At 48.6% G+C, this 71,718-nt stretch overlaps 3 protein-coding genes across 4 annotated transcripts; 2 read left to right on the forward strand and 1 right to left on the reverse strand.

The window, feature by feature from the left end:
• Positions 1-13,665: 13,665 nt before the first annotated feature.
• Positions 13,666-16,421, reverse strand: LOC118952224. Of its 2 annotated transcripts, XM_036973890.1 has the most exons (3): positions 15,248-16,416; positions 14,592-15,159; positions 13,666-14,480 (listed from the first exon to the last, which is right to left on the reverse strand). In XM_036973890.1, the coding sequence occupies exons 1-3, from the start codon at positions 15,785-15,787 to the stop codon at positions 14,134-14,136; spliced, it is 1,455 nt and encodes a 484-aa protein (XP_036829785.1). In that variant the 5' UTR covers positions 15,788-16,416; the 3' UTR covers positions 13,666-14,133. The 2 variants fall into 2 exon arrangements, with proteins under 2 accessions (XP_036829785.1, XP_036829784.1); XM_036973889.1 differs by having other exon boundaries at positions 13,666-15,159; positions 15,248-16,421.
• A 9,999-nt stretch (positions 16,422-26,420) lies between these two features.
• On the forward strand, positions 26,421-27,353 carry LOC110522964 (ubl carboxyl-terminal hydrolase 18-like). The gene has a single exon (XM_021601418.2). The coding sequence runs from the start codon at positions 26,421-26,423 to the stop codon at positions 27,351-27,353; it is 933 nt and encodes a 310-aa protein (XP_021457093.2).
• Positions 27,354-69,267: 41,914 nt separating this feature from the next.
• Positions 69,268-69,856, forward strand: LOC118952221 (induced myeloid leukemia cell differentiation protein Mcl-1 homolog). Its single transcript, XM_036973885.1, has 2 exons — positions 69,268-69,570; positions 69,651-69,856. The coding sequence occupies exons 1-2, from the start codon at positions 69,307-69,309 to the stop codon at positions 69,765-69,767; spliced, it is 381 nt and encodes a 126-aa protein (XP_036829780.1). The 5' UTR covers positions 69,268-69,306; the 3' UTR covers positions 69,768-69,856.
• Positions 69,857-71,718: the final 1,862 nt, after the last annotated feature.

Consider the following 71,718-nt stretch of genomic DNA (forward strand, 5'->3'; position numbering starts at 1 on the left):
TACCATCGGAATCGTGAACGGTCGACTGCTGCTGCTGAGGCATAGGAGGTTGAGGAGGAGCAGGTGCGGGAAAGAGCATAGCGCTAGGATGATATGAGTAGGATAACATGTTTCAGGTTCTCAACTGTAAAGCCAGAAAGTCAAATGTGCTGTCGAGCGCTCGAGAGAAATCGGAATCGGAAAGGAAGTGGTTGAGGTTTAGCTCAGCGAAACTCTGTCCGATCTCGCAAGTACTATGTAAACCTCTGGGTCTGTAAATAGGGTTGCTCCAACCAGCATCTCGGTCCACTATCCACCTAGGCGTATCTGATCTGTCCAAGGATTGCCAGGCTGGCACTCTGTTACCTCTCTCCGCTATCTCAAACAAGGCGTGCTTCCAGAATTCAGAAAACTTGAAAGTTATCTGACAACAGGGACACCGTGCGTACTCGCAACTGCGGTCAGCTTGACTGGCATCGTCATGACACAGGGTCTCATTCGCCTCTCTCATCACTGCAGCTGGGATAGTGAATTCGGCCCGCTTCACAAAGGTAGATACTTTTCCGTGACCGGGTTCGCTAGTGACCGAGACCGTTTCTGGAACCAACTGCATGTAGCCGAAAACACTATTGTCTTCCATGTACAGAAAATGCCATTCTCCTGTCAGGTCTGAGGACGTCCTTTGACGCAGCTGGCAGTTGTTCTGGGCACCGGTGTCCTGTTTCTGCAGTTCCGATATGTATGACTCTATGGTCTTCAGGCGCCTGCTACACGTTCCCATTAGGTCTCGCAGCTCCTTCACTTGACACTGTATGTTGATCTCAGCCCTGCTCTTGGTGGTAGACCCTTCCGCTCTTGTCAGTAGGGATTCAAAGTGTGCGTTCACTATATGCCATACCCTTAGAATGGACGATCTAGAAGCAGCCGATGGCGCTACCCGGTAGCCTACGTTTGGGTTGTCACTTGCCATGGATGATGTTGCTGACGGAGAGAGCCCTGTACTCTATACATCTCACAAGTCCTTTGTTAAGTATGTGTCTCTTGTTATTAGCTCGTCGTGGATGGCTCGATTACTTTCCTGACCTTAGAGAATGGGCGCTTTGTTGAGGTGCAGAGCGATTTAGTTAAAGCGAGTTGTATGGTCTGTTGACTGTATCCCAGGTTTGTGAAATCAATGTCCTTGAAGCTGGGGAGTCCGCGAGGTCGGCAGCATTTGGGGTTTCGGGTGAGGTGACCGTCGACGGCTGCGATCAGCTCCACCCTAGCGTTCACTTTACCCTCCTCTCTCAGGTACGCCTCGTGTGCGACTATGATTTTGTCATTCAGAGAACTGGGATTGTCGAGGAGCCAGGAGACCAAGTTGATAAACTCGGGGTTCTTCATATGGTAATTTGTTAGAACCTTATCCTGAAACGAAGACAGCTTGCTACGGTACCTTTCAATGAATGCGCCTCTCACCACCTCTCTGTATGCAGGCCAGTATTTGGGGTGACTGCGGTCTGTCACTTCTATGAAGTATGTCTCCGTGAGGTAAACCAGACACATCTTTTCCTGAGATGTCAGCATGCCGCGCCGCTCCTGAGCCAGCTCGCAGCACAGCCTGTTGAGATGGATGTGTATCTCGACCAACGTTGCCACTTTAGCCAGTGCCGTAGGGAGTTCTTTGGCTACGTCCCTCACCTTTTGCGAGTTGATAGACATGGACGAGAATAGCTGATGTCTGGTTTCCTCACCAGCCACGTTGACTGAGGAGAAGAAGAAGGGTGTGTGGAAATGCTTCTTTGTGTTCTTCATGAGGATCACCACGGTTAAAGGGTTGGCTACTCCGTATATGTAGCAGGTCAGGTTCTCGTTGCTAATCGTGAACGGCTTAGTTGACACCATGCAGGTTCCCTGGGATAAGGCTATGGTCTCGAACACCCCTCTGAAGTAGGGCTGTAGCAGGTACTTGGCGTTGGAGGTGTAGTTGGCGCTGCGGCTGGGGTTGGACGAGAACTCTATGCGGGTGTTTTTATAGCCGTGTTGGGAGCAGAGCCTCTTCTTGTCTGACACGAACCTCAGTCTGCTCAGCAGCTTGGTTTTAGTGGTGTTGGACTGTATCTGAGCGTACCTTCTGAGATGTTTGGAGACAATGGTCGCGTTGAACTTCTGATTGCCCACCGTGTTTACGTGCAGTACGTGGAGGAGCACGTTGTTGTCCAACTCTACCAGGCAGCTCCCTTCAGTCCTGAGCGTGTCATTTGTTCTCTCTGGACAGGCTACGTAGCTGTAGTGGGACATTGCCTCGGGTCGAGTTATGACATTCGGACTACAGTCTGTTCGGTTCTGCTTTGTAAAGCCAGTGAAGGGTGCCTTTGTTGCACTCCATGTCGAGGATCCACAAGGCTCCCAGCCAGCAAAGGCGGGACACGCGAGACTCGTATAGGAGGTTGACAGCAGTGGCTCTGGATCTACGGGTGCCCCATCTACACTTTGGGTATGAGCAGGGTGGAAGAACGGGACACTTTCTTGTGCACGACAGCCGTTGTCGACGACATCGTTCCCTGTTCTGAGAGAATGGGTCATGTTTACCGTGCACAAATAGGGCAGCCCTAAGCTCGCTGGGACACAGATGAAGGGAGTCTTGGGGTCTGATGAAGAATAGTTCAAGATTACACAGCAGGAGCTTGCGTTTGCCAGCGTACACTAGCACCAAATGTGACCAGAGGAGCTCAACTGCGATCTTGGTCTCAGCTGATACGTCAGATGACTGACAGACCTCTCCCCATTCCGAGGGAGGTGTCACCGAGAGACTATCTATCAGGTAGACCAGGGTTCTGTTTTCAAATTCACCAACCTCACCCCTCAAGTCCCTTGATACTGTCAGACGAGCCAGTAAAGCATGAGCCGCAGCCTTCGCTCGGTCATGACACTCGGACAAGAAGCACAACCTGCAGTACACGGGTAGTAGCTTTTCCAGTAGCTGAACCACCGTCGAGCCGCTAGGTTTTAGAACTGCGAATTCTCCGTGCCTGTACTGATCAAAGTGAACATAGGCTCGAGTTCTAGGAGACCAAACGTTAGGGCCTGAGATCAGCTCTCGGTGCTTCACCAGACACTCTATTAAGGCTTCACTGGAGAGCTGGCCATCAGTAACGGTAGTACACTCAATCTCATCCATTAGGTACCCAATAAAGATATCGTACCTTATTATGTCCACGTGCGGACCGGGGCATTTGCCTGTAGGGTCATGCAAAGGAATCCCTGAACTCTTTTTCGTAGCAACTGCCATTAAAGCGTGCTACGGGAAACTACCTTCTTGGGAGGACTCGAGGGACCAGAGAGGGCTGTCTGGACGCGAAGGTCCTTCGGTCGAAAAGAGGCCCAGATTGAATAGCGAAGGGAAAGAGTCTGTGTCCCTGGGACCTATTGATGACGAGTACAGACGGCTTTACTGTGAACTGAGGAATAAAGCGCTGTCAGATATAAAGGGTCTGGTGAGAGAGCACGTGGAAAACATGAGCACATCCTCATCCTCCTATGACTTTATGAACATATATGGAATGTGTTCCTTTGACCCACCCAATGTAACCAGGATCTCGCAGCACAAGGGTGAGACTCTTATTTGCAAGTTTACCAAGCTCTCATGTCCTCAGGAGAACTCTAATTCCAACTCTCAAAGACTCATCACAGTCAGTGGGATACTCAATCCGCTAATCAGCGCTCGGCTTGACCACGGGGAGCTGGATCTCACTCACTGTGGTGAGTCAGATTACCACAGAGCCACGGAGGAGTTCGCTAGAATCGACTGCAGGAGTAAAATGAGGGTACCGAGAGTACACAAGGTCGACTTGGGCAGTACAATCGGCAGCATGGAGAATCGATTCATTTTCACCGTGAGAGAAGACTTACACACGCTCGGCTGTGCATACAGGCAGATGATGGTTTTAGTTGAAATGTTGCACCTAAACATGATACATTTCATACATTCATAGAGGCCGGGTTCGTGTCATGTTCCGCCGTCACCCTTGGTTGTTGTATATGTGTAATAAAGAACTTTACCATCACACAATGTGTCTGTTTAAAAGTTTTATTGCATTGAAAGGTTTTATTTCATAACTACAAGACTACAAAGCTCTACACATATAGGCTACACACAGACAAGCAGTAAACCACATATGGGGTATACAAAATACATACAAAGAGTCACTCTGTATATGTGAGGTACAACAAAAGCAATCATCAGTCAGAGTCGTCAAAGCCAAAGTCCACCTCCGTGTCATATATTGTGAGTTCGTTTTCCACCTTGGCCTTCTTCTTCTCGGGGCTCCCGTCGCTGAGTTCCTCTGTAGGTCGTTTCATACCGGGCCAGTGGCCGGGTGAAACATGGCTGTTCCCTTCTGATGATGTAGAACAGGACGCAGAAGAGGAGTAGGAACATGACTCCTGTCCAATCACTTCGATGTTGTTATTCTTAACAGCTGACACCAGTTGGCCAAACTCCTTTTCATTCAGCTCAGGCGTCATCATCTTGATACGGTTTACATCTATCCTGGGCAACACGCAGGACACCCCTCTCTTGATCCTCTCCACCATTTCGTCGATCGTACTTTTGTTCTCCCTGCCACAGTTGACGTTTCCACCTCCCTGGGAACTGTACAGGGTTGTATCGATGCACCTATTGTTGAACACCTTGACAGGGTAGTAGCTACCCTGTCTACACAGCTTGACAGAGCCGTAGCTGTTGTTGTTGCTGTTGTTCGAGAATACCCTCATGCTGGACATGACCATCATGGGCGCGTGGATCATGTATTCCTCGTTTGCAAAGACAGTGGCAAATTTCATGGCGCCCATCTCGCCAATAAACACAACCCTGTTGTACGACATGTTCTTCTCCTTCATGATCCTTCGGACCTCTTTTTTTGTGTCCCCTATCTTATTCAGAGACCTGTGGATGTAATCAGGGAGACGGTTGTCGTGGGCTTGCAACCACTCCATAGAATCCAGATCTTGGTAGTTGACGCCTCTCATACCAGGGTTGGCGAAGGCTGGTCCAGTCAGCTTTATCAAGGTGCCGTAGGATGCTTCAAACGCGTTTGTGTTCTCATCCTCGTCCTTTCCGTGTCTGAACTTCCCAGCCATCGATAACGAGATAAGATGTTTGCACAGGTTAGACTCGGTCGTCTTCGGGGCATAGACGACACGGGCCAGCTCGGTGCAGAGGAACCCCATTATCATCATCACAGTCTGTCTGATGGTCATGGTCAGGGTGAGTGTGCACATTGGCAAGGCTCCATGGGACAAGGTTAGCTGATACTTGCTGCTGTTGCTAAGATTCTCCTCGTGAACGAGGTTGTTGTACCTGGGGTCGTTCATGGCTTTAACACAGGCCACCTCTGTAAATTCGCCCGTGTTAAACCTGTGGTGGTATCGGCCGTAGAAAAAGGAATCTGTCGCCACCTTGGTAACCGCAACAGGCTTATATGGCATAGACAGCATACTGCTTAGACTACTATTGGGATTGATCTTAGACTCTGGTTTCAGGGCAATATTCAGCATAGTCTTCATCATGGTGTTGTTCGTCATCCCCAGAGTGACTGAAGTGAAGACACCCAACCTCGCTTGACTGCTGGGAGAGGGTCTCTTGTCTTCTTGGCCAGTGAAGACTTTACCGAAGTAGAGCACGTTGCCTTTCTCCTGCCCAGCAAACCCTACCCCAGTGGTGTACAGGCAGCTGTCTGTCATTTGACTCAGCTCTGCCATCAGGTTCGCGCTCTGGTGACGGACCACTTCTGTGAATTTGCTCATAGAACTGTTGATGGTGGTCATTACGGTCTCAGTGAAGTCGCTGTTTGCGTGACAGGGAAGCATGTTGGCAATCGTTCCAAATACGGCGCACTGAATGTAAGCCATTGTGTTATCCGACATCAGGTAGGAGCAAATCTTCAGGGCTTTGGTGTCTGTCTGTCCTCCCATCAGTTTCAGACCGATATTCTTAACCATCACCATCCTGTCGCCCATCTGAGGAGCCACGAACCAAAACTTTTTGCTCTTGCTTTCTACGATCTTGCACCCCTGCATACGCTGCAGTATACTGTGATCGGTCCAGCGAATAGTCATATCCATCCCACTGGACACATCAGACCCCGTAGTGTCCAGTTCATAGCCCGTGAACAGCCTGTAATATTTCAATCTCGCCTCGGGGTTGTTATCTGTGACCCCCTCGGTCTCACCTTTTCTGTGTTTCTTACCACCCGCTTGCTGATCATAGTAGGGAATGAACATGGGCTTCATCAGAGTTGCTGCGCACAAGGGGTCGCAATAATTCACCTCCAGGAAAGTGGCAGACGCAACACTCATTATGGTAGCAAGGTCCTTGTCCTCAATGCAGCTGCTCAGGAATATAGCAAGTAACTGAATCAGGTACAGGAATACCATGTGTCTAGGCTCCTCTCCATGTTCGTGAACTATATCGCTATCGCGGAGATCGTCCAGGTCAAACAGGTCGAGTAACTTGCGCAGTAAGGACAGAATCTGACCTGCCTTAGTTTTGTGGAAGTTGACGAAAACACTTGGGTAGGAGTCATCACCACACTTCTCATCAGAGGCTATACTAAGAACCTTGTCACGCAGAGCCTCGTCAGTCAGGGTGTTCTTGTACAGGGAGAGGACCGTGTCCCGAGTGAACAATTTGCAGAGGCTCAGAAACAGGGTCGATTCGAACTCCCCGTTTATCTTAGGAACGTTCTGTAATGCCAAGAAGTGCCCTAGGTGTTCTGCGTGCACTTTCAACACCTCGTCGGGGAAGACGTTTGGACAATGGAGATGCAAGACCACGGGAGACTTGAGAAGCACCGGCGCAAATGGGTTTGCGGGGCAGGGGTAGACGATGCCGGAGTCGTGTGGTCCCGTTGCTATGCAAAATCCATCCTGTTGCAGGCTTACCTGGAGTGTCTTAACACAGTTTGCCATTCTAAACAGAGAGATAGTGGGTCCACTCCACGACTACAAACAAAACTAGTCAAGATGTTGACGTCTAAGACAAGGACTTCGGAATGCGGTGACGCTTACAAATTCTGTTTGGAGCTCTGGGATGAACTGTCTCAGGCCCTGATTGAATCACAAGAGTCGAGTACTGTGTTGCCAAGCAAAGAGGAGTTGTCTCAGATGCAGGGGCATGAAGTTATGATCAGACTGGCTCTCCTGGCAGATTTTTATAGGTACCAAAAGGATGATCTGGCTGTATATAGGGAGGAGTCAACTGAGAAGTTGTGTGCAATTAGAGCCAAGGCATTCAGCTTCCTTGCAAATGGACATAACGTTCAACCAGAGCTTAACCAACCGACGGGACCCCTTTTATCCAAAACGCCTCTGTGTCCTAGAACTAGAGCCAACTCATCCATCCCCAGACCATTGTTACAGCCACAGCCCCTGTGTCCAAATGTATTCGGGACAGCCTACCACGGCTGTGATGCCCGACCTCATATGGTATCTGCTAGCAAGGTACCTATGTCTGACCCCAGCTCTCTTGTCCAAGTGAAGGAACACATGGGAGGGTACGCTCCTCCACAAACTGGAGAATCAGCAACCGAGCTATCGCTCAGTCCACATGAGGCTGCTGCACAGATACCAAATCAGAGTAGCGACACCTTTGCAACAGGCTCAACACCCCAGATGAGTGTTAAACCCGTCAGCAAGAACAGTGATCTGCTGAAACCAGGACCCGGTTCATCTTCAATGTCTATGAGTAAACAGGACAAAGGTCTGTGTGATAATAGGGATAGCAAGAAGGGGAAGATCAAAAAGTCCAATCGAGAAAGGAAGCAACCTTACCCACAGCCCGGTGAACGACCCAGAGAGTGGGAAGCTTCGATAAAGTGGACTAAAGTCTGTTTTTCAGTGAAGAGGAAATCATACCAGGCGAAACTCATAAGAGCCTTCCAGGTGGTGAAAAGTGTCGGACACCCTATGCTTACACTCAATTCCGAATGGGGTCTGAGTTGTTACTACAAGCTAGCTGTCTCCTACACCACGGATCAGCCACTGGAGATGGCAGCGGCCTGTCTACCCGAACTGCGGCAAGCCGTAGACATCATCCACAGCGAACAGTTTCAGAAGCTGCGCGAACTACCGCTCGGGTGTCAGATGCTACTATACGCTGTGCTCAACTGTCACATCAATTGGGTTGACCACAACCACAAGCAGATACTCCTCATACCTGGACAACCCAGCTCCCGCGCCCCTAATCAGGATGGAGACTTGAGGTGCTCGAGATGTCTGAAGAATCAGACCTTCCACTCTTCTGAGGTGAAAGGCAACCCGAGAAACATAGATGTGGAATTTGACTTCGAACAGATGAGGTTTGGGTCATCGTGCTGCGCTGCGCCCATGATAAACGTACCCCTCAGCACCAACGACGTCAACACTTGTACCTTTACCGAAATGAAACAGATGTACACCTCCTGTATGACATGCAAGCAGCCAATCTTTTCCGAAGTACTAGTGGATATGGAAACACTCTACTCGCGCTGTGTGGTCTGCACCCCTGACCCTATACGACACATCTGAATAGACACTCTGGATCCCAACAAGACTGAGGAGGCTATGACTGAAGATGGCTCAGCTATTGTTCACCAAGCGGACGTCACCAATAAGGACAAAGTTATGACCGAAGCAACCTCAGGCATAGTGCACCATGGGGACGTGGACCTGTTCAGAGCGGTACACTCTATACCCTTTGCTAGATTGAAATATATAATGTGCACACACTACGGAGCTAATAACTTTGACACTGAGTGGCGGAGAGTCCGAGGTGATCGGCGACGCTCGGTCAGCGGCAACAAAAATCTCTACCTGTACCTAAGCATAACCAATAGGCTAGACAGAAGAGAAGGAGCCATCCGAGATATTATGGGAGTGTACAGGGATATCACCACAACGGAATCCGAGTGTAAAGACAGAGTTGAGACCTTGGCTCAGGATCGGACACCGCCCCTAGTAGAGCATGTGGACCCTTGCACGTTTGATAATACAATGATCGAAGCAGCAGAGAGTGTCATGGGACTGGAGGAACCTGAGGATATGAGAGAGTATCTGGAGACTTTCAAATGTAATACCACTCGTAGCTGCTTGCTTGAACTTGGTGAAATGACTTCTTACGGGTGTGAGGAGTATTCAGATGAGGAATGGGATCACGAGGAACGCGACTTTTGTTTGAACAACGAGGATCTGAGGTCCATGTCTGAGCCAGCCCAAGGCAAAGTGGATCAAGACAGTAAGGGAGGGTACCAGGCTATATTGGAAGACTTGACTGTTGAAAAGCCAAAAGCTGTAATTGACCAGGACTGACTGTTCATTGCTTTGTGTGCATTTGGTGATTGTTTCTACTATAGACTGAGGACTGACTGTTTATTGGTTTGTGTGCATTTGGTGATTGTTATACTATAGACTGTCTTGCATCTTTGTGTTTTGCTTGTACCACAGAAATAAATAAAAGCTTTGTGTTAGACACAATTCTGTCTCCTTGTCTTCTTCACTGTCTCCTGTCTGTTCCACACCACAGTGCCATGCACCATGCCTCTCTAGCTCAGGGCATATGACCATGGGACCCTGTCAGAGAGGCGACTGGAGCTGTACGTGGCATATGACCGTAAGGTTCGAGGAGGTACATCTTATAAGTCGTGTAGAGTACACCTGGGTGCACATGTCTGATATAGAGAAGAGAATGCCTATATCTGAAAGTCTGACGGAGCCCGGTCTCGATGGTTTATTTCGCATACCCGTAGAGTCGCATGTGATCCCTAGTACGAGGTATATTGTTCTCCGGGCTGTATACACACACTGCGGAGACAGCTACGGACTCGTTACAGCCAAACATTTTACCAACACGTACACCGATACCAAGGGCCACAAAGTGAAAAGGATCAGCGTTTTAGCAAGAGCGCCCTTGGCCTGGGTGAAGATCAACACACACAATGATACGTCAGTGCCCCACCTGACCTACCCTTACACAGGAGACATGGTGTGTGGACACCAACCCGAGGTTATCGTCTCAAGGATATACGCCAACATGAGCCGTTACGTGCACAACACCTTATTCTTTACCTCCTACACCCCGGACTCTGGCGAAAGAGATCGTTTAGCCTCAGAATTGGTAAGCGAGACATTGTCTATACTAGCGGCCCCGCTTGCATTCAAGGCTGTACACGAACAGAGCAGGCTAACACTGGAACGGTTGCAGTGTCCGAGAGACCGTGACATTCTCACGATACCCGATCCACACAAAGCGCTTTGGGGGACGTGTGTATTGTGGCAGCTAGACTCTGAACTAGGGACCCTCTCACGTGCAACTGTTAACCAACAGACAGACCTAGCGCCAGTCCCATCTGCCGCTCGGTGGTTGAACGTAAGGCTCACGTGCACAGGTTTAGAGGTGACTAGATGTTCAGAGGAAAGTGCTACCAAAGACAATATACAGGCTCCCTACTGGGCAGTCGTACTCACGGCCCTGTGTTGTGGAGCACTGGACCGTTGGTCACAGGAGCTAGACAAACAGTCAAGGGCCTTGAGAGTCGACGTTAGTCTACTCCTAAGTGAAGGAGAGAAGAACGAGCTGTGTCAACGCTGTGGGTACGCTTATCGAATATCGCCCATGGTGTGTGAGTCAAGACCCAAGAGAGTGTCAGCTGTGTTACAGATAGACAATTTGCTCCTGGGTGGCATCTGCACAACTCTGTGTGCTACCGTCACCCGACATAACCGAGATGGATCAATTGAGGCTGGCTCGGACAAACAAGCCCGTTACCAGGCAGAACGAGAACAGAGATATTGTCTCAATCACCGAAGGGTCTACAGAGCAAGCTGTGAGGAACAATGGGAACTGGACAAGTGGAAGGGAGAGTACGAGTGGAGAGAAGGAGAAGAGGTCGACCAAAGGCAAGGAGAAGAAGACGTCGTCACATCAGCATCAGCGTCACGAATCACCCCCGGGTGTGAACGAAGAGCAAAGCAGATTGCATCGTGGTGGGAAGATGAAGAAATGTGCTACTGGGGTCAGGAAACAGACAAAGGAGGTAACAGAGCAGACCATCGACAAAAATACAGTTCTGGGACAATCTCGTCAACATACACGAGACGAGAAGAACAAAAAGACAAATGTAGAAAGAAGCAAAAGAGCACCAGGAAAAATCACAAAGAAGACTCTGACCCTGGCTGGTGGTCATGGCAGAAGGACTGTCGACAGAGACAAAGTGAGAGACTCGGGTACTACACGCACGGAGAAAGGGTCCGTAAACACAGGTTCTGGGAACTCTACCTGTCAGGATCACACCACAGAGGCGTCGAACACAGTAGATACTCCACCTCGATTGGACTTTGGCAGAGATTCTCATGCAAAGTTGTTGAGTATCATATCAAAACTCTTCCCTTTGGACATTACGGAGGAGCCCTCAACATCTAGTACAGAGCCTGCCATCACCACAAACCCGGGCAAAGGATCTCCCTCACCTAGCAGCCTCAATGAGACCTTAGTGGCAGTAGAGGCACTGGGGAATAATTTCGAAGAGCTGGCTAAGTGGTTCCAACTATTTGAGAGCACAGACGCTAGGGATGTAATAGGATTCGATTTAGCTATGGAGCTGTGCGGCTGTTACGATATCATCATCCGTAGACTGGGGAATGGTGTAAGGGATATATTTGGACAGACAATGTTTATACAAGGCCCACAACATGTCAAAGCAGCAGACCAAGCGCTGCAGTACATTGCGGACTTTGTAAAGGGAGATGTTACCCGCGATTTGAAACCTGTCTTAGAAGAGCTGCTTTGCCAATCCGATAATACCATAGACTTGAAAACTAAGAACATACGGACCGCTTTTGAGAAATTGTCCACTGACAGAGGGAACATATCTTCGGCTCCTCACATTGGCGAGTGTCTTAAGGTTCAATGGGGTCTTGTAGTCCAGATAGTGTGTGCTCTCGTCGCAATTATCCAGACCGCCACTAACCGGCTTTTACTTGAGAGCACAGGACATCAAAAGGATCTCACCTTCGCTAGGCAGGAAAATGTCCGATTGCAATCCGAGTGCAACAAGGCCAGGGAAGACATTGAAAAACTACAGCGTGAGCTGTCTATCATGCTACAAAGTGCTACAACTGAAGGACTATACAAAGATGAAATCAAGAGGACATCGCTGGAGAATAACAATCGCATCAGTGAACTACAAGAGTTGTACGGCAAAGAGCAGAGTCTAGTGGAAACCCTAAACAGTGAAATAGTCAGGATCGTAAGTGAACAGGAGGACGAGAGGTCCTCTTGGAGCGCGAAAGTAGAGCGATTAGTCAATCAGGTCGAAAAAACAGATTCCACAATCGACATGATGCAGAGAGACCATCTAAAAGACAAGGATGCCCTTCAACAGCAGATAGATACTCTGGAAATGGATAAGGACACCTTGTCACGGAATGAGGCAAATCTAAAGACTCGTATAAAAGAAACCGAGATTAGGCACAAACAAGACCTACGTGACGCACACCTCGCAACAGATCAGCTAGAGGAAGGTCTATGTCAGCAGAAAGTAAAAAATAAAGAGCTTACTGACACCATTCGCAAATGTACTGTCAGCAACCTGGAGCTCAGTCAGACCCTGGCCACACTGGATAAGGAACTAGAGACCAGGAACAAGCAATTGCACATGTATAAAAATACATTGCATTCACTGGATCAGTTGTTTCATGTTCAAATGGCCAATTGCGACCATAGCACTGTGGTATGTAGGATAAGATGTCAGCAAGCAGCCTCGATTGAAAGGATCCGCAAGGTTCTTAAAGGAACAGTTATCCAGGTAATTAAGGAGCAGGGTGATGACGATCACAGCGATCAAGAGGATATGGACACTGCGGCCGATACCGGTCAGCTATTCAAAGATTATGAGCAGGAGATACACGACATCATACAAAGTCGGAGTTCGGAACATCGACCCATGGATGTGAGCGGTTGTAGTTATACAAGACAAAGAGCCATCAAAACCCCAGTAAAACGCAGGTCATGTACATTTCCCGTATTGAATAGGAGCTCAGATGACCACCCTGTGTGTAAGAAGCAAGAGTGCACGAGTGGAGTAAAACACGAAGCGAACCCGGAATACACAGTGAAACCAGAGAAGCAAGAAGAGCCTAATCTTCCAGTGAAGATCGAGTCCCAATATACCCCCCATAACAACATTGTTGACTGTTGTCAACTAAAAAGACAGGAGAATGGTAACCCCTCTGTTGTTAACGACTGTATCAGTAAGCACAGTAATGTCTACATGTTTGACATAGAACTCGGTGAAAATGAAACTCCTGTTAGGAGACATATTCCACACTACTTAGCACACCCCCTGATAGACAAAGATCTAAAGCTCATCAATTTAGGATATGACAAGCCTATTGACACTCTATTGAGTGTGTTACAAGTATCTGAAGAGGTGTCTGAAAATGTAGTCAAGGCCCTGTCAGAATATAACCAAAGCACCTGTCATTGCTCACAGATGGCACAACTCTCTCAGACACTGGGATGTAGGCTTTTTATTTGTTGGGCCCCAGGGGATGAACATGAGATATATGGAGTTAAAGACAATAGCACTTGTGTGTACACCATCATAGTATACAGAGAGAACAGGGCCAAATTTTACTACCTGCTTGCTGTCAAAAGTGAAGGCTTTTACACATACAACCTTGCAAGGCTACCTTTCACATCACAGTTCCAGGTAAACAAGCAGGCCTTTGTACACATGTCCGATGGTTCTTGTCAAGGTCCAGGCCTTTCCAACCCAACACATAGTGTAGATACTATTGAAACTAGTCACATTGTACTACAAGGTGAGTTATAGTTGGATAGTGTTCATCAAAGTCCTTACTCAACATTACAACAAAGTGGTTGACAGAAGTAGTTTATTTGTACAAGGTAATCCATGTCATATACAAATGTTTTTATTTTTCAAAGTTATTCAAGTACAATACAACAGTTTATTCTTTACAAGGTAATATATACAAAAAACATTACATTATATGTTGACAGGGTCATAGAATGTTATATGGAATATGTTGTCTTTTGCAATGGTACATGACACAATAAAAGCATTTCATTGCACAATTACAAGCCTTGCCAATAGGGTCATTATGGGTACATGTCATTTACACTACTGTATACAGTTTGCTGAGTTTCGTAAAGGATGTAGAGCATTCAGAACAGGTGCTACAGCATCTGCATGTTACATGGCCACAGTCTCCAACCCAGTCCTTCTTACTAGAACATGCATGACATGTAAATACAAAGTCTGGTACTCCTATAAGGGGTCTGTCACAGGTGGACTGTTTTCTGCACATTGGGCACTGAAGGACACCATCTTTCTTGATACGTCTTATACACTGTAGACACATGATGTGTCCACATGTAAGGTAGCGGTTTGACATTTCCAAACAGCAGAGACAGGAAAACGGGGTTCGGTATATGTCGTCCAAATCATCATTGTCATCAGGCGCTATAAGGATAGAAACATACGTTATACAACTCAAGTGTACAGAAAGTGAAGTGTACAGAAACGTCCATTGCAGGGTATAGTTACAATAGCTATGTACAATGATCTGCTTACCTGTAAGCACAACGTTTTGGTCTGATTCAATTTCCACCATACATGTATCTTTAGACACATAATGTGGAGATACACACTGGACATTTGAAACAAATCGACCATCTGACTCCATAACGGTGTTTAGGCGTGCCCATTGATCACTGTAGTACAGGGCAAGTGGTATACTCTCGGACAGAGAGTCCCCTGAGATGGTGTTAGTACGACTGGTTGGCTGTGGTGGCAGATGTACCGACTTGCGAAGAGGCATTGTGTAGGGTCTGTGTCTCAGTACTCTGCCTTTTGTTTTTATTGTGATGTATTTCATGTTGTGGTAGAACGTGTCGACGTTGGTGTCCTGACAGATGTTATCAGTGTGGGGGACCATGTCTGCATATATTAGCATCATATTGTGGTCAATCAGCGCTGTACAAGGAGCCATTGCCGACAGTGCTATGTTGGAATCCCAGACGTTGGAGCATCTAATCCCGTATGTCTTCATCAAGTCGTATATCCTCTGGGGTTGTTGACATTGCACTGTTATCATCTTGGTTGATGACCCAGTCAGTACAACAGTGACACAGTGCGGTTCCTATGGGTCACACATACAAACAATTGTTAACAAAGGCCTAAACAGAGACATTTCACGTTTAAAGTAATTAGAAGGTTTAGGAACTTACATGTTGACAGTGCAGCTTCATGTTCGTCAACTTGTCCGCCACGGTCGATCCCTTCCGTATCGTCCAGTCGTACCCTTTCACTAATGCCACTGTGTTACTCAAATGTTTGTAGAAACTGAGTCCTGGCCTACTGTCAGTATGGGTGACACTGTAGGTGTTACTAACAACACCCAACGCATTTTTGTTTCCCAACAACGTATCCACATTTCCACACTCCATCACATTGACATTCGGTTCAACCCAGAGATTTTGCATCAAACGTACTAACTGGGTTATGTAGTTGGTAGTCCCTTTGGGTTCAATCTCAATGCAGATAACTGTCAAATGTCTAGTATCGTTGTATGTCCACCTGTTCATATACCACTTTGTGATGTTATCCGTGATAAAGTTGATGTGGTCCAGTGGGGTACAACACCAGCGGATGACTATGGTAAGGTACAACATGGTGCTGAGTAGTAGACAAGCCAGAAAATAATGGCTCAACAGAGTAGCTGAGGCACTTCTTATAGGGAGAGCCCCATGGTCCCAACATGGGATCATTATTTCACCCAATGGTGAGGCTCCAAAGTTGTAGCAGTGAGTGGGTGCTCACTCATCACATCACAGCTTAGGCCTCCGACCAAATGCACCTGTATATGAGAGTACAGGCATCCAACCGAGTCTAACCTATCCAGTCAATGTTAGATATCTATACTTTTTTGTTATCCAATAACACACAGCCCACCCGAATAACGCTGACTCCTCCGACCAAATGCACCTGTTTATGAGAGCACAGGCATCCAACCGAGTCTAACCGATCCAGTCAATGTTAGAGATCTACACTTTTTTGTTGTCCAATAACACACAGCCCACCCGAATAACGTTGACTCCTCCGACCAAATGCACCTGTATATGAGAACACAGGCATCCACCCGAGTCTAACCTATCCAGCCAATGTTAGAGATCTATGTTTTTTGTTATCCACTGACACACAGCCCACCCGAATAAGGCTGACTCCTCCGACCAAATGCACCTGTATATGAGAGCACAGGCATCCAACCGAGTCTAACCTATCCAGCCAATGTTAGAGATCTATGCTTTTTGTTATCCACTGACACACAGCCCACCCGAATAACGCTGACTCCTCCGACCAAATGCACCTGTATATGAGAGCACAGGCATCCAACCGAGTCTAATCTATCCAGTCATTGAATTACTATATTTATGTAGTGGTAATACACAGACATATGGTCAGAATGTTGATATGAATGGTGATAATCCACCACTTTGAAAGGACAGAATTGTCATCACCACCTGAAGCTATTGTCAGACCTAGAACTGAGATTAAAATTTCAACGTATACTCAATTGTGACAATTGCAAGTAGGTGACCACTTACCTTTGCTATTATAAAAGTTGGAAATGTTACATCCTAGAGTACCAAGGTATTGTGACCTAACACTATGTGTGGCCTGTGCCTCTGACGCGACAGGTTCGGAGGCTCATCTGAAGAAGGAAAAGTGGTACTGGTGAACCCCTGTACACATAACCAGGCCTCTATCATATATATAGAGGCACGAGGACAGTCTCTCAAGTAAGGAGGACCAGCCATGTCGGGTACTATAAGCAATGTTCCTAATAACAGTACTTTGTACCACTCAGACAAGAGCCTCCCTGACACAGACCTGTGCATATGGAGCTTTGCTATGGTCCTAATAATGGTTGTGCTGTCACTTATCCTTTGCTTGTGTTACATATATGTGCTATGGGCAAGGAAGACAAGATACATCAGACTGCCTTTGATTTCGGTGTGATTCTATTTAATGTGCATGTGATGTTACTCAGTTGACCTGCTAATAAACAGACACAAATGTGGTTTTGTGGTAGTGTTCTTTATTGGTGGTCCGAACAAACAATACATCAAGTATACAATGAATATGATATGTGTTGAAATAGTGATGGTTACACAGCTGAAGTGTGTTCATGGAGATAGCCTAATGTCACATTTCAGAAGGGCTACACATCCTCTTTCACTCTAGCCGGGTCCCGGTGTCACACGACCATCCCGATCTGTTCTGGTTCTATTCAGATGTACAGGGATGAGTAAGAAACAGAGAGTAAACCACACTTGTATGTGTCAGGTGAAGCAAGGCAAGAGGCTATATATGGCCCGGAGATATAGTTACCTTTGACCACAACTGGAATCACAGAGGAGTCTGTAGCTTCCACGACATTGCCTTCACACTGGCCGTTCCCATCGCATCTTACCTCATCACAGTAGCACGTTGTGGGGACATACACGGTGTCATACTGCAGCGAATGTACACGCGAACATGGTGTGTAAATAGGGGACGATGCCCGTTTGCTACAGGTCTTGTGAGTTATCAGCAGTGCTAAACCAAAAACAATCATCAACGGAGCCGCTATTAAGGAGATATTGAGCCAATCGTCCTTGTTGTCAATCCACCAGTAACCACTGTAGTACTCGTCATGGTTGAACATTGTGAAGGTGAGAGTGTCCGAACACTGGATGTACTCTACTGTCTTGTCTTATGCTATACACAGGTCATTACCTAGAGGTACAGTGTGCGTGTTGGTAAATGTCTTTCCTTTAACACTTGTTTCCTGTGTATCATCAACATGAAATGTGGTTATATTTGTATAGCACAATGAACATACACAATAACCAAGCACTATTAGTACATAAGGCAGGTATGGGGTTTATTTCACGTATACAAAAGATGGGTTACATATATATTGGCATGACAAAGATAACACCTTTCAGTGCTGCGGAGAGCCGTACAATCGGTTATCACCGGGCATCATTTTGGGTTCGGGGACACTCTGGTTCTTTGCCTCTTTTCAGTTGACGCCGAGGTTAGTTCCACGACAAGGTCCATTTGCTCTATATGTGTCAGGATCAGAGTCATCACATAGACTGCTTGGTCAAATTGCCTAGAGTAAATCTCATCTGCTAGGCAGTAAATATCTTTCATCTCAATGACACCATAGGGAATATGATTGTACCCCTTGACAATCTCCCATGACAGCAACAGTTTCACTCTCTTCACATCAGCGTGGCTGAGGTTGGCCAGTGTGTTTTCCAATATTGAACGTAGGTTCGAAGGACGATACTTATCAAGCTTAGCCAGCCCTTCAAGGCCGTGCGCTTCGATGTCAGTGATTCTGAAGTCACTATGGTGCTTTCCGAGTGTGTCCACGATAAGAGTCCAGGCAACCTCCCTGCCGAAGTAGGAGTACATTATATTGATCAGAGTCTCGGGGTATTTCACATAGGCGTCTGACCTCTGCCTCTTAAGCATCATTCGTAGTGTTTCTCTTAGTCTACTGTCTAGTGGCATGTTTTTGTGGTCTTGTATTGCTGCCACGAGCTTCTGGAAGACGTCTTTGTTTCTCATTAGGTAGTTGGCCATCTTGAATTTATTTGTCAGCTCCATTTTCTGACTCTACTCTGGTCTCTCTCTGATCTGTGGACATTTGTAAGTGTATGTGCCCTTTGTGACTGTATGTTTATATATCCTTTCACCAAGGGCTATCAGATGGAGAATACATTAAGGATCACGGCCCGTATCTCCAACTGAGCCTGAAACATCCTACCCACGATGTGTCTATGTGATCTGTAACGTCCGATCGGCTGATTCATCAACCATGTCTAAGACATCCGATCGGGTCAACTCACCGAAGTGTCTCAGCACTCTGACCGGGGTTACCATGTTCAACCGTGGCTGATGTCTCCAACCAGAACAATCTAGTCAGAGTAGATAAAAGTCTACACATCCCAAAGATAGTTTCTATTTAACAGTGTGCACATCTCAACATAGGTTCCTACACAATAGCCACATCTGAAAGTCATGGCTGTACAGTCCTATCTGACAGAATGGGACCAATGTTGTCACAGTGACAACTTCAAGCATGTCACCTTGGATAGGTTTCTAGCCATCCCACACAGAGAGCTGATGGATGACTACGGAGCATCTTTTGCTACACAACATCGGAACCTGTGCAAAACGCTACGAAAGGTGTTGACGAAGAAACTATTGGTAGATCGGAGGCAATGTACTCCATCTACCCCAAGGAAAAGACGACCCTTGGAAATCGACAACTTATCGTGCAAGATAAAGAGCCTATCAATAAGGGATCGAGTGGGGGTCAAGAACAAAAGTTTCAACGGTTCTCCCCGTAGCACAGCCCTAAGTGTCTCTAACTGCAAGACACGAGTATCGGTCAAGGATCGACTGGGTGCCCCTGTGAGAGCAAGGAAAGGGAGACCAGAGGGCCGATTCTGGTTGAGAACGGTGCACAGGATGCGTAACGGGAACTCAGAGTCTCCAGATACAAACAGGTCCACCCCTAGAAACCGCAGCTATCGAGCCAAAGGATATCGAGAGGATTTAAGCAGAATTGACTACCCTGGGTCCGGAGCTACCTCTTTCAAGAACACTTACAAATGTCGCCGCACTCTGGTGTATGTGTGAACTTGTCCTTGTGCTGTGATGTTACAATAAAAATGCATAGTCTAACTCTTTGTCAATGTCCGGACTTTATTTTTTTGTAATAATGATACATCAACACAATAAACATCATCCCAGGTATACCAAATAGCAATTAGTTTCAAAAAGAGACAAAAGTGATATTATTGTTGGAATACAGAACTTTGCATGTATATGACAACAAATGCCTATTCATAAATGCCTATTACCAATAAAGACAGTCCATCCCTAGGTTGTTGCTTTGTGGATAATAGCTATAGCTCTAACAGACGTTTAATAGGCTGAATACGTTCAATTGTCATCAGCCATCAACATGAGCAACATTTGATTCAGGTAAAGAGGGTACCCGGTGTTCTGTTGTTCTGTCTCAGGTGACATTCGCCAGGCGTAACCGTTCTCGGTCCACACCATCGTCCACATGGGATGTATAGTCTGGGGCTGGAAACTGTGGGCCTGGACTCCATCCTGGACTCCCTCTTGCCAGTGGTGTTTGTAGAAGCACTTTGAGCCGAAGTGGCAAGTACCAGGACCTCGATCATAGTATCGACACGGTTTACTCGCGAGGAAATCTTTGTACCTCTGTATCAGTTTCAGCTTGTCCTCTTCATCTTCGACCCAGTGATCACTCGGGATGAAGAAGTGCGATCTAGTTCGGCACTCCGGGCACATTTTAACGGTTTTGATATCGTGACATTTCACCGTTCTCCACGTGCGGATACACTCCAGGCAATAACAGTGGCTACAGTTGGGCAGAATTCCGAATCGGCGCTCCCTCGGATTGTCCTTTTCAAGCACCACCTCCAAACAGACACCACACACCATGTCGCTACTGCGCTGGGTGGCAACGGTGGGACCAGCGGCAGCCTCGATACTTAAAGTATTGTACTCTGTGTTCTGTCTCTCCAACGGTATCACCTCACTCGTACAGGCCATCGCATGTGGTCTCGTGGATGCTGCTGCTGCCATTGCAGTCTGTGGTGATTAGCCTCGCTGAGGTGGTCGGCACCACTGTTAGTGTTCTTAAAGAATAATATCCTCCAAACACGGACCGTGTCTCCAACCATGCTAACTCAGGGACTGCTATTGTAGACTGTTTGATATTACATAAAACAATGACCATTTATTCAACCAGGTTAGCCCAGGGAGTGATATTGAACAATCCCAGGGAGTGATATTGTACAATGTTTGCTATTACATTCAGTGCCTTGTAGAGGCTGTGTTGTGTCATAAAGGTATATGACGGTCCTTACACACTCCAGTACTAAGTACCTGCACTATGCTTACATGTTCTACACACACAGTCAATAGTCCTGGTACGTAAGGCATATAATAGTCAAACCACACTCCATTACTAAGCACCTGTACTATGGGTAAATGTTCCATCCACACTGGGTAAATGTTCCACCCACACACTCAATAATCCTCATCACTGTTATTGTTTCAGACACTCTATGACTAAGGACCGGTACTGTGGTTTCATGGTCTACACACACAGACTCAATACTCCTCCTCACTGTCAACGTTTGAGTCATAACACCCTTCTGTAGACAGATTCTTTGGTTTCGGCTTAGTACCTGGACCCCTCATGGGCTTCGTATGGGAGGATTCACTAGCTTGGTGCTCAGTCAGAGCTGGATTTAACTGTTTGGTGGTCCATTGCAAAGCGAGGCGTTGTTCTTGTGGATTGGTACAGTCAACCTCTCCATTATACTGCCGGACATGCTGCTGTGGCCGAGCTTGACGATGTTGCTGCTGGGGATACAGATGATTCTCTAGAGGTTGAGGTGAATGCTGCGGCTGGGGAAGGTACTGAGGGAACCCATTCGTGAATCTTCCTTCTTGGCTAGGTGGAGCTGAGGGGAGGGTTGTAGACACTGTAGACAAGAGCCAGCTCCTGGGTATATCGCCTAAGGGAAATGTTTTTGTCTTGGGTTCACACAGACCCATGCGGATCATGCGGTTACTCATCATACCCTGCTGGTTGTATGTCGTCGGGCCAGCTGAAGTGATACAGTAACGAAACAACAGATATATGTAGTATCTGGATAATTTGCCAGGCTCAGATAATATCGAATCAGGGATAGGTGCTCCGCTGCGCGCAGTGCTACAGCATTCCATGTGATGGAGAGATTCCACATCACCTCTGGGTATATACAAGGTATCGGCTCTCTTCCACATATCTCTCAAGACCTGCAATGTCATCTGGAGAGTTTCTCCACTCTTCAACCCACTGTCTTGGAACAGACCCGTAGCTGGCGCTCCTGCCACGATCAGGCACTCAAACAGTGACACGGAAGCGTGTTCAGAGAACACGATCTCTCTACGAACCGAACAGTTCATCTCCTATTTACTACACCTGATATATTACAGATCAATAGCCTATGTCATTGATGTCAGGACTATCGAAAGGAAATGGACCAGTTAAGGAACCAAACCATAAGCAATGCCGAAAGGTTGATAGGACTGGTAGAGCGTTACAATTTGTTTCACGTTAAGACCTTGTGTTATAACGATGTTCAAAGCGTGCTGGTGTGGCTTGGGGTAAAACCTGAACAATTCACCTTCAGACAGAACGAGGACACGGTAACAGTTCTCAACAATGTTATCACAGAGCATAGTCTCACAACTGTCGGAGTGGTGAGCATCTCAGACGAACCTCAGCTAAAGGGTAAGGATCGCGTAGTGGTATACATAAAACGCCACTCGGCACCAGCGACCATGAGCTGTAAATACGACTCAATCGTATTGTTCAGGGTGATAAAATGCAGTGTGAGTGCCCCTTACTCTCCGAGGATTACCAGTTTGATGAGGGAAACACGGACCTCAGTCCAAAAACGCAGGACGCCCATATTCCCGACGTTTGCGAGTGCTACACTTGAGGACATCGAAGCAATGCCTCAGCAGGACCATCCAGTGATAGATGGCTGCTCGACTATGAGCTACAAGACAACTACACCTAGGACGGCCAAAGTGACCATAGACAAATTTGGGCGAATATACAAGCCTCTAAGCCCTACCGCAAACGCACATCACTGGAGCATCTACGCTAACATATCAGGGCCGAGGGGGTCGAAATGTGGCTTCGACATAGAAGACCTGGTATCCAGACCGGACATGGTGCTAGGTCGAGGAGGCTTTGGGGTGACGGTTCAAGTTAACGATCACCTAGTTGCAAAGACCAACCTTTTTCCTGAAATGGTGGACTGGAGTGTTCCTTTCATAGACAATGAATTTAGTCGCTACGCGCACATTGCCTCGCAGGTGGAGGAGGTGATGATCGGCGTGTCAATAAAACACCCCAACATCCTCCGCACGTTCGGAGGCTTTTGGTGTGACATTGCCGGCTACCAATTGGGAGGTAGAGCAGTTGTAGTCATGGAACGAGCACTGTTCTCGCTACAGGAGTTCATGTGGCGTATACAAAATGCCTCAGTAGTCCCCTTAGTAGAACTGGATACTCTCCGGGGGCTTGAATACTTGCGATCGAGAACCATCCAGCACAGGGACTTCACGCACAGGAACGTCTTGGTCTGTCACCAGCCTGATAGAAATACAATACCATTTGCTTTCAAGATCAGCGACTTTGGCACATCATGCAACTTCTCTACCCCAGATCAGCCTCGGGGCAACCGCACTAACATGGCTCCCGAAGTGCTATGGTGCTTGAACTCGGCCATGGGGAGCGACATATTCAGCTGGTACTGTGTGATGTGGGAGTTACACAGCGGCTCGCCCTTGTTCCAATACAAAGGTTCGGACAACGAATATTGTAAGATGACATACGCTGCCAATCTATCCGATATGGTAGGGGTTTACAGACCGGATGACAATGAGACTTTGGGAATACGCTACATGAGATCGTTAAACGCTAGCTCCCTCCAAGCGAAATACAAACACACAAGGCCCAGCGCGGGGACCATACGCAATAAACTCTCTGTCATTGGCTCCAAGATAGTGGACAAAGCTTTTGTCCATATGGGAGTGCTATGCATTACCCTGTTTCCTCAAGAGAGATGGTCTCCTTCCACACTGCTTAATCTCAAACGATACCAGTGTTTGGCGATAGATGTCAAGGATGCTCAGACACCTTCCACACAGATGCCCTTGTCCGTACAGGTAGGGAACTATAGGTCAACCGACATGATAGTGGCCAACGACTGTGTCCCCAAGGACCTCACTAAACTTGTGGAAGAGAGATCGGCGACGCAATCCCCGGTTACAGTGATCGGTTCCGATCCCAAAGTGTACTACGGAATAGACCTTATCAGGTTGGCTCCTGATCTTATCCAGCCGTACAGTTGGTACTCGAGCAAGGCCACGGAGCTCGAAAGTCTATACAAGAGCAAGTATAGCAAACGCAAGGTTGCTGAAACAGACAATCGGTCCGGGGTCAGACCTGCCAAGATGGCTCTCGGGGTGTACGTAGATAATCCAGACGTGGGTACTTCGAACCAACACTGTCCACAGCATCAGCTCCATCCTCACCCGTCCGTCATAATAGATGTGAAACAGGCACACAAACTGACAGATGAACTTCATCCTGTCCAATCCAAGGAGGCTTATGGTATGGACAACTCGGTCACAACTGATGCGGGGCACATGTCAAGGGATGTATCTCTCCTGGATTTGAATAACCTTGAATGGAGTGACGACTTGACAGAAATGTTGAGCTGTAGCAATTTGGGTGATGAGATAGTCAACAATGGCAATTGTAATATAGCGTCTGTGGGCGATAGCTCTAACAAGGCTCTAGACCTCACCATAGGCCAAGCGGGAGCCAGTGTGAACAACCTCATTGTCAGCCCGTCCCAGGGGCCCATTACTGAAGCCGGTGGCGAGGATGCATCGAACCCACCCAGTAACATACTGGCCGCAGTCGGTGATGCTATACAGGGTAGGGTGAATAATATGAGAGGCAAGATGATCAAGGAAATGTTGAGCTGTGGCAATTTGGGTGATGAGATAGTCAACAATGGCAATTGTAATATAGCGTCTGTGGGCGATAGCTCTGACAAGGCTCTAGACCTCACCATAGGCCAAGCGGGTGCCAGTGTGAACAACCTCATTGTCAGCCCGTCCCAGGGGCCCATTACTGAAGCCGGTGGCGAGGATGCATCGAACCCACCCAGTAACATGCTGGCCGCAGTCGGTGATGCTATACAGGGTAGGGTGAATAATATGAGAGGCAAGATGATCAAGGCTCTAGACCTCACCATAGGCCAAGCGGGAGCCAGTGTGGACAACCATATTGTCAGCCAGTGCAAGGGGAACAGTGCTGACGCTAGTGGTGAGGGTACACAGAAACCACCCAGCAGCATACCGGCAACAGAGCCAGTACAGGATATCGGTGATGATATAGAGGGTAGGGTGAGTATGAGAGGCAAGAGGATCGAGGGGGAGATAAACACAACCATGGTCATTCTGAAGAGTACCAACGAGAAGGAGATAGCACGTTTCAAAGACAGCGTGGTCATCCAGTCACAGAGTATTACCCAAATGCACCCTCTTATATTTGCTGGTCCCAGACATGGATTGTGTAAGTGCTCTATGCGCAAGGATGTGTTCATCTTCCAATACGCTCAGTTGTTCGATGACTGCAAGCAGGTGTTTAACTGGACCGTCGCAGACTCACCTAACTCTGTATACGCTTTTCTGCTACAAGTGTTTCTCACGCTCAAGGAGGCCCTAGATATGCAGTTGCTGCCTACTCACATGACCGAATGGAGATATATCCTTATCGGCAAAGGAGCTGTGATGATCGACATTGTCCCTTATCTGAGCAGGAACTTCAACAAGCCATTGGCCTCGATGTTCAGTGACCAATGTAAGAACTTGACCGGTCTCTGTACTACTATGGTGTCAAAGCACTTACCGGACTCGAACCTGTGCAAATGGCTTTGCAATCTCAGTACTGGCACGTCTACCTCGCAGGTACTGACCGACTCGATCGGGTGGTTGCGGCAATTCAATAACGACGAAAGGACAAGTCCACACCTCTTAACTCTAATCGGTAGATACTTCACGTTCAGAGATTACACATCCGAAATACCTGACTGGCTGACATACTTGGGTGAGGAAGAAGACGCTCGTAATAAAAGCAGCGGCAAACTGCTGGTATACGGAGAACCTCAGCCTTACAGAGGCAACCAGACAGCAGAAGGCCTGGGTGATACTAAGCTGAGTACACTGGTTAGGAACATAGTGCTAAGGATGAGGGTGAAGATATTCGGATCATCTAGGCTGGAAGTGACGACATTAGATTGTACGCAGGGTTTGACAAAGGTGACTCTGAACGTCTCTGCCCTCTCTGGGGTTGTCAGGATAGATCAACTGGACCGGTCAAAGTTACTGACTGACAATGGTAGCTGTTTCACACACGACTTAGTGTCCCATATCGATTCCAAGTGGGCCCCTGTGATATTGTTCACAAAGTGTAAGCGACAGGGACCCGTGCAGGAGTTCACGCTCGACTATTACAAGATGACAATACTCATGGTTCTACTGAACCACGAGGGGTCTGTGTTATCTCTCAGAGAGCTGTTCAATAGCGTGATGACATTCAGCGTGACTGAGTACTAAATGTCGTAAAGTACTAGATATCCTAAACTGCTGTCGACTGGGTCACATCGGAATCTGTGTCGTTGTTCTGCCAAGGCTGATTGGTCTCCCTGTCCACCTTACACTATGCGCGGCTTGATCAATTACGGGGCTTACTGCAGCATCAACAGCGTTGTCCAAGTGCTGTGTGGGACACGTGAGCTACGGGAGTTCATTCTGCAGGTTGATGGTCAAGATCCCCGGTCTCCGAATTCGGTGGCAGTGAGGCTTAAGTGTCTCATCTACGATATGACCAAAGGCAACGCGTCACCGTGTGATCCGAGCTTACTAGTAAACGCAATGACATTGTACAGAGGAGCCCCTTTCGATGTTCAGGAGGACTCGGACGTGGTCTTCAAGTGCATCATCAACGCTCTAGCAGACGACTGTGGGATAGCTAAGAGGATAGGTTCTCTGTGGGACATTGAGAATGAGAACCGTGTGCGCTGCCTCCGTTGTAACACAGTCCAGTCCACACTCAATAAGTCCAACACGATCACCGTGTTGATAGGTGATAATCTCCCCACAGAGCTGCAGCAGTACATAAAACTGTACACTGACATCACGTTCACCACCTGTGACTACCATTGTACACACTGCCACACAGGAACTCAGATTGAAATCACCAGCAAGGTAGTGACATTGCCGCAGGTTGTGTGTATGAGGATCGAACGTGTTAGGAACATTGGCAGAGATACCACTGATATAGTCAAGACGGGCACAAGGTTTGCTTTCCCTGAGACACTGGACCTGAAATATATCATGAAAGACCCTGAAGCACCGGTAGCTACTGTATACAAGCTGTATGCTGTTGTAGCCCACCGTGGTACTCACTACTGTGGACATTACACAGCTTATGTGCGAGACGACAACAATATTTGGTATCTCGCAGACGACTCTCATGTCAGAGTGTGCTCTTGGGAAGATGTCAAGTCAACCTACGAAGCTGGATCTATGCTATACAATGGCGTAGCTTATATGCTCATGTACCATAAACAGCTACCCCACTGTGTGACATGAAGGTTCTGTACATATGTAATAGTATCTATCAGTGTGTACCTTGTATTTCCTTGGATCAACTAATAAAGGTGTGATGAAAGTACCATTGTAAGCGTCCAGTGTTATATTATAGAAGGGCTATGATTACATTCAGGTGAAGACAGATGCAAAGACAAACACAAATAGATCCTGATAACATGTACCGTGTTTAACTCAAGTTTATTATGTCATACAAGGATGGGTATACCTTTCGGTATAGGGCAGTCACACAGGTTAACATATTTCCATATCAAAGTAAACACATTGGTTTCATTTCTTCAAAAGATACCTATCCAGGGTATTGACAACAACCTTGGGTTCCTCCTCTTTATACCGCAAGGTTGAATACATAGCTGACAGCGCTGCTGAAGACATACACGGTTCATCTAACTGCGAGACAGAGACACTGTTAGCCAGCCCCTCTAAATATCGTATAACGTAAGCACTTTTCGGCCCACGTACAGGCTGCTTCTTTATTATATGGGAAGACATAACTGTTATCACATAGAAACAAAATATTCAGTTTCACCAGAGTCCGTTTCAGATATGCTACACCTTGCCCTTGCAGGTTTTTTGTCCAGTTGATCATTAAAGTCCAATTCGGAATCGTCCTCTGACTGAGACCCCGTGTTCTCTTCTGACTGGCACTCTGACTTGGCAGCGGATGTAGGCTCAGCAGGATTGGTATGGTGATCCTCTCCACATTCCTCCTGATCCGAACACTCGTGTTGAGTGGTGTCCGCTAGCCAGGCAGCTTGATCAGAAACCCTGGCTGCCTTCCCAGCCTCTACATGTAATCTGTGTCTTTTGACTTGTGACACATCCGACCTCCGATGTGAACCTGTAACACCTGGGAGGTTGGCCAGTTGCTGATGTTTGGAAACGGCGGCTCCTGGGTTGTCAAGGTTCTCCCGGGGCCTATTGACTAGTGGGCTTTTTTGTATCTTCTTAGGCGTGCATATGTCCTCCTGCTCTGAGTCGGTATAGATAACTGGAGAGCGAGTGCCTTTTGACTTGGAACAAGGCACCCTTTTTATTCTCTGCCGAGTGGGTCCCTCCCCTTGGTAGTCGTCCTCATCTTCCTCAGGATCGGACAGTTTCTTTTTGTATTGGTGTGAATCTCGATTGTGGGTTTGTATCTGCTTAGTGGTCTTTACAGTTTCACACCTTGTGTTAGACTTGTCCAGTCTCTTTTTAGCACAGGCTTTGTCTTTCCTTCCTACAAACTTGAGATCCGTCTCTTTACACCCCTTGTCCCTCCTGCTCCTTTTAGATTCTCTCTTGTGATGCCAGCGGTTGGTTTTTGTGAGTTTGACACGCTTGTAATCTTGCTTTATAGAATCGTCCGAGTCGGATAGCAGTGTGCGCTTATAGATGTTCCTTTCCTCTCTCAACCCACCACAGCTAGGCTTAGAGGTATGGGCATCCTGTTCGGACTCTTGTTCGGACTCTGACTGTGACCAGCTGTTATGCCTATGTCCCCGCTTAACATTCTTGGTTTTAGACTTAGCCACTTTTGCCCTCTTTTTCACCTGAGCACAGAATGCATCATCCTCCTCTTCGTCTTCACTGCTTTGTTCTTCACCAGTAGATTGGTCATTTATGAATGGGTCACTGTAATCGTATTCGTCAAGGGCCTCGCTGTTGTCGTAGCCCATTGTATCCTCCAACTCGTCACCGGGGATGTCACTTTCATCCACATTACACTCTTCCTCCTCTTCACTGGGGACTTCCTCGGCCTGGCTCAGCCAAGGGTGGTCATCGTCGCCACTGTACTTGGGTTGCCTTCTGTTCTCTGTTGATTGTTGGTATTTTAGGAAACCCTTCCACCAGGATGACTTTATACCCAATGACTTATTTGACTGATAAGCGGAGCGAACCCGATTTACCACTTTGGTCTTGTGAAAAGGCCTTTCTTTCTTAGTAGATTTGCCAATAATGTGTGTGCTATCCGAATCATTTCGCTTTCTCTCAGCTCCAGGCTTAATCTCTCTGGACAGTTTGGCCACTGGTTGCGCTGAATCATCCCCCGGTTGACACCAGGTACCCTGGAAGGATAGTGATATCTTGCGTCTCCAGTTGTTTATGGACATAGCCTCTAAGCTATCAATCAGGGCTTTGCTGAGTCTGTCCTGCAAGCCGTGGCTCTGAAGTGTATTTACAACGGTTCGGTTGTTGCTGACCCAATTGGCGAGGATTTCCCCGTTTCTTTTGTCTAAAAGGGTGTTATCCAATCCGAGGAGAGTACAAACAGCATCTCTCCTGAGACTTTCCTCTTTCAACCAAGGTTCACTCAGCAGTAGAGTGGGAAGGTTCTTGATCCACGTCAAAATGGGAATTGTTTCAGGTGTGACTATAGAGTAACAAGTGTCAGTCTTCTCACTGTCACCATGTCCAGTTTCGTCTTCGCTGTGCTCGTCGACATGAGCCGGACTCTTAGAGGACACATCAGGGTCTTGCACTTGCGTAGAGTGTGGTGAGGATGATCCGCTCTCTGGATCACACCTCTCTCCCTCTCCTACCTTCTGGTATTTCTTTAATTTGTTGTGATAAGTGCGGAGTTTTACAAATAGCACTTTGGCGGTGGCATACATCTGTACCAAGTCCTTGTCCTTGATCTTGCTTGTATCATGTTTGATCAGGGATTGCCAGGTCCTCTGGGTTTTGGCTACGTTGTTGGGTGTGTGGGGGTTGAACAACTCTTCACAAGCTGAAGCCATTTCGAGATTCCCATCGTTACCATATCTCTGTCGCATGTATCTGGAGGTAATTTGAGCCAACTCTAACCAGTCCTTCCTCATCTGCTGCTCCACCATACTGGCACGCTTCTTTTTTACGGCCGTGTGAATGATCTTGTCAGAGGAGTACATGTCCCAGAACCGTACGTAATCTTTCACCTTCTGAAGCGGGCAATATAGTAGCTCTGCCACGGCAAACGCGTTGGGGATCTTACATTCCATATATATAATGGCCAGTTCTACCACTTCCACCATGATAGGGTCACTGATCATACTCTCCACGTGCTTTGGTATGTAATTGCACCAGCTGGTTGGATTCACACGCTTGATGAACGCTGCCAATGCGGGATTGTGTATCTCCTGATACATTTCGGGCCCGGTGATAAACGTGTCTCTCCCAAGCTCCTTTAGCGTGTCATTCCAACAGCTCACCAGCTCACCATTGCCCTTGGCGCATGATTGCTTCACGGCCCTGCAAAACCTCACAGTAGTAGACACGTACAATTCAGGAGCCAGATCCTGGCCCTTTCTCAGTACGACAACAGGTACCAGGTTCACCCGCTTGCCATCCAGGAACTTGCTGCTCCTTCTGAAGTAGACAGTACGAGTGTCATGGTTCTCATAATGGAAGTGCTTTAGGTCACATATCACTTCATTTTCCGTGAAACAATCAACCCTTGTCTCCCTCTTTTTCTTCAGCATCTCAGCCGAAGCAGTGCCTACTACGCAGCACATGGGGGCTATCTCTTCCATGTGAGAGACTAGAACCTGGGTGGACGTTGTGTTGTCCTCCGTGAGTAACAACTGGACAGGCTGAATCTGTTGAAAGGAAGGGGTGAGTGCTGTGGAGTGAGTGGGCACCTCCAGGGTCAAGTCCCAAAAATCGAACATGCTACCAGTGACAGTTTTCAGCAACTCCAGGCTCCCGAGTCCCGGGACAAACAGTACCTCTTGGACGAAGTATGACTTGCCATTGCCTTTCCCATTTGTCGGGATGCCAACGGTGTAGGTTCCAATCATGGACCTGTTCCTGTCGCAGTAGACAAAGTTGTGTTTGTCAGAGTACTGTGTGACCACTGGAATCACCTTCTTACCCTTGGGACTTATCAGTTCTTTAGTCGGTATATAGAAGTTTGTGTAGTTACCGTATGCCAGTAGCACGTGCTTGAGACCAGCCTTGTCTAGACCTGACATTGAGTCAACGCCTGTACCACTTTCAATGTCCACTAGGTCCATCAGCGCAAGCAATAGCAAGTGCGACGGTTGTTGTTGTATAGTGTTAGAGTCCTTGATTACCATATCCCTGATAATCTTATAGATTGTTTTTGGTTTGTACCTTTTCTCCCTCTCCGAAAGTGCCTGTTGCTTACACATCATCAGGTCGACCACTTTATCAAACAGTCCTTGTGTACTTTTACAAGTGAACACATCTTTGTAATCCGATTTGTAATACCAAGGAGGGTGGTCTGCCACAATATATTGTGTGGTTACACCAGCCATGGTCGGTATGTTCAGTATCTATCGATGTCTATCACTTCTTATAGACAGTTCTTGAGTTTCATATGAACCAGCCTTTAAACAACTGGTGGCCCACTGTAGTCAATTGGGTAGAATGGGAGCCTGTTAGACCTCTCTCAAAGTCTCCAGAGTTGTGAAGTGGATATGCCTTGCGTAAGGGCTTTTACATGGCAGTTTGTAGTGACATCACCTACCATTGGCTGGATAAAAATTACCCTCAACCACAGTAACTCAACACTGGTTGGTTATTGGACCATGACTGATACACACCACAAAGACTCTTTTATATGAGCATGACTGGATTCCCCAGCTGTAGCTGAGCTATCTAAGCATGACTCATGTTTCCAAACCAAGTTCAAATATCAAACAGAGACCAATCCTATCTATCCAAACATGGCTCATGTTTCCAACGGGGCCATGTCTCATGCTTCCAAACAGAGTTCAAATATCCAACATAGACCAATCCTATCTATCCAAACATGGCTCATGTGTCCAATGTCACTGTTTAGGGCTATTCTTCCCTCCCACCCTTTTCCTAGCTTTCTCTCTCTCTCACTCTCCCTATTTCTGCCTCTGGCTCAATTTAGGGCTATTCTTCCCTCCCACCCTTTTTCTAGCTTTCTCTCTCTCTCACTCTCCCTATTTCTGCCTCTGGCTCTACTCATGTTTCCAAACCGAGTTCAAATGTCCAACAGAGCCCAATCCTATCAATCCGGCCATGGCTAATGTTTCCAAACCCAGTGCAATTGTCCAACTGAGACCAATTCTATCTATCCAACCGTGGCTCGTGTTTCCAACGGGGCCATGGTTAATGTTTCCAAACCCAGTTCAAATGTCCAACTGAGACCAATTCGATCTATCCAACCGTGGCTCGTGTTTCCAACGGGGCCATGGTTAATGTTTCCGATCCGAGTTCAAATATCCAACAGAGACCAATCCTTTCTATCCAAACATGGCTCGTGTCCAATGTCACTGTTTAGGGCTATTCTTCCCTCCCACCCTTTTCCTAGCTTTCTCTCTCTCTCTCTCTCTCTCTCTCTCTCTCTCTCTCTCTCTCTCTCTCTCTCTCCCTATTTCTGCCTCTGGCTCAATTTAGGGCTATTCTTCCCTCCCACCCTTTTTCTAGCTTTCTCTCTCTCTCTCACTCTCCCTATTTCTGCCTCTGGGTCTACTCATGTTTCCAAACCGAGTTCAAATGTCCAACAGAGCCCAATCCTATCAATCCGGCCATGGCTAATGTTTCCAAACCGAGTTCACATGTCCAACTGAGACCAATTCTATCTATCCAACCGTGGCTCGTGTTTCCAACGGGGCCATGGCTAATGTTTCCAAACCCAGTTCAAATGTCCAACTGAGACCAATTCTATCTATCCAACCATGTCTCATATTTCCAACTGGGCAATATCTCATGTTTCCCACCCGAGTTCAAATGTCCAACCGAGAGAAATTCTATCTATCCGAACGTGTCTCATATTTCCAACGGGGCAATATCTCATGTTTCCCACCCGAGTTCAAATGTCCAACCGAGAGAAATTCTATCTATCCGAACTTGTCTCATATTTCCAACGGGGCAATATCTCATGTTTCCAAACCCAGTTCAAATGTCCAACCGAGAGAAATTCTATCTATCCAACCGTGTCTCATATTTCCAACGGGGCCATGGCTCAAGTTTCCCACCCGAGTTCAAATGTCCAACCGAGAGAAATTCTATCTATCCAAACCTGTCTCATATTTCCAACGGGGCCATGGCTCATGTTTCCCACCCGAGTTCAAATGTCCAACCGAGACTAACCATAACGAGTAGCAGATGAGCTCCGAAATTGCCTGTTTTGGAGGGCTGTGGAGCTCCTGTGTCAACGGGGCTCTTCTTCCCTCCCACCCTTTCCTAGCTTTCTCTCTCTCTCTCAATCTCCATATTTCTGTCTCTGGCTCAAAAAGTTGCCTGTTTTGGAGGGCTGTGTGGCTCCAGTGTCAACGGGGCTCTTCTTCCCTCCCACCCTTTTTCTAGCTTTCCCTCTCTCTCACTCTCCACATTTCTGTCTCTGGCTCAAAACGTTGCCTATTTTGCAGGGCCTCGGGGCTCCTGTGTCCACTTGGCACTTGGAAAAAGTTGAAGGCTCGTCTGTAAAATCTAGACCAGTTCCATATGTCCAACCGTCGCGAGTAGCAGATGAGGTCCGATTTTGCCTGTTTTGGAGGGCCTGGGGGCTCCTGTGTCCACCTGGCACTTGGAAAAAGTTGAAGGCTCGTCTGTAAAATCGAGACCGTTTCCATATGTCCAACCGTCGCGAGTAGCAGATGAGCTCCGAATTTGCCTGTTTTGGAGGGCCTCGGGGCTCCTGTGTCCACCTGGCACTTGGAAAAAGTTGAAGGCTCGTCTGTAAAATCGAGACCGTTTCCATATGTCCAACCGTCGCGAGTAGCAGATGAGCTCCGAAATTGCCTGTTTTGGAGGGCTGTGGAGCTCCTGTGTCAATGGGGCTCTTCTTCCCTCCCACCCTTTTTCTAGCTTTCTCTCTCTCTCACTCTCCATATTTCTGTCTCTGGCTCAAAACGTTGCCTGTTTTGCAGGGCCTCGGGGCTCCTGTGTCCACCTGGCACTTGGAAAAAGTTGAGGGCTTGGGTTTGAAATCGAGACCATTTCCATATGTCCAACCGTCGCGAGTAGCAGATGAGCTCCGAAATTGCCTGTTTTGGAGGGCTGTGGAGCTCCTGTGTCAACGGGGCTCTTCTTCCCTCCCACCCTTTTCCTAGCTTTCTCTCTCTCTCACTCTCCATATTTCTGTCTCTGGCTCAAAACGTTGCCTGTTTTGCAGGGCCTCGGGGCTCCTGTGTCCACCTGGCACTTGCAAAAAGTTGAGGGCTTGGGTTTGAAATCGAGACCATTTCCATATGTCCAACCGTCACGAGTAGCCGATGGGGTCCGAAATTGCCTGTTTTGGAGGGCCTCGGGGCTCCTGTGTCTACTTGGAAATTTAAAAAAGTTGACGTCTCCTCTGTAAAATCGAGACCGTTTCCATATGTCCAACCGTCGCGAGTAGCAGATGAGCTCCGAATTTGCCTGTTTTGGAGGGCCTCGGGGCTCCTGTGTCCACCTGGCACTTGGAAAAAGTTGAAGGCTCGTCTGTAAAATCGAGACCGTTTCCATATGTCCAACCGTCGCGAGTAGCAGATGAGCTCCGAAATTGCCTGTTTTGGAGGGCTGTGGAGCTCCTGTGTCAACAGGGCTCTTCTTCCCTCCCACCCTTTTTCTAGCTTTCTCTCTCTCTCACTCTCCATATTTCTGTCCCTGGCTCAAAAAGTTGCCTGTTTTGGAGGGATGTGTGGCTCCAGTGTCAACGGGGCTCTTCTTCCCTCCCACCCTTTTTCTAGCTTTCCCTCTCTCTCACTCTCCATATTTCTGTCTCTGGCTCAAAACGTTGCCTGTTTTGCAGGGCCTCGGGGCTCCTGTGTCCACCTGGCACTTGGAAAAAGTTGAGGGCTTGGGTTTGAAATCGAGACCATTTCCATATGTCCAACCGTCGCGAGTAGCAGATGAGCTCCGAAATTGCCTGTTTTGGAGGGCTGTGGAGCTCCTGTGTCAATGGGGCTCTTCTTCCCTCCCACCCTTTTCCTAGCTTTCTCTCTCTCTCACTCTCCATATTTCTGTCCCTGGCTCAAAAAGTTGCCTGTTTTGGAGGGCTGTGTGGCTCCAGTGTCAACGGGGCTCTTCTTCCCTCCCACCCTTTTTCTAGCTTTCCCTCTCTCTCACTCTCCATATTTCTGTCTCTGGCTCAAAACGTTGCCTGTTTTGCAGGGCCTCGGGGCTCCTGTGTCCACTTGGCACTTGGAAAAAGTTGAAGGCTCGTCTGTAAAATCTAGACCAGTTCCATATGTCCAACCGTCGCGAGTAGCAGATGAGGTCCGATTTTGCCTGTTTTGGAGGGCCTGGGGGCTCCTGTGTCCACCTGGCACTTGGAAAAAGTTGAAGGCTCGTCTGTAAAATCGAGACCGTTTCCATATGTCCAACCGTCGCGAGTAGCAGATGAGCTCCGAAATTGCCTGTTTTGGAGGGCTGTGGAGCTCCTGTGTCAATGGGGCTCTTCTTCCCTCCCACCCTTTTTCTAGCTTTCCCTCTCTCTCACTCTCCATATTTCTGTCTCTGGCTCAAAACGTTGCCTGTTTTGCAGGGCCTCGGGGCTCCTGTGTCCACCTGGCACTTGGAAAAAGTTGAGGGCTTGGGTTTGAAATCGAGACCATTTCCATATGTCCAACCGTCACGAGTAGCCGATGGGGTCCGAAATTGCCTGTTTTGGAGGGCCTCGGGGCTCCTGTGTCTACTTGGAAATTTAAAAAAGTTGACGTCTCCTCTGTAAAATCGAGACCGTTTCCATATGTCCAACCGTCGCGAGTAGCAGATGAGCTCCGAATTTGCCTGTTTTGGAGGGCCTCGGGGCTCCTGTGTCCACCTGGCACTTGGAAAAAGTTGAAGGCTCGTCTGTAAAATCGAGACCGTTTCCATATGTCCAACCGTCGCGAGTAGCAGATGAGCTCCGAAATTGCCTGTTTTGGAGGGCTGTGGAGCTCCTGTGTCAATGGGGCTCTTCTTCCCTCCCACCCTTTTTCTAGCTTTCCCTCTCTCTCACTCTCCATATTTCTGTCTCTGGCTCAAAACGTTGCCTGTTTTGCAGGGCCTCGGGGCTCCTGTGTCCACCTGGCACTTGGAAAAAGTTGAGGGCTTGGGTTTGAAATCGAGACCATTTCCATATGTCCAACCGTCACGAGTAGCCGATGGGGTCCGAAATTGCCTGTTTTGGAGGGCCTCGGGGCTCCTGTGTCTACTTGGAAATTTAAAAAAGTTGACGTCTCCTCTGTAAAATCGAGACCGTTTCCATATGTCCAACCGTCGCGAGTAGCAGATGAGCTCCGAATTTGCCTGTTTTGGAGGGCCTCGGGGCTCCTGTGTCCACCTGGCACTTGGAAAAAGTTGAAGGCTCGTTTGTAAAATCGAGACCGTTTCCATATGTCCAACCGTCGCGAGTAGCAGATGAGCTCCGAAATTGCCTGTTTTGGAGGGCTGTGGAGCTCCTGTGTCAACAGGGCTCTTCTTCCCTCCCACCCTTTTTCTAGCTTTCTCTCTCTCTCACTCTCCATATTTCTGTCCCTGGCTCAAAAAGTTGCCTGTTTTGGAGGGCTGTGTGGCTCCACTGTCAACGGGGCTCTTCTTCCCTCCCACCCTTTTTCTAGCTTTCCCTCTCTCTCACTCTCCATATTTCTGTCTCTGGCTCAAAACGTTGCCTGTTTTGCAGGGCCTCGGGCTCCTGTGTCTACTTGGAAATTTAAAAAAGTTGACGTCTCCTCTGTAAAATCGAGACCAGTTCCATATGTCCAACCGTCACGAGTAGCCGATTGGGTCCGAAGTTGCCTGTTTTGGAGGGCCTCGGGGCTCCTGTGTCCACCTGGCACTTGCAAAAAGTTGAGGGCTTGGGTTTGAAATCGAGACCATTTCCATATGTCCAACCGTCACGAGTAGCCGATGGGGTCCGAAATTGCCTGTTTTGGAGGGCCTCGGGGCTCCTGTGTCTACTTGGAAATTTAAAAAAGTTGACGTCTCCTCTGTAAAATCGAGACCATTTCCATATGTCCAACCGTCGCGAGTAGCAGATGAGCTCCGAAATTGCCTGTTTTGGAGGGCTGTGGAGCTCCTGTGTCCACCTGGCACTTGGAAAAAGTTGAAGGCTCGTCTGTAAAATCGAGACAGTTTCCATATGTCCAACCGTCGCGAGTAGCAGATGAGGTCCGATTTGCCTGTTTTGGAGGGCTGTGGAGCTCCTGTGTCAACGGGGCTCTTCTTCCCTCCCACCCTTTTCCTAGCTTTCTCTCTCTCTCACTCTCCATATTTCTGTCCCTGGCTCAAAAAGTTGCCTGTTTTGGAGGGCTGTGTGGCTCCACTGTCAACGGGGCTCTTCTTCCCTCCCACCCTTTTTCTAGCTTTCCCTCTCTGTCACTCTCCATATTTCTGTCTCTGGCTCAAAACGTTGCCTGTTTTGCAGGGCCTCGGGCTCCTGTGTCTACTTGGAAATTTAAAAAAGTTGACGTCTCCTCTGTAAAATCGAGACCAGTTCCATATGTCCAACCGTCACGAGTAGCCGATTGGGTCCGAAGTTGCCTGTTTTGGAGGGCCTCGGGGCTCCTGTGTCCACCTGGCACTTGCAAAAAGTTGAGGGCTTGGGTTTGAAATCGAGACCATTTCCATATGTCCAACCGTCACGAGTAGCCGATGGGGTCCGAAATTGCCTGTTTTGGAGGGCCTCGGGGCTCCTGTGTCTACTTGGAAATTTAAAAAAGTTGACGTCTCCTCTGTAAAATCGAGACCGTTTCCATATGTCCAACCGTCGCGAGTAGCAGATGAGCTCCGAAATTGCCTGTTTTGGAGGGCTGTGGAGCTCCTGTGTCCACCTGGCACTTGGAAAAAGTTGAAGGCTCGTCTGTAAAATCGAGACAGTTTCCATATGTCCAACCGTCGCGAGTAGCAGATGAGGTCCGATTTGCCTGTTTTGGAGGGCTGTGGAGCTCCTGTGTCAACGGGGCTCTTCTTCCCTCCCACCCTTTTCCTAGCTTTCTCTCTCTCTCACTCTCCATATTTCTGTCCCTGGCTCAAAAAGTTGCCTGTTTTGGAGGGCTGTGTGGCTCCACTGTCAACGGGGCTCTTCTTCCCTCCCACCCTTTTTCTAGCTTTCCCTCTCTGTCACTCTCCATATTTCTGTCTCTGGCTCAAAACGTTGCCTGTTTTGCAGGGCCTCGGGCTCCTGTGTCTACTTGGAAATTTAAAAAAGTTGACGTCTCCTCTGTAAAATCGAGACCAGTTCCATATGTCCAACCGTCACGAGTAGCCGATTGGGTCCGAAGTTGCCTGTTTTGGAGGGCCTCGGGGCTCCTGTGTCCACCTGGCACTTGCAAAAAGTTGAGGGCTTGGGTTTGAAATCGAGACCATTTCCATATGTCCAACCGTCACGAGTAGCCGATGGGGTCCGAAATTGCCTGTTTTGGAGGGCCTCGGGGCTCCTGTGTCTACTTGGAAATTTAAAAAAGTTGACGTCTCCTCTGTAAAATCGAGACCGTTTCCATATGTCCAACCGTCGCGAGTAGCAGATGAGCTCCGAATTTGCCTGTTTTGGAGGGCCTCGGGGCTCCTGTGTCCACCTGGCACTTGGAAAAAGTTGAAGGCTCGTTTGTAAAATCGAGACCGTTTCCATATGTCCAACCGTCGCGAGTAGCAGATGAGCTCCGAAATTGCCTGTTTTGGAGGGCTGTGGAGCTCCTGTGTCAACAGGGCTCTTCTTCCCTCCCACCCTTTTTCTAGCTTTCTCTCTCTCTCACTCTCCATATTTCTGTCCCTGGCTCAAAAAGTTGCCTGTTTTGGAGGGCTGTGTGGCTCCACTGTCAACGGGGCTCTTCTTCCCTCCCACCCTTTTTCTAGCTTTCCCTCTCTCTCACTCTCCATATTTCTGTCTCTGGCTCAAAACGTTGCCTGTTTTGCAGGGCCTCGGGCTCCTGTGTCTACTTGGAAATTTAAAAAAGTTGACGTCTCCTCTGTAAAATCGAGACCAGTTCCATATGTCCAACCGTCACGAGTAGCCGATTGGGTCCGAAGTTGCCTGTTTTGGAGGGCCTCGGGGCTCCTGTGTCCACCTGGCACTTGCAAAAAGTTGAGGGCTTGGGTTTGAAATCGAGACCATTTCCATATGTCCAACCGTCACGAGTAGCCGATGGGGTCCGAAATTGCCTGTTTTGGAGGGCCTCGGGGCTCCTGTGTCTACTTGGAAATTTAAAAAAGTTGACGTCTCCTCTGTAAAATCGAGACCATTTCCATATGTCCAACCGTCGCGAGTAGCAGATGAGCTCCGAAATTGCCTGTTTTGGAGGGCTGTGGAGCTCCTGTGTCCACCTGGCACTTGGAAAAAGTTGAAGGCTCGTCTGTAAAATCGAGACAGTTTCCATATGTCCAACCGTCGCGAGTAGCAGATGAGGTCCGATTTGCCTGTTTTGGAGGGCTGTGGAGCTCCTGTGTCAACGGGGCTCTTCTTCCCTCCCACCCTTTTCCTAGCTTTCTCTCTCTCTCACTCTCCATATTTCTGTCCCTGGCTCAAAAAGTTGCCTGTTTTGGAGGGCTGTGTGGCTCCACTGTCAACGGGGCTCTTCTTCCCTCCAACCCTTTTTCTAGCTTTCCCTCTCTGTCACTCTCCATATTTCTGTCTCTGGCTCAAAACGTTGCCTGTTTTGCAGGGCCTCGGGCTCCTGTGTCTACTTGGAAATTTAAAAAAGTTGACGTCTCCTCTGTAAAATCGAGACCAGTTCCATATGTCCAACCGTCACGAGTAGCCGATTGGGTCCGAAGTTGCCTGTTTTGGAGGGCCTCGGGGCTCCTGTGTCCACCTGGCACTTGCAAAAAGTTGAGGGCTTGGGTTTGAAATCGAGACCATTTCCATATGTCCAACCGTCACGAGTAGCCGATGGGGTCCGAAATTGCCTGTTTTGGAGGGCCTCGGGGCTCCTGTGTCTACTTGGAAATTTAAAAAAGTTGACGTCTCCTCTGTAAAATCGAGACCATTTCCATATGTCCAACCGTCGCGAGTAGCAGATGAGCTCCGAAATTGCCTGTTTTGGAGGGCTGTGGAGCTCCTGTGTCCACCTGGCACTTGGAAAAAGTTGAAGGCTCGTCTGTAAAATCGAGACAGTTTCCATATGTCCAACCGTCGCGAGTAGCAGATGAGCTCCGAAATTGCCTGTTTTGGAGGGCTGTGGGAGCTCCTGTGTCAACGGGGCTCTTCTTCCCTCCCACCCTTTTCCTAGCTTTCTCTCTCTCTCACTCTCCATATTTCTGTCTCTGGCTCAAAAAGTTGCCTGTTTTGGAGGGATGTGTGGCTCCAGTGTCAACGGGGCTCTTCTTCCCTCCCACCCTTTTTCTAGCTTTCCCTCTCTCTCACTCTCCATATTTCTGTCTCTGGCTCAAAACGTTGCCTGTTTTGCAGGGCCTCGGGGCTCCTGTGTCCACCTGGCACTTGGAAAAAGTTGAGGGCTTGGGTTTGAAATCGAGACCATTTCCATATGTCCAACCGTCGCGAGTAGCAGATGAGCTCCGAATTTGCCTGTTTTGGAGGGCCTCGGGGCTCCTGTGTCCACCTGGCATTTGCAAAAAGTTGAGTGCTCGGGTTTGAAATCGAGACCATTTCCATCTGTCCAACCGTCACGAGTAGCCGATGGGGTCCGAAATTGCCTGTTTTGGAGGGCCTCGGGGCTCCTGTGTCCACCTGGCACTTGCAAAAAGTTGACGGCTCCTCTGTAAAATCGAGACCATTTCCATATGTCCAACCGTCACGAGGAGTCGATTGGGTCCGAAATTGCCTGTTTTGGAGGGCCTCGGGGCTCCTGTGTCCACCTGGCACTTGGAAAAAGTTGAAGGCTCGTCTGTAAAATCGAGACCATTTCCATATGTCCAACCGTCGCGAGTAGCAGATGAGGTCCGATTTGCCTGTTTTGGAGGGCTGTGGAGCTCCTGTGTCAACGGGGCTCTTCTTCCCTCCCACCCTTTTCCTAGCTTTCTCTCTCTCTCACTCTCCATATTTCTGTCCCTGGCTCAAAAAGTTGCCTGTTTTGGAGGGCTGTGTGGCTCCACTGTCAACGGGGCTCTTCTTCCCTCCCACCCTTTTTCTAGCTTTCCCTCTCTGTCACTCTCCATATTTCTGTCTCTGGCTCAAAACGTTGCCTGTTTTGCAGGGCCTCGGGCTCCTGTGTCTACTTGGAAATTTAAAAAAGTTGACGTCTCCTCTGTAAAATCGAGACCAGTTCCATATGTCCAACCGTCACGAGTAGCCGATTGGGTCCGAAGTTGCCTGTTTTGGAGGGCCTCGGGGCTCCTGTGTCCACCTGGCACTTGCAAAAAGTTGAGGGCTTGGGTTTGAAATCGAGACCATTTCCATATGTCCAACCGTCACGAGTAGCCGATGGGGTCCGAAATTGCCTGTTTTGGAGGGCCTCGGGGCTCCTGTGTCTACTTGGAAATTTAAAAAAGTTGACGTCTCCTCTGTAAAATCGAGACCGTTTCCATATGTCCAACCGTCGCGAGTAGCAGATGAGCTCCGAATTTGCCTGTTTTGGAGGGCCTCGGGGCTCCTGTGTCCACCTGGCACTTGGAAAAAGTTGAAGGCTCGTTTGTAAAATCGAGACCGTTTCCATATGTCCAACCGTCGCGAGTAGCAGATGAGCTCCGAAATTGCCTGTTTTGGAGGGCTGTGGAGCTCCTGTGTCAACAGGGCTCTTCTTCCCTCCCACCCTTTTTCTAGCTTTCTCTCTCTCTCACTCTCCATATTTCTGTCCCTGGCTCAAAAAGTTGCCTGTTTTGGAGGGCTGTGTGGCTCCACTGTCAACGGGGCTCTTCTTCCCTCCCACCCTTTTTCTAGCTTTCCCTCTCTCTCACTCTCCATATTTCTGTCTCTGGCTCAAAACGTTGCCTGTTTTGCAGGGCCTCGGGCTCCTGTGTCTACTTGGAAATTTAAAAAAGTTGACGTCTCCTCTGTAAAATCGAGACCAGTTCCATATGTCCAACCGTCACGAGTAGCCGATTGGGTCCGAAGTTGCCTGTTTTGGAGGGCCTCGGGGCTCCTGTGTCCACCTGGCACTTGCAAAAAGTTGAGGGCTTGGGTTTGAAATCGAGACCATTTCCATATGTCCAACCGTCACGAGTAGCCGATGGGGTCCGAAATTGCCTGTTTTGGAGGGCCTCGGGGCTCCTGTGTCTACTTGGAAATTTAAAAAAGTTGACGTCTCCTCTGTAAAATCGAGACCATTTCCATATGTCCAACCGTCGCGAGTAGCAGATGAGCTCCGAAATTGCCTGTTTTGGAGGGCTGTGGAGCTCCTGTGTCCACCTGGCACTTGGAAAAAGTTGAAGGCTCGTCTGTAAAATCGAGACAGTTTCCATATGTCCAACCGTCGCGAGTAGCAGATGAGGTCCGATTTGCCTGTTTTGGAGGGCTGTGGAGCTCCTGTGTCAACGGGGCTCTTCTTCCCTCCCACCCTTTTCCTAGCTTTCTCTCTCTCTCACTCTCCATATTTCTGTCCCTGGCTCAAAAAGTTGCCTGTTTTGGAGGGCTGTGTGGCTCCACTGTCAACGGGGCTCTTCTTCCCTCCAACCCTTTTTCTAGCTTTCCCTCTCTGTCACTCTCCATATTTCTGTCTCTGGCTCAAAACGTTGCCTGTTTTGCAGGGCCTCGGGCTCCTGTGTCTACTTGGAAATTTAAAAAAGTTGACGTCTCCTCTGTAAAATCGAGACCAGTTCCATATGTCCAACCGTCACGAGTAGCCGATTGGGTCCGAAGTTGCCTGTTTTGGAGGGCCTCGGGGCTCCTGTGTCCACCTGGCACTTGCAAAAAGTTGAGGGCTTGGGTTTGAAATCGAGACCATTTCCATATGTCCAACCGTCACGAGTAGCCGATGGGGTCCGAAATTGCCTGTTTTGGAGGGCCTCGGGGCTCCTGTGTCTACTTGGAAATTTAAAAAAGTTGACGTCTCCTCTGTAAAATCGAGACCATTTCCATATGTCCAACCGTCGCGAGTAGCAGATGAGCTCCGAAATTGCCTGTTTTGGAGGGCTGTGGAGCTCCTGTGTCCACCTGGCACTTGGAAAAAGTTGAAGGCTCGTCTGTAAAATCGAGACAGTTTCCATATGTCCAACCGTCGCGAGTAGCAGATGAGCTCCGAAATTGCCTGTTTTGGAGGGCTGTGGGAGCTCCTGTGTCAACGGGGCTCTTCTTCCCTCCCACCCTTTTCCTAGCTTTCTCTCTCTCTCACTCTCCATATTTCTGTCTCTGGCTCAAAAAGTTGCCTGTTTTGGAGGGATGTGTGGCTCCAGTGTCAACGGGGCTCTTCTTCCCTCCCACCCTTTTTCTAGCTTTCCCTCTCTCTCACTCTCCATATTTCTGTCTCTGGCTCAAAACGTTGCCTGTTTTGCAGGGCCTCGGGGCTCCTGTGTCCACCTGGCACTTGGAAAAAGTTGAGGGCTTGGGTTTGAAATCGAGACCATTTCCATATGTCCAACCGTCGCGAGTAGCAGATGAGCTCCGAATTTGCCTGTTTTGGAGGGCCTCGGGGCTCCTGTGTCCACCTGGCATTTGCAAAAAGTTGAGTGCTCGGGTTTGAAATCGAGACCATTTCCATCTGTCCAACCGTCACGAGTAGCCGATGGGGTCCGAAATTGCCTGTTTTGGAGGGCCTCGGGGCTCCTGTGTCCACCTGGCACTTGCAAAAAGTTGACGGCTCCTCTGTAAAATCGAGACCATTTCCATATGTCCAACCGTCACGAGGAGTCGATTGGGTCCGAAATTGCCTGTTTTGGAGGGCCTCGGGGCTCCTGTGTCCACCTGGCACTTGGAAAAAGTTGAAGGCTCGTCTGTAAAATCGAGACCATTTCCATATGTCCAACCGTCGCGAGTAGCAGATGAGCTCCGAATTTGCCTGTTTTGGAGGGCCTCGGGGCTCCTGTGTCCACCTGGCACTTGGAAAAAGTTGACGTCTCCTCTGTAAAATCGAGACCAGTTCCATATGTCCAACCGTCACGAGTAGCCGATTGGGTCCGAAGTTGCCTGTTTTGGAGGGCCTCGGGGCTCCTGTGTCCACCTGGCACTTGGAAAAAGTTGAGGGCTCGGGTTTGAAATCGAGACCATTTCCATCTGTCCAACCGTCACGAGTAGCCGATGGGGTCCGAAATTGCCTGTTTTGGAGGGCCTCGGGGCTCCTGTGTCCACCTGGCACTTGGAAAAAGTTGAGGGCTTGGGTTTGAAATCGAGACCATTTCCATATGTCCAACCGTCGCGAGTAGCAGATGAGCTCCGAATTTGCCTGTTTTGGAGGGCCTCGGGGCTCCTGTGTCAACGGGGCTCTTCTTCCCTCCCACCCTTTTCCTAGCTTTCTCTCTCTCTCACTCTCCATATTTCTGTCTCTGGCTCAAAAAGTTGCCTGTTTTGGAGGGATGTGTGGCTCCAGTGTCAACGGGGCTCTTCTTCCCTCCCACCCTTTTTCTAGCTTTCCCTCTCTCTCACTCTCCATATTTCTGTCTCTGGCTCAAAACGTTGCCTGTTTTACAGGGCCTCGGGGCTCCTGTGTCCACCTGGCACTTGGAAAAAGTTGAGGGCTTGGGTTTGAAATCGAGACCATTTCCATATGTCCAACCGTCGCGAGTAGCAGATGAGCTCCGAATTTGCCTGTTTTGGAGGGCCTCGGGGCTCCTGTGTCCACCTGGCATTTGCAAAAAGTTGAGTGCTCGGGTTTGAAATCGAGACCATTTCCATCTGTCCAACCGTCACGAGTAGCCGATGGGGTCCGAAATTGCCTGTTTTGGAGGGCCTCGGGGCTCCTGTGTCCACCTGGCACTTGCAAAAAGTTGACGGCTCCTCTGTAAAATCGAGACCATTTCCATATGTCCAACCGTCACGAGGAGTCGATTGGGTCCGAAATTGCCTGTTTTGGAGGGCCTCGGGGCTCCTGTGTCCACCTGGCACTTGGAAAAAGTTGAGGGCTTGGGTTTGAAATCGAGACCATTTCCATATGTCCAACCGTCGCGAGTAGCAGATGAGCTCCGAATTTGCCTGTTTTGGAGGGCCTCGGGGCTCCTGTGTCCACCTGGCACTTGGAAAAAGTTGACGTCTCCTCTGTAAAATCGAGACCAGTTCCATATGTCCAACCGTCACGAGTAGCCGATTGGGTCCGAAGTTGCCTGTTTTGGAGGGCCTCGGGGCTCCTGTGTCCACCTGGCACTTGGAAAAAGTTGAGGGCTCGGGTTTGAAATCGAGAACATTTCCATCTGTCCAACCGTCACGAGTAGCCGATGGGGTCCGAAATTGCCTGTTTTGGAGGGCCTCGGGGCTCCTGTGTCCACCTGGCACTTGGAAAAAGTTGAGGGCTTGGGTTTGAAATCGAGACCATTTCCATATGTCCAACCGTCGCGAGTAGCAGATGAGCTCCGAATTTGCCTGTTTTGGAGGGCCTCGGGGCTCCTGTGTCAACGGGGCTCTTCTTCCCTCCCACCCTTTTCCTAGCTTTCTCTCTCTCTCACTCTCCATATTTCTGTCTCTGGCTCAAAAAGTTGCCTGTTTTGGAGGGATGTGTGGCTCCAGTGTCAACGGGGCTCTTCTTCCCTCCCACCCTTTTTCTAGCTTTCCCTCTCTCTCACTCTCCATATTTCTGTCTCTGGCTCAAAACGTTGCCTGTTTTACAGGGCCTCGGGGCTCCTGTGTCCACCTGGCACTTGGAAAAAGTTGAGGGCTTGGGTTTGAAATCGAGACCATTTCCATATGTCCAACCGTCGCGAGTAGCAGATGAGCTCCGAATTTGCCTGTTTTGGAGGGCCTCGGGGCTCCTGTGTCCACCTGGCATTTGCAAAAAGTTGAGTGCTCGGGTTTGAAATCGAGACCATTTCCATCTGTCCAACCGTCACGAGTAGCCGATGGGGTCCGAAATTGCCTGTTTTGGAGGGCCTCGGGGCTCCTGTGTCCACCTGGCACTTGCAAAAAGTTGACGGCTCCTCTGTAAAATCGAGACCATTTCCATATGTCCAACCGTCACGAGGAGTCGATTGGGTCCGAAATTGCCTGTTTTGGAGGGCCTCGGGGCTCCTGTGTCCACCTGGCACTTGGAAAAAGTTGAGGGCTTGGGTTTGAAATCGAGACCATTTCCATATGTCCAACCGTCGCGAGTAGCAGATGAGCTCCGAATTTGCCTGTTTTGGAGGGCCTCGGGGCTCCTGTGTCCACCTGGCACTTGGAAAAAGTTGACGTCTCCTCTGTAAAATCGAGACCAGTTCCATATGTCCAACCGTCACGAGTAGCCGATTGGGTCCGAAGTTGCCTGTTTTGGAGGGCCTCGGGGCTCCTGTGTCCACCTGGCACTTGGAAAAAGTTGAGGGCTCGGGTTTGAAATCGAGAACATTTCCATCTGTCCAACCGTCACGAGTAGCCGATGGGGTCCGAAATTGCCTGTTTTGGAGGGCCTCGGGGCTCCTGTGTCCACCTGGCACTTGGAAAAAGTTGAGGGCTTGGGTTTGAAATCGAGACCATTTCCATATGTCCAACCGTCGCGAGTAGCAGATGAGCTCCGAATTTGCCTGTTTTGGAGGGCCTCGGGGCTCCTGTGTCCACCTGGCACTTGGAAAAAGTTGACGTCTCCTCTGTAAAATCGAGACCAGTTCCATATGTCCAACCGTCACGAGTAGCCGATTGGGTCCGAAGTTGCCTGTTTTGGAGGGCCTCGGAGCTCCTGTGTCCACCTGGCACTTGGAAAAAGTTGACGTCTCCTCTGTAAAATCGAGACCATTTCCATATGTCCAACCATCACGAGTAGCCGATTGGGTCCGAAGTTGCCTGTTTTGGAGGGCCTCGGGGCTCCTGTGTCCACCTGGCACTTGGAAAAAGTTGAAGGCTCGTCTGTAAAATCGAGACCATTTCCATATGTCCAACCGTCGCGAGTAGCAGATGAGCTCCGAATTTGCCTGTTTTGGAGGGCCTCGGGGCTCCTGTGTCCACCTGGCACTTGGAAAAAGTTGACGTCTCCTCTGTAAAATCGAGACCAGTTCCATATGTCCAACCGTCACGAGTAGCCGATTGGGTCCGAAGTTGCCTGTTTTGGAGGGCCTCGGGGCTCCTGTGTCCACCTGGCACTTGGAAAAAGTTGAGGGCTCGGGTTTGAAATCGAGAACATTTCCATCTGTCCAACCGTCACGAGTAGCCGATGGGGTCCGAAATTGCCTGTTTTGGAGGGCCTCGGGGCTCCTGTGTCCACCTGGCACTTGGAAAAAGTTGAGGGCTTGGGTTTGAAATCGAGACCATTTCCATATGTCCAACCGTCGCGAGTAGCAGATGAGCTCCGAATTTGCCTGTTTTGGAGGGCCTCGGGGCTCCTGTGTCCACCTGGCACTTGGAAAAAGTTGAGGGCTTGGGTTTGAAATCGAGACCATTTCCATATGTCCAACCGTCGCGAGTAGTCGATTAGGTCCGAAGTTGCCTGTTTTGGAGGGCCTCGGGGCTCCTGTGTCCACCTGGCACTTGGAAAAAGTTGACGTCTCCTCTGTAAAATCGAGACCAGTTCCATATGTCCAACCGTCACGAGTAGCCGATTGGGTCCGAAGTTGCCTGTTTTGGAGGGCCTCGGGGCTCCTGTGTCCACCTGGCACTTGGAAAAAGTTGAGGGCTCGGGTTTGAAATCGAGACCATTTCCATCTGTCCAACCGTCGCGAGTAGCAGATGAGCTCCGAATTTGCCTGTTTTGGAGGGCCTCGGGGCTCCTGTGTCCACCTGGCACTTGCAAAAAGTTGACGGCTCCTCTGTAAAATCGAGACCATTTCCATATGTCCAACCGTCACGAGGAGTCGATTGGGTCCGAATTTGCCTGTTTTGGAGGGCCTCGGGGCTCCTGTGTCCACCTGGCACTTGCAAAAAGTTGACGGCTCCTCTGTAAAATCGAGACCAGTTCCATATGTCCAACCGTCACGAGGAGTCGATTGGGTCCGAAGTTGCCTGTTTTGGAGGGCCTCGGGGCTCCTGTGTCCACCTGGCACTTGGAAAAAGTTGAAGGCTCGTCTGTAAAATCGAGACCATTTCCATATGTCCAACCGTCGCGAGTAGTCGATTGGGTCCGAAGTTGCCTGTTTTGGAGGGCCTCGGGGCTCCTGTGTCCACCTGGCACTTGGAAAAAGTTGAGGGCTCGGGTTTGAAATCGAGACCATTTCCATCTGTCCAACCGTCACGAGTAGCCGATGGGGTCCGAAATTGCCTGTTTTGGAGGGCCTCGGGGCTCCTGTGTCCACCTGGCACTTGGAAAAAGTTGAGGGCTTGGGTTTGAAATCGAGACCATTTCCATATGTCCAACCGTCACGAGTAGTCGATTGGGTCCGAAGTTGCCTGTTTTGGAGGGCCTCGGGGCTCCTGTGTCCACCTGGCACTTGGAAAAAGTTGACGTCTCCTCTGTAAAATCGAGACCAGTTCCATATGTCCAACCGTCACGAGTAGCCGATTGGGTCCGAAGTTGCCTGTTTTGGAGGGCCTCGGAGCTCCTGTGTCCACCTGGCACTTGGAAAAAGTTGACGTCTCCTCTGTAAAATCGAGACCATTTCCATATGTCCAACCATCACGAGTAGCCGATTGGGTCCGAAGTTGCCTGTTTTGGAGGGCCTCGGGGCTCCTGTGTCCACCTGGCACTTGGAAAAAGTTGACGTCTCCTCTGTAAAATCGAGACCATTTCCATATGTCCAAACGTCACGAGCAGCCGATTGGGTCCGATGTTGCCTGTTTTGGAGGGCCTCGGGGCTCCTGTGTCCACCTGGCATTTGCAAAAAGTTGAGGGCTCGGGTTTGAAATCGAGACCATTTCCATCTGTCCAACCGTCACGAGTAGCCGATTGGGTCCGAAGTTGCCTGTTTTGGAGGGCCTCGGAGCTCCTGTGTCCACCTGGCACTTGGAAAAAGTTGACGTCTCCTCTGTAAAATCGAGACCATTTCCATATGTCCAACCGTCACGAGTAGCCGATTGGGTCCGAAGTTGCCTGTTTTGGAGGGCCTCGGGGCTCCTGTGTCCACCTGGCACTTGGAAAAAGTTGACGTCTCCTCTGTAAAATCGAGACCATTTCCATATGTCCAAACGTCACGAGCAGCCGATTGGGTCCGATGTTGCCTGTTTTGGAAGGCCTCGGGGCTCCTGTGTCCACCTGGCATTTGCAAAAAGTTGAGGGCTCGGGTTTGAAATCGAGACCATTTCCATCTGTCCAACCGTCACGAGGAGTCGATTGGGTCCGAAGTTGCCTGTTTTGGAGGGCCTCGGGGCTCCTGTGTCCACCTGGCACTTGGAAAAAGTTGACGGCTCCTCTGTAAAATCGAGACCATTTCCATATGTCCAACCGTCACGAGGAGCCGATTGGGTCCGAAGTTGCCTGTTTTGGAGGGCCTCGGGGCTACTGTGTCCACCTGGCACTTGGAAAAAGTTGACGTCTCCTCTGTAAAATCGAGACCATTTCCATATGTCCAACCGTCACGAGTAGCCGATTGGGTCCGAAGTTGCCTGTTTTGGAGGGCCTCGGGGCTCCTGTGTCCACCTGGCACTTGGAAAAAGTTGAAGGCTCGTCTGTAAAATCGAGACCATTTCCATATGTCCAACCGTCGCGAGTAGCAGATGAGCTCCGAATTTGCCTGTTTTGGAGGGCCTCGGAGCTCCTGTGTCCACCTGGCACTTGGAAAAAGTTGACGGCTCCTCTGTAAAATCGAGACCATTTCCATATGTCCAACCGTCACGAGGAGTCGATTGGGTCCGAAGTTGCCTGTTTTGGAGGGCCTCGGGGCTCCTGTGTCCACCTGGCACTTGGAAAAAGTTGACGTCTCCTCTGTAAAATCGAGACCATTTCCATATGTCCAAACGTCACGAGCAGCCGATTGGGTCCGATGTTGCCTGTTTTGGAGGGCCTCGGGGCTCCTGTGTCCACCTGGCATTTGCAAAAAGTTGAGGGCTCGGGTTTGAAATCGAGACCATTTCCATCTGTCCAACCGTCACGAGGAGTCGATTGGGTCCGAAGTTGCCTGTTTTGGAGGGCCTCGGTGCTCCTGTGTCCACCTGGCACTTGGAAAAAGTTGACGGCTCATCTGTAAAATCGAGACCATTTCCATATGTCCAACCGTCACGAGGAGCCGATTGGGTCCGAAGTTGCCTGTTTTGGAGGGCCTCGGGGCTACTGTGTCCACCTGGCACTTGGAAAAAGTTGACGTCTCCTCTGTAAAATCGAGACCATTTCCATATGTCCAACCGTCACGAGTAGCCGATTGGGTCCGAAGTTGCCTGTTTTGGAGGGCCTCGGGGCTCCTGTGTCCACCTGGCACTTGGAAAAAGTTGAAGGCTCGTCTGTAAAATCGAGACCATTTCCATATGTCCAACCGTCGCGAGTAGCAGATGAGCTCCGAATTTGCCTGTTTTGGAGGGCCTCGGGGCTCCTGTGTCCACCTGGCACTTGCAAAAAGTTGCCGGCTCCTCTGTAAAATCGAGACCATTTCCATATGTCCAACCGTCACGAGTAGCCGATTGGGTCCGAAGTTGCCTGTTTTGGAGGGCCTCGGGGCTCCTGTGTCCACCTGGCACTTGGAAAAAGTTGAAGGCTCGTCTGTAAAATCGAGACCATTTCCATATGTCCAACCGTCGCGAGTAGCAGATGAGCTCCGAATTTGCCTGTTTTGGAGGGCCTCGGGGCTCCTGTGTCCACCTGGCACTTGCAAAAAGTTGCCGGCTCCTCTGTAAAATCGAGACCATTTCCATATGTCCAACCGTCACGAGTAGTCGATTGGGTCCGAAGTTGCCTGTTTTGGAGGGCCTCGGGGCTCCTGTGTCCACCTGGCACTTGGAAAAAGTTGACGTCTCCTCTGTAAAATCGAGACCAGTTCCATATGTCCAACCGTCACGAGTAGCCGATTGGGTCCGAAGTTGCCTGTTTTGGAGGGCCTCGGGGCTCCTCTGTCCACCTGGCACTTGGAAAAAGTTGAGGGCTTGGGTTTGAAATCGAGACCATTTCCATATGTCCAACCGTCGCGAGTAGCAGATGAGGTCCGAATTTGCCTGTTTTGGAGGGCCTCGGGGCTCCTGTGTCTACTTGGAAATTTAAAAAAGTTGACGTCTCCTCTGAAAAATCGAGACCATTTCCATATGTCCAACCGTCACGAGTAGCCGATTGGGTCCGAAGTTGCCTGTTTTGGAGGGCCTCGGGGCTCCTGTGTCCATCTGGCACTTGGAAAAAGTTGAAGGCTCGGGTTTGAAATCGAGACCATTTCCATATGTCCAACCGTCGCGAGTAGCAGATGAGGTCCGAATTTGCCTGTTTTGGAGGGCCTCGGGGCTCCTGTGTCTACCTGGCACTTGGAAAAAGTTGACGTCTCCTCTGAAAAATCGAGACCATTTCCATATGTCCAACCGTCACGAGTAGCCGATTGGGTCCGAAGTTGCCTGTTTTGGAGGGCCTCGGGGCTCCTGTGTCCACCTGGCACTTGGAAAAAGTTGAAGGCTCGTCTGTAAAATCGAGACCATTTCCATATGTCCAACCGTCGCGAGTAGCAGATGAGCTCCGAATTTGCCTGTTTTGGAGGGCCTCGGGGCTCCTGTGTCTACCTGGCACTTGGAAAAAGTTGACGTCTCCTCTGAAAAATCGAGACCATTTCCATATGTCCAACCGTCACGAGTAGCCGATTGGGTCCGAAGTTGCCTGTTTTGGAGGGCCTCGGGGCTCCTGTGTCCACCTGGCACTTGGAAAAAGTTGAGGGCTCGGGTTTGAAATCGAGACCATTTCCATATGTCCAACCGTCACGAGTAGCCGATGGGGTCCGAAATTGCCTGTTTTGGAGGGCCTCGGGGCTCCTTTGTCTACTTGGAAATTTAAAAAAGTTGACGTCTCCTCTGAAAAATCGAGACCATTTCCATATGTCCAACCGTCACGAGTAGCCGATTGGGTCCGAAGTTGCCTGTTTTGGAGGGCCTCGGGGCTCCTGTGTCCACCTGGCACTTGGAAAAAGTTGAAGGCTCGGGTTTGAAATCGAGACCATTTCCATCTGTCCAACCGTCACGAGTAGCCGATTGGGTCCGAAGTTGCCTGTTTTGGAGGGCCTCGGGGCTCCTGTGTCCACTTGGCACTTGGAAAAAGTTGACTTCTCCTCTGTAAAATCGAGACCATTTCCATATGTCCAACCGTCACGAGTAGCAGATGAGCTCCCAATTTGCCTGTTTTGGAGGGCCTCGGGGCTCCTGTGTCCACCTGGCACTTGGAAAAAGTTGAGGGCTCGGGTTTGAAATCGAGACCATTTCCATCTGTCCAACCTCCACGTGCGGGGTATCCAGGAGTTACATAAAGAGAGGAAACGACCAAACCCTCTTCCAGTTGTTATACCCTTGTGTAATCAAATTTACTCACTATACAGAGTGTCACGGTCAGGTAGCGCTTTGTAATCTGTAGTACTGTTTCAGCTTCTACCTACACAGGAAGAAACGGGCATGGAATGGCCACCAAAAAAACAGGCACTTTTCGGAGAACCCACAATCCACCACAATATCATTTTCAAAAATGGAAAATACGAGCCTACCGGTATCGACCCATACTTTGATGGAAACATGATGGGGCGGCTTGAATGGATGACCAAAACAAACGGAGGGAAGAACGTGCAACCTGGTGACAACTCGTTTTTTGCTCGTGAGGCAATAATGCTCGGGCTTCCTTCGAAACAGGAGGCTAAGGTAACATCAGCAGCCAACGCTAATCCCGACAGTGTTGTAGGCTGCAGATCCAACCTATCGAGGTTTGCCTGGTTGGGAGACACAACCAACATGGAATACACCGGAAAGGGAGACAGTCACCAGTGTTCCAGTTGCAATGTGGGTATATCAGACTTCGTGCCAGGTGACACGTTCCTGAATCAACACGCTTTCTTTACCAAAGGAGAGTGTCCATACCTAAAGGCAAACTACAGTCCTGACCGGCTAAAGATTGAGATAGGACAAGAGAGATTCCGCAGGGGGTTCATAGCGCACCCACACGTGATTACTGCCCCAGACGCTTGGAATCATCCTAAAGTTGAAGTGAAGTTCCTGATATATGTCACACTGGCTGAACGGCACTGGTGTTACATGTGTGGAAACTTGTCCGGAGCTCATGCCCCTGATTGTTATAGGAAAATGACACAGCTGATAAGCAAGCTTAAAGATAGTCTGTACGACCTAAAGGTGTAACTATAAAACACTGGTCCTGGAACACTAACCACTGGGTGTATAATTGGAATGTACATGGACCTTGTTTTTATCGTTTACACACAACCGCTAAATGCTTTATTTACCATGTACAACAGGCCAATGTCCCATTGTGTGTACCAATAAAATCTGATCCCTTTGACATGGACATGTGTTATTGGTTTATTCTGTGTAACATACAGTGCGTATATCCAACCCCTTTCACGTAGCCCATGATGTGAACATCAAAGAAATCCCTCATATATAAGCCAATGCATTGTCTGTTCCCATCTAATGTGTCTCTTGTTTAGGGATCATGCAGTCTAACGTGAACAAGGTACAGGTTCTGAAACTGAGACAGTATACACTAAATGACAATAACACATCTGGAAAGCATCCAGTGACTTGTTACTTCACCCTAGGGTGCCGGACTGGGCAGTGGCACATGTGGAACACGGCTCCTAGTGCTTTAACCCTGCGTCGAGGAGACCTGTTGCGTGCCTGCATATTAGCCTCAGACTTTAATGACACGGCGAGCCACCTCACCAGGGTACTAGCTGATGTTACCATCGGGGGATTGGGTAACACAACCTGCCTACTGGGACGAGACATAAGTTTTGAGTCTTTGGAGCAAATCCCAGACCTGCAATCTGTAGCTACCCAGGGTGATTTTGTGGCTATGTGTATGTCGAAGGGTGTCACATGCGCAAGCTTTCTAGAACACTACACACAGTACCAACAGGATGAGGAACTTCAGCTCGGGGAACAGCTACACTCTCTATTTTCCCAGACCGTAAGCGATATGCTCAGCAAGCGGTACGATGTCATGCATCACTACCCTCTATACAACCGTGCTCTTGGTCTGTACTACTCCGATAAGGTTAGCTTGGAACCCCCGGAACCTAGCCAAATGCTAGCTACAGGGGGACTATTGGACCGCAGTGCTGAGGATCACCAGTCCCTCCATGGGATCCCCTTGGTCGGGGTAGATCATATCTCATTTTCACACTGGAAATACCCCGAAGACAGAGAGGCTCAACTCGAAGAGGATCGAGAATGCAAAGAGCTACACGGTGGAGATAAAGGAGGGTTAGGAGATGAAGGTTTATTGAAACTCGACCATGACGCAAGAAAGTGCTACGAGGAGGTAGACAACTCAGCTGGAAGACAAACTCTAGGTGAACCAAGTGTCAGAGAGATACTCTCCCCTGTCTCACCTTTCCCTACGGAAGGAATGACTGAAATATATACCGTCACCACTTTAGAGACCTTCAACAACCTAGCGGGGACTCTAACAGATAGACCTAGAGCTTTCCCTTATAACTTCACAGTGTATACGAGCCATGATCTGACTTTTGATCACCTGGTGAATTACTGTATAACACGCACCCGTGAGCCCGTAGCAGTGCTACCGTCACGTGAGAAGTGGGGATCCGTCAACCCCGTGTTGCTCATGGAAGACCCCGTCGACCCTGCGACTGGTAACACAGTACACCGGTATACGGTCACATCCAGAGGGCACTTGAGCACCACGGTGGCGAACCGAGACAGTACCCCTCGCCTGTGCTACAACGAGGTGTTCCTACCCGGAAGGCCTGTCAGCAGATTGAACTTGGACGTGGACCTCAAGTGTTGCCAGACATGCAACAAGAAATTTGCCACCGAAGCGGATCGCTCCACCAAGCGTAAGGTATCTGAGGCCTTAACAACAAGTCTGATCTTGGTGATAGTCGAGTCTCTGGTGAGACTTGTGAAGGTAAAGATGATCGAATTGGAGACCGATCCGTCTCTCAGAGAGCTTGCAAATGTGGTTGGTAAGATCGCTGTGTATGTCAGGGCGTCCTCTGTCAAGGCCAAGCTGAGCCTCAGAATGCTCTGGTATCTTCCGATAGAACTGTGCAGTGTTGATGGTATAGAGGCCTACAGACCTTTACTGGACGAGATGGAGAGGGTCTCCATGAAGTACGTTCTACTGTCTTACCCTGCAGACGCAGACTCGTGCGGGCTCTGCAACCTTGGACATGCGATGAGAAAGGGACCTTGTAACTCATCTGGGTCCGGGTATCTGAGGCTCAACTGTGATCTTGACAACAGGCGTTCATCCATCGACAAGGGCCCGTACTCGTTTAGGAAGTCTGTTCGGTTACCCAACTGTTATAAAAATAACTCTAGATTTGAGTACGTGGATACGTTCAACACCCAAGACATTGAAGACCCGGGCTGTGATGACCCCCTGTCCCTTTCAGTTGGCCTTTCCTCCAACCCTATACTATCTGATGTAACATCACTGGGGAGTCGTTTCCGATGCCTCTTAAAAGATCGGGGATACTGTCAACCTTTCCCGGTGTCCGAGACCGAGGGAGTGCCGAATCAAACCAGGGTAGAAAGTGAAGCTCGGAGACTAACATTGCTGTGGGGTGTCCCTGTGACTATCAGGAAGACCGGATCTGGACTCTTTTGTGTCCAGGCAAATGAAACGTCTACAACCTACCCTTGTCCTATACACAAACGAGTACACTCAAAGTCCAAGCTGGGCGCTCTGGTGTTTGCTACGCACACTAAAGCGAAATGTTTTGTACCCTGACATGTATCTATGTATTGTGTATGTATACAATGTGCTTTTTTTGAATAATACACAACCATACCAACCAGAATTTCATTGTCTTTTATTTCACATTTCAATACCATCACTGCATATCACAACATACTATACTGCCTATGGCATGGATATCACTGACATTCAGTAAGCAGAGTGTAACAATATAAAACAAACAGTAACCATCGCCATCAAGTCCTAAGTTGAGTCAAAGTGGGCTCCGGTCGTAGGGGGCCAAGACCCTGTCTCTCACGGGGGACGGCTTTGTCAACATGATTAAATATTCTGGTCGTGAGAGCGTCCGGATAGGCATGTAGCTCGTCTAATGTATGTGTAGTCTTTCCTAATGTGACTCCCTTTGTATCCAATGACGACCTAGGGCCTCGTTGAGCTACCTCGATGTGCTTCCCGTTGATGATGCTGCCACAGTCCTGTCTGCACCTCCTGCCTCTGAACGGGTTGTTGGTCATGAACCGAGTCCTCTTTCTGTATTTGGCGCCGTATTGACAGTAATCGAGTCTGACAGCCCTGGGGTCTTTACAAGACATCTTGAATCCCTTGCTCTTGGCCTGGGTGACCTGCTGACACGTTTTCTTCCCAACACCATCATTCAGCCGCTTCACAAACAAGCTCAACGGGTGATTGTCGATGTCTTCGTAGAGCCTGTGCGAAACCCATCTCTTCCAGAGCAGACTGGAGTCTGGGTTTTCCACAAAGTACTGCATGGTAGGGTTGATGGTATGGAAGTGCTCTATGATGTCTATAGTCTTTTCCACCAGAGAATCTGCGAGCTTCAGGTTCCTCGGGATATTGGCATTAGTCCTTGCTATGCTGTAGTTTTCACAAGGTGGTCCGGCGACTATAACGTCGGGAGCTGGCCCTTGCCACTCTGTGACAGGGTCCCACTTTCGTATGTCTACAACGATATCAGCCCCGTGTCCACCGTCGATGTCTAGCCTTCGCACGTTCCATCCAGCTTCGACGAATGGCCTGCAAATACTGCCCGTGCCGTCGAAGAGACTCAGGAGTGTTTTCGGCTTGGTCGTTTCCATTGTTACCGTCCCAGGCTCGGTCATGTTTACTTTCTTTTAAATTAACAGATTCGTTAATCGGGCAATGTCCACATGTGATAACAATGGCCATTTTCCTGCTCATCCGAACATATCTGCTAACAGCTCTGTGTTTCTTGACTTGTCTGGGTAGCAGGATACGTGATCATATATTGGTAAAGACCAATTTACACAACTGCCGTAATGATGTAGAATACTGCACCGAAATATACGACCCACCATTTGCTCTTGTTGGGTGCACCGACAGCGGTGTTGGACTATGTCTTTACAGGTGTCCTCTGGGGCAACCAGCCATGCGTTACAAGGACCCAATAGGAAGACGATGTGCAGCCGTGTGTCCTACAGGCTATTTCCTGGGGATGTTTGGAAGTGAAGAGACTTGTAACCTTCACAGCGTCTATTGTCCAAAAAATGAAAGTGTGATCCTACCCGGCACATTCTGGCATAACACGATTTGCGGTAATCCTGAACATTATAAGGTGCAGGACCTCTTCACTGAAATAAGTTCGAAACACCTCCTTGATACGCTCAAGGCTCTGACTACATCCTGGGTGCGGGACATGCCTAGCTTCATAGTTGAGAGACTTTGCAGAGACATGACCGGTTATGAACGACTGACCCAGTGTATGTTCAATTTCGAAAGAATGTTACATGGCATGGGTTCCCCAGCTGAAGCATTGTACTACAAGCTGAACCAGCTGTCTCTTTACGACACCTCCAAGCAACTATATGACACCGTGGTGAAACCATTTGTTACTGGGAAAGATGTGGACCCTGCCTTATCCATTCAGTTCCTAAACACCAATCCTTTGTGGATAGGGGAACATGACATGCTTATCGTAGAGACCAGACTCATCATCCCCTTGGGCATGGAGAAAAGGTACATACCTAAACTGCTATATTGGTTCAGGGGCAAGCCTTGGGGTAAGTGGGTGTTGAGGGCAGACAGTCTGGGTCATGTTTCCGGGCAGGCTCAATATGAGATCGCTATAGGCCAGAACTGGACCACCATGACATCATTTGGCTTCTTCGTGCATGTATTCGATATCTCCCTGGTCATAGAAGACTTCACCTGCGGCCGATGGAACTCCTTACACGTCAAGCTCGAACTCTATGACACTCATCAGGAAACCATGCTAAGGCTACAAAAGAAAGTCGATGTCAACTGCCTGTGGAAACCAAAGCTACACCAGTCCTGCAATTGCAAACATGCTCTGCTCCACTACGCAAACCCCGATGGGCTGTGCTCTCCTACGTGCATCACGACCCCGTTCGCACATGTGTCAAAAGGAGTCGAGGGCAGCAACAACGACTGGACGCTAGAAATTACACACCAGGAGCCCCATGTCTCGATCGAGAACCAAGGCAGGGTTGTATATGGCTCGGTCCCACCTAAAACGGAACGATTCTGTCTAGTCACAATGCATGTATTTGCCCTCTTGTCTGGACCAACACGAGACAACCCGTCCGCTCCTCTAGACATGATGAGATGTGATGTCGTACTCGTCGACGTCGAAATTCTAATGGAACACCTTCCCTTGAGTCTCAAAGATCTGTACTTGCCCATAGACGTACGATCCTTATCGAAGTACAACAGTGTGAAAACGTCCCAGGTGTATATACCACTTGCGGCCGAGGACACCCTGAAAACTATCATCCGCCAGGGCTGGGGGGGTAAGATTGGTGTGAAGCTTAGCTTCCTACACTCCATCCGACCTGACCCATACCAGGAAGAGCTGGCTGCTGTACTTGACTGGATATTAACCTTGCAGTCCCAGTTGAACCGAGGTCCTTGGGTGATAGTTATCAACGTCAACGTGGAGACAGTAAAGGCTTCAGACTTTGATATTATCAACAACCTATACGGATCAAGGTTAGAGTTGATACCTGGGATCTCAGCATACCAGATTGCCGATGTTATAAGGGCCAAAAGGTACTACACCGATTACAATGTGGAATACGCGACTACCTATAATTACTTTAAATGCAGTAACACAGAGCGATGCTCTGGACCTATAACCATATATGACAATGATAAAAACATGCTTTACAATAGCCCTGAGGATGAGCCCATTCCAGCCTGTCATGACACACCAGTAACAGGCATGAAGTGTATAGTGTGTAGGGATAGAGGCATAATTATCATCTGCCCTTATATCTACCATCCAGTAGACATTGAGGATGTAGCAGGGGACACTTTGCCGTTTCAGCAGTACACTCCCAGTCATCAGTATGGCAATCACACACAATCATACCCTTTCGAGTCTGAGCAGGAGCAGGCAGAGACTGTGCTACAGCAATTGGGTCTACTCGTTGCATCACATGGAGCCTTTCTGAACCTGGACACTATATCCATATTCACTCAGAGGAGGACAGGGTGTGAGCGGGTAAGACCCGGTCGCTGGACCATAGGAGAGTACACCGCCGGTGACCCTTACACACTCATGTTACCTCGTGAGGACGAGTACCCGGAGAGGACAGGATTGTTTGTATTTGAGGAGCTATGCAAGCTATCGAACAACCGAGCCGGGATAGTGGTGACAGTGCCATCGAGCGACTATATCCCAAACATTGACTGCAAGTGGCCGATGTTGCTCAACAGACATGCCGACCATGACCATGTCGTCTTGGATGACAATAGGGTCCATTATTCTATGCGAGACCTTGCCGGAATCATAGCAGACATGGCTAAGTGGGGGGTGTGTAGATACTCACTGGGATACCTTGACTACACATTTGGTAACACCGAAGGCCTGCCGACCTTCACTGAGCTCTCAAACATAATCAGCCTTACAGCCAGCAAGCTCCGCACCTTACATTACCGGTACACCAGAAACTCCATGTTTGGAGACGGAGCATACTCTTCCGCTCACGTGGATGGAGTGTACAAACTGGAAGGGGCAATGTTTTTCCAGCACGCCACCCAGGGGACACCTCTCACCAAAAGCTTTGTCCTCGTTCCCGGCATGCCTAACCTGAGATTGGGCTTGTCCTCAGACATGAATGTAGGCGCTCCTTTACCCGTTAGTGAACACATCATCCGGAACGCTATCGAGAGAGTCAAGTTTATACCCTACGGAGCACAGGCTATCAACCTCAATTATAAGGACACTGTAGCCTTCGTAGATCAGGATAGGGACACAATTTGCATCCATACACATTCTACCATTGTAAGGGACAACGGTCTCCGGTTACCTTCATTTGGTATACAGAGTGAAGCAGAGGATAGCCATACAAAAGGTTGCGAAACCTACATTAGCGGTGCTGAGCATCGCGCCAGGCTATTGGTTTCATTACCCATCACCAGATATTGGAGACAGGCTGTTGTCCAGAGTATAGTGGACTGGAGCAGCTGGCTCGGAACATCTTCACTTACGAGAGAGGAAGAAGATTGGCTGTCCAGCAAGCAAGTCATGAAAAGTAGCATCACGAGGCCCTATCGCCAAAGCTCAAGGGGCTTACCGGCAATCATTGACACTATGTACTTGATATCGGAAACGGTCAAGTGCATCAGAGGCTCCAGTACTTGCATAGAGCTGGGAGACTATGTGGATAACAAGTGGCCACAAGGGGGCACCGGTTATCCGATTGCCATCTCTAGCCATATGGAGTCAGCAGAGGAAATCCTTATTAAAATGATAATCCATGTTAACCATGGAGCGAGACGGGTTTCAATCCCATGTGAACTCAACCCGTTCTCTTTCGGATCGGAGAAAGTGACCTCACCTCAGCCCAGACCGGGTTACTATATGCAAATAGAAGAGCATCTGGTCTCAAAGGTGAAAAAATATATGACAACAGTGGGACCTCTCACCGGGTGGATTGTGCAACCCGTAGCATTACTATATTGCCCTGAACATGACAAGATGCTTGCTGACCACATACCATCCTCAGATACTTTCTTTCAGAACACCTACAATTGTGTGACCATGATGAACCACTCTGTCAAGGCTCGGAGCGATGTCTTCTCTCGACTCGGTGCCTTGGTCGAAGAAAATGAGAAGATGACAGTAGAGACACTGAAGCATGTGATGTATATGTCAACCCGCACCTCTGCACTATGTCTTGTCTCGACTGTACTAGCTGTACTAATCAGCATTAGCATACTCACAGTGCTTTGCTCGATGTGTCAAGGGAGTCTCTATAGCCAACATCGATATAGGAAACTACAGTGAACCCCACCACCATCGACATGACGAACTCCAGTGCAACCTTGTTCAGATCCATGTATATGCTACTGTTAGCTCTGCTTCCTATTGTTTACCCTGTGTCTAGTCAAGAATCACCTGTAAGCGCAGGTGCCGGGAACCCCAGGCTGCAAGGTCTAGCTTCAGGACCTGGCCATGTCATCGGAAACGGTAACGTGTCTCCCGACACCCTCGACCACAGGGTGATACTCAACCCAGGCAGATGGAAGATACGCACACAGGGGAGGCGCAGCTCCTATACTGCCTACCATTTCTTTATAGGCCTCAACTGGACCCAACTCGAAGTAAAGTACCCAAAATGTTCCCAGGTTGCCTGCAGAGGGTTACCTCAGTCTCATAAAGGTTGCGATCAATTGTGTTCCTCAGGCACCTGGCATGATGCAACTATTACATTGTCAACAGCCACGCTGGAATACAATAGGGCCATGACATTGCTCAATGCAGCCTTCAACGATCTGGCTGCTCTCATGGACACGCGTATCAGCAACAACCACAACATGGCTGTGTCCGACCCCGTGTCCAAACTCTTGTCATACCAGGGTAAGGTCTTGACTTGGGATCCTCATGTGGTGGATGTGATGAGATACTACAGGACCTTGATCGAAGGAGCAATCGAAAATGTAGTTAACAATTTTCCCAGCACCTTATCATACGATCCCCTCAATGCAGACCCTCTCATGTACAATAGGCGGCCCCCGGGGTCCAACGATACCAGTAGGTTCAATGGGCTGCTTGACATATGGAAGAGCGGCGCCTTCAAGTTGGCCATACAGCTCAATGCCATCACGTTCGCCTTCCAGGGAGCCCATCAGCGCTTACTGTCTTGCGCTGAAGGTGTACTGAGGTCAGACATGACTGGGTGCGAACCGGGCTTCATCACAGAGTTTTACACCGATATACCAGTTGCAAGCCGTTCCCTGTCCTCCTCTAGGCTAGTGATGGTAGTCAGGAGGGACAGTTGGAAACCCGTCGTGCTCTCGCAATGGTACATGGCCTTCATAGATTCCTCAAGGGGCAACAGGACTTGTTGGCTGGACAGGTACATGGTAAACGACATGAACTACAACTACAGGATGCCCCAGTGTGACCCGAGAGGGGTATGCGAACATCTGAACCCCGACGAGGACACGGTGTCAGCCTGTGAAGTGAACTACAAGGGTGAGATAAGCTTGGAGTGTCCCCTGGTGTGTGGTGCCCCGTGCTTCGGACCTATCTGCTACGAGGCAAAATCAGACATGTTCACCCTGAGGAGCACATCAGTTGGAAAGCCTGATACCGACACAGCAAACGATGTGAGTGTGGTCAGGATGACCAAGAGTCCTAGGATACTGTCTAAGGTATACTCTCTCTCCGATTTAGACATATACACGTCTATCGCTAGCGTTCGGAACCTATCAGCTCAGTCGACTCTGTTGCTCCAGCAAGGACAGACAGTGTTACAGGACATCATCACCATGGATGCCATGGCTCGGAAATACATTGACAAAGTGCGAGCCGATACAGCATCGCAATCACAGGGAAACAAATATGTCGACTGCGAGCTCATGATCGGCCGCAGTCGGTTCATGGCTGCTGCTTCAGTCACCCTCTCAGCTCTAACCTGCCCTTTATTGATAATTTTAGTTGTAAAAGTGATGGTTGGTACAAAGACTCAAGATGTCCCGATGAGGACAACCCGGAGCATTCGAGATCCACTCCTGTGAGTGTAGGGTTGTTTTTTTTTTGGAGGGGGGTGAGTCTGTAGTCTGCACTGTAACAAAAAGCCAAATGTTGTAGGCAAGAACCATACAAAGTGTAGTCGTTAAGCAGATCAACGGGCCAGATCAAAGACTGATGTGTCAGACAATCGTCAGGTGTAGGTGGTCTATCTAAAGTAGTAGTAAGGGAGAATTGGTTATTGCCGTATTTAGCCTATTAAGTGTATGCGGTATCCACATCATCTCCAGTGTTGGTCGTTACAACCATGGCGTTGTCAGCTATACCCTTGAGCTATCTACTTGTTACCCTATCAACTGCCACCATCCTGTCTGCAGAGGGTCAGCTACCAGTCTCTACTACTTCGTTACCCGAAACATATGGGTATCTAACAATTAGACCTAGTATGACAGTAACCACACATGCAGCCTTTACAACTGGACCTTGGAATGCTGGCACTACAACCGAGACTGTTAATGCCAGCGGTGATATGGCCACGGCCCTTAATTTCGTTACACCTGACACAGCGACCAAGATCAATGATGTTACCAGCGAGCCTCCTTCTACTACTTTCACTTCAGCTCCAAGGTTTAAGGCGCTTCCTAACCCTACTGCTACACCTCTGCAAATTGTATGTCCAAACTCGAATCCTCAACACTTTCTGGCCACTAGCTGGCTTATCTTGACAGATGAGGACATAATGTACAGGTTATATCGCATCTCGCAACAGGGCGATGTCACCAAATACAAGGACTGGTACAATACACAGTCGGGGATGAAGGTGACCCACAACGTAACAAGTAAAGACACTCTAATGATATACGGTGACACGTGCAACCACACTGCAACCTACCAGTGTAAGAGGTCGGCTAGAGTGGGCTACACAAATGAAGTGCACAGTTTCTCTGTTTCAAATTGCACCTTTGCGAGGAAAGTAGATATTGGATCCCATGTTAATCTTTTTGCCCCTGTAAACACATCACCACGTCTGACAGCGGCCAGTTTCACACTGGCTATAGGACCTATAGTGTGGTTCATCTCTATGTATTAACCTTGCTAGCTTCAACTCCCGTGTCCTGCATAAGATACCATCGGCGTCCCTGACTTGTACATTTACATCGTGTTAGGACTCCACTCGGGATACGTACAATGGCTTCTGCTAAACCTCCCACTACCAGAACCAGAGCCTCTGCCAAGGTTACTGGTGTGCCACCGAAACCGCTACCCTTGATCCCTGAGCATAACAAATATGTCTACAAGCCAGCCCCGATGAATGAGTTCGTACAGAACATTGTAAGGAGTGCGCGCGCCAAGAAGGTGAAGATTGAGATCCCTACGACCAAGTACGGCACTGTCAAACTGGTGCATGTCTTGTCTTCCGCTACAGACGCCAACGTCTGGAGTCCCGAGTGTGAGAAAGCCTTGGCCAATAGTCTCCCCTTGAGAGAACACCACAAAGCCTTCCTCTCACACAACATGTTTGTGACCATGATCGGTGCTGTGGTTGCCAGAGCTCTAGAACAAGCAACCAGGAGTTGTGCTGACACTCTGGATCTGCTGGCCGATCGCTATTATGTGAGAAGCATTGCGTGTCACGACTCTAGCAAGACCAGTGCAATTGAAGCAGCTGCGTACTCAGGTATCATGGCCATACACATGGACAAGGAAGCCCTGGTTGTCAATCAGAAGAAACGGACCCAGCTCAACAAACGTTACGGAGGTAACCAGACCGAAGAAGAAGTAAAATCATGCTCATTGGAGAAGCTGTGTATTGACAACACAGCTGACATGTCAGCCATGGCAAACATTGGATTCAAGCACCATTATGATAAGAACCCCCATCACCCTGAGCACTTTCCTCAGGGTGAGATGGACGATATGAACCTGGTCGAAGCAGTCGTTGATGGCTTGGCCTGTATATTCGAAAGAAACAAGACACACACGAATGTGAAATCCTGGCTGGACATGTACTTTGTCGACAGGTTTAAGGGTCACAATAAGGACCTTGCCCTGAACATCATTACAGCTCTCGGGATATATATCACGGATGCAGATTATACAGCCCTACAGTCTTTCCGGGCCTCGATATTCTCTATCATTGGAGAATCTATCCCATGGTCCCATGTGACGATGACGGAGTGCTGCAATCACAAAGCGGATAACGATAACCCTTTACCCTGCCGTGATTTCACATCATGTTTTGTAACTAACAAGTAACCTCACGGATGCTTTCTTTACTTGTTCTGTGTAACCTTTGAATCTCTATTGAAGCCGATATGCTCTTCACCTATGTTGCTTGTGACATGTATATGCGTGTACGTAAGATACTATACAATACTTTGTACCATGAATAAAGAAATGTCTAAGCTTGACTCAACGTGGACCCGTGACATGTCTTTATTCCTTTCTGTGTTGGGAGTCCCATGACACAGTACCATTGAGTAGATGTCACTTGGTACTGCTAGTGGGGGATATCTGTAGCTAAGATAAATGGGGTAGAAGTGTTTCACTGTAGATCCCAGACCTAAACTCTGTCCTTCAATCAGTGGGTGTGCTAGGGTGACCATCTCCATGAACATTTCCAAGTCCTGAGGATTATGTCCCGATTGAGGCAAGCACTCATCTTCCCTCCGACACTCACAGGGCTATCTGACACCAGGTTTCGTTGCCATTAGCCCGGGGTGGACGTGTAGCCCGGGGTTGGACGGGTTAGCCGTGGCAGGATGCAATAGGTACAGTTAAATATCCAAGGTGGTTATGAAGGGTGAGGATTTAACTACTGCTTACACCCACCATCAGGGGTCTAGGAGGTCTGCAGATATTGAAATGGAACCCCTTAATGTAGATTCTCAAAAAACACGGTCTTGTACTACAACTGCAACAACTCTTGCCCCAATCAAGTCCAGGAGGAAACAGCACCTTGTCCCCCGTGAGCTGTTCAGGTACGAGCAAGACTGCACTCCGTTTACCCCTTTGGATCGCCATGTGTTCATATTTCCCAAATTGGACTTCGGTATGCCAGAGATGGGTAAGGTTGAACTGGAGCGAGCCTTCACCGACCAATTGTCTCTGCACAGTACAAACGCTGCAAACGAGACAGGGCTAGATCACCCTAACCCACGGGAGCTAACCAATGATATTGTCACAGAGTACCAGAACTATCGGCTAGCGGCCGTCAGTTGGTTTGCTAAGATAATAACAGTCGACATGATGTACACCCAGACGCACCACTCTGTCTTTATGCCGGCTGTGAATGTCATGGACCGATACATAACCACCTGTGTCGACCTCGGTGAGGAACCGTCTCAGCTACTGAAGAACATCGCTAACATCCGAGCTGCATGCCTATCGCTCTCAATTAAGATGCATGCTGTGTTCACGGAATGTGATGTAAAGGACTTGTGCGAGCACAGGGACTGGGTAAACAAGGCATGTGTTATAGAGTCCTCCAGAGATACGGGTAAGCCCAAGTTCAATCTTTACATCTTGACAGATGAAAAGGGGATACAAGAGGCTGAGAAGCAGATAATTACCAAGTTGAAAGGAGCCGTGTTCCCTGCCAACGGTGACAACATGATCAGTATACTGTGCAAGTATCTTATTCTGGAACATGTCCTCGGACAAACGTCCCTTACCCCGTCACCTATCGATGTGCTGAATGAAAGTGTCATACTGGTAGCTGCCAAGCTGTTTTCTAAACGTACATTGGACATCAGGTTGTTACGCTTCAAGAGTTGGAAGTGCATCGCTGTATGCTGCCTGCTCGGAGTGATCAAGGTATGCACTATGGATCCCAAGGAGGGACTCCGTCTGGAAAGCAGTTTGATGTCGCTGTTGGAAAAGCTGAAGCCTGGCGAGTTCACACAGAAGGAGCTGTGTGACCTTAGTGAGATGTTGACTCAGGGCTGTGTGGTATGCAGCAGTTCCTTTGTCAACCCTGATGTGTACAAGGCTCTACGTAAGATATCATCTATGTCTTGCTCCAAGTGTAGGAAGACCGCTCTTGTCAGGGGAAAGGATGAAGACTATTGGACTAGGCAAACAAAGGGAAAAGGGGTACCTGCTAATAAAGTGGCACGGTACTCTGTGTAGTGTAATGACACTTGGTGTATAGTGTGACTATGTAACCTATGTAGCTAATGATGATATATGACAATGTCCATATTCCTATGAAATAAAGTAATGTCATAACAGATCCTTACACAATGTTTGAAATATAATGTTTTATTATTCTCAAAGTACAATACAGTCACATCACATGTATATAGATAGTATCAACAACTCCAGTGAGGAAAGGTGCAACCTGACATCCCTCAGAGCTGTGTACCATTGTCAACATATACATTGCCTAAGTGTGTTGGAATAAAATAGCTCATTTGGACACCCACCCTGGGTGTGATATCGGTTAGACGCTCCGTTCCCAGTCCTATGGCTTGCCTTAGGCTGATCCAACCAGAGTCCATACACCCAAATCGTATCCCCTTATACAACCTAGGGACATGGCCCCTTGTGTACTTGTATAAAAGACCGAGATATGTTGCACCTCGCTATCAGTGTACTTTACACAAACCATCAGTACCTTTTATAACACCTTGTGGAGCGTAGTGAACCATGCAGAACCCAAACTACAGCAGGACTACACTGGAGTGTGTCCCAGAAGTGCAGATAATTCAGGGGGTTGCAACGGTCGTGACTGTCTTCGACCATAGACTTGAGGTGGACAGTAACCAGACTATAACCCCTCAATACACCACTCCAGAAAAGTGTTTCAAAGGTCGGAGGAATGAATATGACTTACTCAAAGACCCTAATGTTATGATGCGCGTTGATGGAACATATGACACATATAAGTGTGCTGATTGTAACATAGTACTGTCTGGATACAAAAGAGGTGACCCTGGATTAAATGAACACGTGCGACACGGGGAAGGCCAGTGTCGCTATGTGAAGCTCCAGTACAGTGGACGTGAAAAGGAGCTTATCATCCTACAAGGGAGGCTGAGGTTCCAAAGTGGGATGCTAGCATTCCCTGACTTCATGTTGTACTCGAACGACGGCTACGTTACAATCGCAGGTACAAAACATTGCATCATCTGTACATCGCCACCAGACCAAGATCATTACATGGCATGTCCTGACATTGGTAACCGCGTCAAGGCAACGTTGAAGCATCTGAAAGTGGCAGGGTCTATCGACAGCACTCCTTTGTTCACTAGCAGAGGACCTGAACATGAGTACAGATGGGGAGACCTCGAAACGGATAGCTCCTTAGCTTACGGCAGCAAACACTTTGGTGTACTAGGAGAGTCTGCCAACATGTACCACCTTCCAAATACGGTTGACACACACAAATGTTTCATGTGTAACCTCGAAATCAAGAACTTTGTTGAGAACGACACCCTGCTAGGTGAGCACATCTTTCACGTGTACAACACAAGCGGACGCTGTAAGTACCTTACCGATAGGTACACGAATCGAGAAGACGAGATGATGCTCTTACTGGGGAAGGAACGGTACAGGAGGGGGAAGATTGCATTCCCTGATAGCATCATCACCAACTCGGCTTATGGGTACACTTCAATCAGCGACCTGAACCGCTGCGTTGTCTGCAGCGCCCTCACCATCCAGGGAAGGTACCTACCCTCCCAAGGACATCACCCTCACTGCGATGAAATGACCAAAGAACTTCGGATGAGGCTGAAGACTTTCACTTTTATACCTTGACATGTTGCCCTTTTTTTTGTTGTTGCACATTACCTTCTACTGTAACAAACATTGTATGAGCATACATTCTATGAGCATGGCCGATATCATGTACGGTACTGGGATTGTAGTGTTGCTTTATTTAAATAAACGTAACATGAAGTACGCCTTTGATATCCTCTTGTCTCTTTGTCCTGGTCGACTGCACAAGGCCGATGTTACCCCTGGTGTAAATGTTGCATTCTGTCAGTGTTGGAGCTAGCGTGAATAACTCCCCTCATGTATATATAAGTGTCAACACGTCTGCAGACTATCATTGCAGTCATAGGTGTACCATATGCTACCATCGACTCATAAATGCACACAATCATGCACACAATGAAGATATCACATCAGGAAATATACCAGCACCAGACCGGAGCCCTGGACACCGACACCAGGCAACTCATTAAATGTGTCCTAGGACAATGTACGGGACTTCTGAAACCTAGGTGGAACGAAAGCAAAGCTCTGTCAACAATGAGTAGAGTTATCGGGCAGTTACTAGAGAAGCACAGATACACATACAACGGTAGGTATTGTGTTACGACACCAACAGCTAACCCAAGCCAGTGACAAAGTAATTTAGCATGTTTGCGCTATGGATGTTACAGGTATGATCAACACACTCTATGTGGATGACAGAGGGGATAACGTGAAGTTCCTCAGTGCAGTAGCCCATAGCATCTTTGAAGACGGGACCGTCAACTGGGGCCGTGTTGCCAGCCTGACATCTTTTGGGGCTGCGGTGTGCCGGTACTTGAGAGGCAAGGGGAGAGACAACTGTGTGGATTTGGTGGGAGAGGAGATATCAGAGTACCTGGTCACTCACCACAAGGACTGGCTAGTCAAACATAACTCCTGGGTACGTTCAGTAATGACTGAGAGATGCCAACATTTGTCTTGGTATACCTGTAATCTAATATTTATTTTGAAATATTCCAGAATGGGTTCGTGGAGTTCTTTCCAGTAGCAGAACCTGAGTCCAGATGTCGGAACATCATCATGACCATTTTTGGATTGGCTGGTATTGGGGCAACAATGACCTTCTTGGTTATGTGACTCTCAGAAGAGTCCTTTACCTGTTACCACTTCACACTTGATGCTTCTCACCATAGTAGAGATTGAGTATGATGTTAGGCATATGTACCGTAAAGGCTAATAAAGTAGTGAACCGCATTTGTGTTTTTTTGTGTCTATTATGAGCCTGCGTCAGTTGTACAAAATAACACGAGTGCAGTGCACAACTACTACACAAGACAAGTACATCAAGGTGTACAATTTATTTGCAATGGTTTACGACAACAGTGGAGTTACATATATGTTTACAATGGTATAATACAACAGTGGATATATGGATATGTACAATGGTGTAATAAAACAGCGTGGATATGTACAATGGTATAATACAACAGTGTAGTTACAGACAGAGTGAAGTCATATGCAGTACATCAGTGATAGACTTGGGTGTAGGACAGGTACTGTCCTGTTCACAATCTTCCTGTTGGAAACCAAAGACTGTTTCAGGGTTGCTGTCAGAGTCCTTATCTAACCACAATAAGGACTCTAGTAGACTGTCTGTGTTAGTCCAATCAACCCTGCCCTCAGGAATGTTCATCAGGATGTCCTGAGTATCAAAGGTGTAAAGTGGCAGGTCCTCGGTGTCCATACACAGCACCTGGCTTTTGTGAGAGTCTCTCAGTGTGCCCTTGTACCCATGAAACTCAATGTTGATGTCTATGCACTGCACTTCACCATTGGTACAGTCTCTCTGTGTACCGTTCCACTCCACCGGGAGGCACACAGGCTCTAATATGGAATTGGTCTCTAAGACATAGGACTCGGATATCACGCCATCATTGTCGACACAAAGCAACTGGCATTCAGAGGAGTCAATCTGGATGATCTGGGTGTCAGAACCAATGTCATTAGCGTCGATACACATACGCGCTGGTAAGTTATAGGACTCGGATATCACTCCATCATTGTTGACATAAAGCAACTGCCATTCAGAGGAGTCAATCTGGATGATCTGGGTGTCAGAACCAATGTCAATAGCGTCAATGCACATAACCTCTGGTAAATTATTCTCCACGACCTGCACTTCAGAGGAATCACCCCATATCCTTTCCAGAGTCCGTTTCCATTGGGAGTCCGATCGCAACGACCGTGGGGCAGATGTGTAGCATCCTACCTTCCTTTTCATCACAACACCAATTACGTTCAGCACCCCGAAAATGTCATACATTCTACGTTGTGTAATATCAAATCTCGTAACCAAGTCCTGCAAGGTGAACATCCCTGGGTTATTGCGCACATGCCGATAAACCGTTCCAATGTTTTTCTTCATACTAGATTTTCTAAATATCGGCACCTGATACCTTTGTCGTTTGCATGTGTATATCTTCCTATCTTTACTCACGAGTCCAATACCTTCCAGGGCGCAGAGTACGTCATATAGTCTGCGACTGCCATTGGTGTCTAGATTAAATAACGTGATGAGAGAGATGTAGGTGAAAGTGTTCAAGTTCTCCATTAGGTGTAAGGTCTGTTTTGTAAGTGTGGCCAGATGTGCGTCCTCAGGTACTGGTGACTGAGACATGGTTACTACTACTATGACACAGGGTAACGTAGTACAGTGTCCTTGGATGGGTGGAAGTACCCTATGCTGCCTAGTAGAGAGACTCAGTGTGTGGTGTTACAGTCTGGCCAACAATGCCTTTAAAGGGGTTTTCAGTAGTCCATTCATCCAACACCAACCATGTGTATCAGCCTTGCCTATAGTGACTCGTCAGACCAGGGCTATAGTATCCAACAACACCCCTTGTCCAAACAAAGCTGATCCCTCCACACATGGCTACATGGCAACTATGACTCCTCTCCGCTTAAGACTTGTAGATCCAACCCAGACCAATTCCTCTAGCCATGCCTAATTCAGGACTGCTTAATTGTTACACCCTGTCCAACCATGAGTTTCAGACCCTGCCTATAGTGACCAATCCAACCAAGACTA

This window comes from Oncorhynchus mykiss, unplaced genomic scaffold, assembly GCF_013265735.2.
Source record: "Oncorhynchus mykiss isolate Arlee unplaced genomic scaffold, USDA_OmykA_1.1 un_scaffold_349, whole genome shotgun sequence".
Lineage (NCBI taxonomy): Eukaryota > Metazoa > Chordata > Actinopteri > Salmoniformes > Salmonidae > Oncorhynchus > Oncorhynchus mykiss.

What these genes read in the sequence shown, in the direction of transcription:
- LOC118952224 (XM_036973889.1), bottom strand. Translation starts at nt 15,787, where the DNA reads ATGATCCCATGTTGGGACCATGGGGCTCTCCCTATAAGAAGTGCCTCA. An exon ending in TGAAGCTGCACTGTCAACAT is followed by an intron (nt 15,160 to 15,247) that starts GTAAGTTCCTAA and finishes TGTGACCCATAG; the next exon opens with GAACCGCACTGTGTCACTGT.
- LOC110522964 (XM_021601418.2), top strand. Translation starts at nt 26,421, where the DNA reads ATGCGCGGCTTGATCAATTACGGGGCTTACTGCAGCATCAACAGCGTT.
- LOC118952221 (XM_036973885.1), top strand. Translation starts at nt 69,307, where the DNA reads ATGGATGTTACAGGTATGATCAACACACTCTATGTGGATGACAGAGGG. An exon ending in TAGTCAAACATAACTCCTGG is followed by an intron (nt 69,571 to 69,650) that starts GTACGTTCAGTA and finishes GAAATATTCCAG; the next exon opens with AATGGGTTCGTGGAGTTCTT.